This window comes from Nicrophorus vespilloides, unplaced genomic scaffold, assembly GCF_001412225.1.
Source record: "Nicrophorus vespilloides isolate i.1.1-1 unplaced genomic scaffold, Nicve_v1.0, whole genome shotgun sequence".
Taxonomy (NCBI): Eukaryota; Metazoa; Arthropoda; class Insecta; order Coleoptera; family Silphidae; genus Nicrophorus; species Nicrophorus vespilloides.
This window is the reverse complement of record NW_017096020.1, coordinates 123,898-190,971: the sequence shown is the minus strand read 5'-3', so window position 1 is coordinate 190,971 and position 67,074 is coordinate 123,898. Positions and strand designations below refer to the sequence as shown.

Genomic DNA, 67,074 nt, shown 5'->3' with positions numbered 1-67,074 from the left:
TAAGAGATTGTATTTACATCCATTCGAAGACAATTAAATCAAAAACTATATGCTTCCATTAAAACTTAGCCAAGTGATAATAAAGGAGCGTTTCAATTTAATTGTCAATTTGTGCTTCTATACTATCAACGGACGTGTGTGAAATTGACCTAAGCCTTTCCAACAACAGGCTAAATCAATTGTAAACAATAATATTAGAAGGTCTGTTATTACCATCCGAATTCAGATTTGCTTAAGCGGCGATGAAATATGAATACATTTAATGCGCTTATATAAAAGGTAAACAATTCCAAGTTGTCAGAGGACACATTGTTTGAAAGGAGGAGGGAGAGGTTGGGGTCGTTTCAGCGTTTCGGTGAAATTGAATAATTTTGCGGGGATTTGTGAATTGCATCCGACTTCGCAATTTGAATAGCAGTTACACGGCGTTCTGAGAGGGGCTTATTATCTTCCCTGGGATTTGGCCTAAAGCGCACTAAATTATATTTAACGTAATCAATGGTCGGTCGTTGGATAATGAATGAAAAATATTACGTTTCATCGTAAACAGTTTGAAATTAATACAAATGAATGTAAACACCTGAGTATTGTGAACCAAGACTAATCAAAATGAAACATATGAGTTTGCTAAAAGCATCGCAATCTAATGAAAATGGTCGGTGCAAAGCTGCAAAACCTAGTTCCAATTATTTTAATGGCGTCGTGCAAATTGTCTGAATTAGTTATAAGCTAGTTGGATATGTTACTGCTCTAATCCAATTGATCGATTGTGTTGACTAGTAAATATTTTATGAAACGTTAATTTATTTAGGAATTGAGTTGGGCTTGCGACAGCGAAAAAAAGATGGATTTTAATTTGCAAATAACTATGGAAGTAAGTGTGGAGATAGATTACTCGACGCGCTGTGCCTAAAGTTTGGACAATCATTTCCTGTCTCGTTCTCCTCTCATTGTCTGGGCTTCAACAATGGCACAGCTAATTTTATCCTAAATGTGTGCATACTTTTGCGCGAGTGTTGTGTAAATGTGCGATTTTTTAATACTGCCGAATACGTAAAATATTCACTGAAAAAAAAATCGATAAGGAGTCTAAAAGAAACAGAAAACTAATGATTTTAATTAGAGTAATTAAAATAATGTATATAGATAATTAATCTTGCCTCGTATGCGGAGATTTTTAGTAAGAATTGATCGCATGTTTACGGACGTCTACTTAAAACCAAAGGAATATAAAAGAAACCAAAAAATTTATATATATATTAAGGAGATGGACAAATCGTCTCAAGGACTAAACGTAATATTAATTAAAAAAAATGAAAAAAGACAACAATTTAAGGGAATAAAAATATTAAACATAAACAATTTATTTAAGAAACATTTTATATCATTAAAGGATACGCTATTTGATTGTATAAAGAAAACCATAACAAAATATGGAGAAAAAAATCTGAAATTGTATGGATTAAATAAAAATAAAAACACACACACAAAAATTATAAATAAAACGAAAATACATCCTTTATCGATGTTTCAGGATAAAAAAATATGATTAAATAAATAATTGAAAATCGAAAATGGATATTGTTTCGAATAAATAACACGTTAATATATTTGTTCGCATTTCATTGCAAATTTCGTTGCACCTCCCATCCAATTAATATACCCGAAACCCGATAATGCTAAGGAAATGGAATATTAAATAAAACCGAGTTCCGGGTAAAAATTTATTGCTCTGCATAAATCCCGAGCATCGCACCGTACAGAACCGATGATGATGAATTCCATTTTACATCCGCGGAAATCAAATAAATTAAGCTCAATCACGCCGCAATCTAAAGCAATTTTACTTTGAATTTTAAAATTGCAATTCCTGCATTTAAGGTAAGTCAATAACGTGTTTTTTTTACAAAATATAATAACCCTCGTCATGTCCGATCCTTGATAATCGTCCACTTACATAATCATTTCTGTAATTGTTTTGTTTGTATAACATGCATATATTTAGTTAGCTTCATTTTCAACTTTTATTTAATTATCCGACGGATAATAATTATAGAAATATCGAAGATGAAAATTACCTTGAATTGCATAATATCAAATACAGCAATACCTCAAATACTAATGGGTAAATTCTGGCAATATCCCGAATTATAGAAACCGGACTAATCGATATCTTAAAAATCAACTGCACGAAAATAGTTTTAACTTATAAAGTACATAAATCACAATCATTTATTAATAAAAAAAAGTTGACTACAAATTTTTATAATTTATTTTTATTTTGTTTAATTAAAATTTAGATTATTTTGAAATTTTTAAATTGGACTGTAGTGAAGCTTTGATCAATCCGCACTATGCGAGGTATTGATGTATATTTAACCCTTTGTTACCTGAACATAGTTAAAAGAAAAAAATATATTTTTTCTTTGGATTTCTTTTAAAACACAAATATATTTTCAATTAACAAAATATGTGGTATAAAAACCAAAAAAATTTTGTTGATTTAGATTATAAAAATGGATCAATTTTACTAAATATAACAATATTATTTTATAAATATATTTCATGGTATTCTGCTATACAATTTTTCTTTTCGTTACAACATAGAAAAATAACCTATACTAAAGTGTCAATTATTACTTGAATGTAGGTTTATACTCAGTTGGTGTTTCCAATTGCAAAACAAGTATTTTGGTCTGATTCGTGTCTTTTTCTAATTTAAATAGCGACATAAATGTGCCGGTACTTATAAGTACCGTCAGATAACAAAGGGTTAAAGCAGGCATGCACATCTTCATTTAGTATGTATTTATTAGTTACATTTTTAATTTTTAGTAAATTATCCCACGTTTAATGTAATTTTCATAGTATTAGATAAATATTGTATAGATTAATTTATTTAGTAGTTACTATATCATATTATCTCTGACTAATTATGTATTAACTATAATCCATTTTAATCGATCGATTTTTATAATATTATAATTAACTAGCAATCAATTAAATCAAATTGTTCTCTTGCGTATCATAAAAATGCATGCATCTGGGTTTATAAATAAAATTAAATGATTTTCTTTATAATTACTTCCTGCTCTACAATATTGATGACATGAGGCAATCTTTGTAGGTTTTAATAGTTCCATTTACGGTTCTGAATACCAGAGTATATTTAGATTTCAAACGTAATTGAATCATTAAAATTATCCACTTTAGTTAACTTGAATTTATTGCATTCTCGTTTATACACTTTTTAGAGGTATAACAGTATTATCTTTTTCATTTGACTTGAGAAAGGAACAATTTAAACTTAATTGTACACAACTTTCTGAAATGGTTTTTCAATTATTTTTTATATAATTCATTTTGGTTCAATAGTTTCGATATAATTTTAAACTTTATTTGTAGGAAATAAGTAGGAATTGTGTTGAATTATATTTTTCGAATTAATATAGTTAATTAATATTTTTTCAACAGAAATCTTATATCTACCTGGAACTGAAGTCTTTTTGCACGAAAAATCTTATACTAATAAATTTTATGATTATTTGTACAATTGATTCAGATAAGGTTAGTATCAATGAAACATGGCTAGAGGAAGACCTCGTTTAGCACTTACTCATATAACTTATAACGCGGTCTATTCAAAGCCTATAGGATCTCTAAATTTAACTTATTGTAACTTTGTTTAATATTGTTTCGTTAAGAAACGCATTTTAAGCCTAGTAGATTAATTTAATCAGTAAATACATGGAAGTTAATATGAGTCATATTTTTTGAATCCTATTTTTCAAATTCTATTGTAATCGTGCAAAGTGTTGGTTCTCAAATTATTTAATTTTTTTATCAAATAAATATGAATCAATAAATGTATCTACGATCATAAAAGCATTTTCTATTTAAAATTGTATCAAGAAAACTAACGTAATTTAATAGTACCTGTACCATTTAAACGATGATGTAATTATTGAAAAAATGGTTAAGTATTTAATTGTTTGTTATTTAGTACATGTAAAACCGTGTCTTTTACATGTACTAAGTAAGTAATCTATGCAGCATTACTATTAATAACGTAGAATGATGGAAATATTCTAAATTTTATTTATGTTAGTAAATAAATAAATTAAATCGGTCTGTCTGATAAAATTCCAGTCAAGATAATTTAAGGTAATTATCAAAATAACTTGTGCTCGTCACTCTAGCCATAACAAAAACAATTAATTATAATGTAATTTGCAGATAACGCGCAAAAAAAAATCGATAACCGATCGATCGATAACCGTTAAAAAAATGGGCTTTGATTACATGGAGTTCCGATCTCTATCGACGATTGAGTTATCGACGAATCTACATTATACCGGTTTCATTACATTTACAGGTTAATCTTAAAATAAATCAACATTGTAAATATATATCATTGTATTATATATTTTCTTAATTAAGTTAAATACATAATTTATTAATTTTTTAATTATTAAAATTTTAATAAGAAAAGGAGAAAATAAACATTTTGAAATAAAATTAATTTATTTTATTCATCTTTTTTTTATATTATTTTAAATAAATAACTAACGTTTTTAATAACATAAAAATAATTATTATATTTTCAAAATTATCCATTAGTAATGTGTTTTTATTTTCATATAGTTTTCTTAACGTATTCATTAGATAATTTATTTTGTTTAAATTAATTAATGAATTGAAATGACGGTGTTTCATATTGTGGTATTATCCGTTAATGCTTAAGTTATGTATTCCGGGCACTAAAACACAGCGTATGGAAACTTCATGCTAATAGCAACTAATGATAATTATAAAATACTCCGATGCTTTTATAGAACATCTCCATGCGCTAATCATAATACGTGCCTGAAGGCCAATATTGACCCGAGTGAATTCTCCAACATTACGCTATTTAATGTAATCCCCATATTAAATTTTCATAGTATCAATAAAAATATACAAATAATTAAATAACATTTCCACTGTATAATTAGAATAAGATGTACTATCTGTTTTTTTTTCTTTTGTCGTTTTTTATTAAATAATTGTGATGTCTACATTGAAAAGTATTTGTAAGTAAGTATTTTTTCAAATGTATGTAATCAGTAATACGGAATTTAAAATTATAAAAGTAAAAGCTACGATAAAGTGTGGTAAGATAAGTATATTTTGAAATTTTTACAATTCTCTCGACTTACGAACAAATTCGACTTACGACACGGAACTAGTTTGTAAGTCGGGGGATATCTGTATAAGAAAAATATAGATATTTTCATTATATTTAGATATTAGTAAAAATAAAATTAAATAAATAATTTATCTTTTATGTTCTCAATAATAACATAATAATTTAAGTTGATAAGATTCCATTTGATTACTATCTATTTAAATATCTAACCTTTAACTGCTCGCACATTGAAATTTCTATGTACTACTACTCGCGCGGTATATTTTATACACCACATGTATTACTTCCAGACGGAGTGCATAAATTATTCTAAAAACTTTTTCATGTTAACTAATGCTTTTTTATTAGATTCATAACTATTTTTTATGTATACTAATTTCTAAATCAGAATTGTCGTCATTGCCCTCTACACTAACACTGCAGAGCAAGAACAAACATGTACAAAAACAACTTCTTTGAGCCGCAGTCAACACAATATTGCACCGGTATTTAGTAAACTGTCGTGTCCCATGATTAAGAAATCTTTGGACACCGTGGATTATCTCGTAGTTATGTCGTTGCGGAGTCTTAGAGGGGTTTATGAATATTAAATACAATATTCTTAATTAACTTTATCGGAGTTTTATTGAGAAGTCAACTATACAATAGTTGATCTCAGGTATTATTAACTAAGAGTTACATTCTCCTCTTAAATTAGTGTTTATATAGTAAGTGCTCTTCCTTGAACTCTCCAAGTAAGACCAATTTCTCAGTTCGACCCCTTAGCTAAGTTCGGTCCTCTGACTAAGACCCCTTAGCTAAGACTAAATTATATAATACAAAAATGTGTTCATTTCAAAAAGGGGCTGCGTGGAAGTTACGGGTTTGACCTTGTAGAAAACACAACTGTTTCATTATCTAAGTTTTATGATCCTGTCCAAATATTTAGGGGATGCAGAAGGCTGTTAAGTGGTGATGCAATAGACGCAACTATACGATTTAATGTGTAACCGTCGTTTGGAATATTCTACAAGTTATTCTAAATAATCACGTACAAGTATCCGTTTGTATATTTGATGGATACATTAAATATGATTTGTAACAATTAAGAGGAAAGTCATGGCCCTAACAAATATACATATTAGTTATACAATAGATGACAATAAATTGGTCGGCCACGACAAAACATTTTGGGCATATGTTACTTTATGTTTTATAGATGGGGACAAGAAAATATAGATATGGTATCATTTCTTAAAAAAAAATAAAGGTAATTAAAGGTTAAGGCAATTGGAAATAGGACAATTGACATTTAAATATTTGTACTTAAAAAAATATTTGTTAAAGTAATAATTTAAATTGATTTTAATTAAGTGAAAAGAAAATCTAAACTATTAATTATAGCTGATGATATTTTTATAATTAATAAATTATATTGTATTTTATTAAAAGCATATTTCAAATAGTTTATAACTAAGTGTTTTGATAACTATGACAATGTTCAATAATTATACGTTATGATACCAAACATTGGTGGTGTAGATTAATAGATTTTAAGTATACTTGTTACGTCCATAGTCCAATTCGTTCGATAACTAGTTTTTCGGCAAATTTTTATACGTGTTTTTGTTTGTTTTCTTTGGATGAAACTTTTCCACTCCGATGCGATATTGATAATATCACAAGTGCATGAGGGGAATTAATCTAATCATTAATGTTGATAATCTAAACGACTTCCCTTGGCATTGACATAAATTTGCGCACCAAAGTCACGAGGCCGACGTGTACTTCGGTGGGCAGAATGTAATAATAATTTGCTCTCTCCGTCGTCCTCGAAGACGAACGAACGGACGGACACGCGCACCAATCTCATCCTCATCGTGTTGGAGCAGCATCACCAACATCATCATAATCTTCATTCGCTAATTGTTTCAAAAATTAGTTAGCATCCGAACGCGAAATGTCAATACGTCGTCTCCGTTGGTCGGCAATGATCTCAATACATTACATATATATTCGTAGCACGTGGATCAATATTTATTGTTTTCACCGTGCAATAAAATGAGAACGGCAAACACACAATATTTTCATTTTAATTGTTGTAACAATTGATATCGTATCGCTTTTAAAACTTATCTTGCAATTCGCGTTTTATCCACAACATTTTATACTCATTAATCATTACAAGAAACATCGCAACATACATCAACGTCTTATAAAGTATGTTTATAAACGTTAGATAACGAATAAATGTACAAAAAAAGAACTAAACAGCTCACCGAGAATCGTTTGTGTCAACTTGATTTATAATTCATACTTGCAATCTCTGAACGTAATAATTGTTTATTCAAAGTCATCTCATTTATCTTATACTTTTCTCTATTCCGTTTTTTTTGTTATAAATTTACACATTACTTTCACGCCTATATTCATTTTGTTTTTCTTGTGAAGTTAATTATGAATATCCTGATAGTTAGGATACATCAATATTTCGTTTAGTGCGGGTATTCGGTTTCACCAAAATGTTTCCGCACTGTTTAAAACCAGACTAAATAGCACAAAATATATTGTGAACTAACTCTTACACTCTTCTCTAATACGTATTATATTTTATATAAATTTACACATCCCTTTCACATCTATATTCATTTTATTTTTCTTAATTTATTCACATTTTTTTATTTTAATTATGTATATACTGATAGTTTCAATACAGCAATATTTCGTATAGTGCGGGTATTCAGTTTCATCAAAATGTTTCCGCACTGTTTGAAACCAGACTAATCTAGGACTTTAAAACTGCATAAAACTAAATAGCACAAAATATATTGTGTACTAACTCTTACACTCTTCTCTAATACGTATTATTTTTTTTATATAAATTTACACATCACTTTCACATCTATATTCATTTTATTTTTCTTAATTTATTCACATTTTTATGTTAATTATGTATATACTGATAGTTTCAATACAGAAATATTTCGTATAGTGCGGGTATTCAGTTTCACCAAAATGTTTCCGCACTGTTTGAAATCGTACTAATTGAGGACTTTAAAACCGCATAAAAAGAAAAGTTTGTGTACTAAATCTTACACTCTTTTTTTATTAATTTAATCAACATTTTTTTAAGTTAATTATGAATTTCCTGATAGTTTGAATACAGCAATATTTCGTATAGTGCGGGTATTCGGTTTCACCAAAATGTTTCCGCACTGTTTGAAACCAGACTAATTGAGGACTTTAAAACCGCATACAAATAAATAGCACAAAAAGAGAATTTTGTTTTGCTCAATTAAAATTACTGTGATTTGGCACTTTCCAACTGCACTAATCGAAGCAGAACTGTGCGAAATATTTCATGTCTTAGTTTACACTTTTATATGTAATTATATAATACTAACAAAAGGTATTATTATTTTAAAGAAATAAGTAATAAACATTTTTATTTTAGTTTCAAAGCAATCAATAAAAATTTGACTATTTATGAGATATTTTCAAGACAAGAATACAGAATAGTATTAATGAACAGATTAAGTTAAAATTCTGGAAATTATATAATCGATTATCGATCGATTGAGGAATAAAGAGTAAGAAATATTCAGTATTATATTTTCAATTAATTTAATATAAAGAAAATGTGATTTATTATTCAAATTGTTCTTAACATTTCCCAAATTGTTAATATTAGTTATTTTTTTGTATTTTATAAATTAGTAATAAAAAATATCAAAATAATTAATACAAAATTTTGTTAAAACTATAGAGTAAGAAATAATTATCGTATACAAAGAAGACACCACCCACGACTTCCTTCATAAAAATAAATGGTAAAGTCCAATGACCCATTTAGTAGCAATTACCGACTATCTAAGTCGCATTATTTATATACGTATATTCATGTTCATAAATCAACGGAAATGAAATGATTTAAATTATCCATTTCTTACATTCCATTAAAAGCTTAATACAATGGAGTAGTAAAATGTTGCATCGTTGAAATCAATTTAATTTATAATTTATTTGTTAATTTTCTTGAAGAGAATACTTCAAAATAAATGTGCCGCCATTTGTTATGTCCTTTAAAAGGATTGACCATCAAAGTTTGTTCACGCCGTTAAAGCAAAGTTAAGGGTAGCTAAATTACAAAGGCAAGGCACTAGCAAAAAGTATAAAATTTGGCGAACGAGGGTAGACTGCTGAAACAATGTAAAATCCCGACAGGTGTTAAAATCCTGCACGGATCCTCTGCGAAAGGGTATGAATAAAAAGGTGAGCTTGAAAGAGAGACGTCCAGTTGAAATAGGACATCTGTTACTTACTGAGTGACGGAATTAAATTGCGATTTGTTAGGTAATAAATATTTCAATTTTATTGAAAAGATCTAAGTTGTAATATTCATTTTTAAATTGTTGCTTTTTGTATAGTATTGAATTGCGATTGCTTTTGCAACTTTTGTGTCTGAACAAATAAAGTGTATCAATCTGTATTTCATAACCTCAGCGCGATTCCATTCTCTAACTTATGAAGTTCTGTAATACTCATTCTTTTTCAATTTCATCGATCATCATTTCAAGACCAATCTTTTATCGTAACTTATTTTATTGATTTTAAACCTTCGTACATATAAGGATATATTTACAATCTTATCTTTTGATTTATTTTAAATAACAAACACATAATTATAACTCAAGTTAATAATTATGTCAAAATTAACTCAAATATTTAAAATATTAAATCAAATAATATTTTGTTTCCTAATGTAGCTAAGTATTTGATATATAATAGATGATATTGCTATAATTAAAAACTTATAAAAAACACATGTTAAGTAAAAATATCCTTAACCAGTAAATATATTCACATAAATTATTTAATTTCGTATACTTATTATCTGTTTTTTTATATTAATACTAATTAAATAATCGGAGAGAACTAACCAAGTACAAATATTGCATTGTATAAAGTACATAACGTATTCTTTCTTAATTTATTTTAAAAATCATAATCTCTTTCATCTTGAGTTAAATTATTATGTGAATTATGGATATTACAATATGCATTTTCTGGTGATTTAGTAATTCAAGTGTGAAATCAATATTGAGAATGTTATAAAAAAATGAAAGAAATTCAAGGCTTTTTAGATTATTTGAAATTCTTGCAATGTTTAAATGTAAATTCCAATATTGTATCATATAAATTCACCTCGGATTTTATTGGAAATAAATGCTAGTTAATTCTATAATAATTCTAACTACGTCGAGTCGAAAGCATTTAATTTCTAAGGTTGTTCTATATCCAAAAATGTGTGCTATTATAATCAATTTGGAAATGTTTTGAAGGTGTATTTCCATTGTAGTCCAGTACACATATATGAGTCATACAGCTATTGTTATGTAAACTGATTATTTTCGGACTAAATGTTCGTAATGATTACTTCCTTTACAGCTCCTCATTACAATCCAAGTCTGAACAAACAAACACGAGACCAATCCGAATTAATTTCTATGTTATTCGGTTGTTATTATGCATATGAGAACAATTACGAAGTTTTCAAATGATAAAGTTATAAAATCGATTTGTTTGATTGTTCTGTTCCGTCATTGCATTTGCAATTGTGCAATTCGCTGACGTGTAATATAGATAGGCGTAAATCCGCTTAACGAATTACACTTTAGGACGTATATCCTGTATGCAAAGTGAGGGCTGCCCGTGCGTATACGTATAGTTTTCCAAAGTTGCAGTTCATTTATATCTGGATGTTAAATTATTTGCAGTATGCATTAATCTAATCAAAATTGTGTATGTATTTTTTTTTATTGTTGTTTATGCATAGCACACTTCACCAAATGCTTATCGTTTTAAGTCTGTCGAGGATTTTGTCGGGTAAATTGTCGGTGAATTGTCACGAATTTCGTAGGAATGCGAGATTAGCGCGTAACATTTGGTGTGATTAATGCTGGTAGCAGGTTTCAAATCATCGCAATTTTTCTTTTAGCTCCGTATATTAATCAGTGGATGGGTACTTAGGACTAAATTCAGTAATCGCACGATAAACGGGCAATTTTCGTTAATTGACGAGTGTGCGAGGCGGAATTGGACGTCGTGGGCATTCCTAGTTTTGACCAGAGGCCATTTGTGTCCATCCATTTACCAGCATCGCCGTTATCTACGATCTCTAAGCCATGGTAACGGACAAAAACGCACTTGGTCAGATTATGCAATGCAATCGCCTCTGAGCAATCACCGCAGCCCAGTCTAGTTGTTGTTATTGTTATTTTCTTCTCTCTTCTCTTCGCTTTCCATCATCATTTTTTTTTTTGGGAGAAGATGTTTTCGAAATGGAATATGTTTTCGAGCACCAAAAATCCAGGTGAGTTTTACTATTATTCCATACAGTTTCATAAAAACGACGATCCGACGCGGCGATATTACAAACAATGCTGTTCGCTTGCAACAGCATTAATCTGAATGTAAAACGGAATGTTTGAAATTGATGTCATTTCCTTGGGGACTTTTTTTTATAGACCGCAATAAAACTAAACGCGTATGCATACACAATTATTCAAATATCGCGCGTCTCGTCTATCCGTGAATTTGATAATTCGCATTCTGTACACGTAAATGAAACATCTCAATTAGTATAAATAAAATTTGAAAGAAATCCGGATTTTATGCATTACATTTGCCTTTAATAAATGCCGACGTTGTAGATATATTTTATTAGTCGTGTTAATGTTTGCGTTCTGTAATTTATATTGTTTCTTCTTCTGCGGTAAAAGTTAATGGTACTAATCACTTGGTCATGGCCGTAGTATCCCGTGACTCTACTTAATTCAGTAAAACATTGGTTTAGAAATTTATTTACATTTCACTGGTCGTCTTTATTTTGTAAATAAATAAGCACACATCATAATATACATGAAACTATAATAAAACCTTTTGTAATATTTTTAAGTACAAAATAAGTTATACATATAAGTACGAATCATAATATAATTTAGTAGCTTCGTGACTACCAGCTATTAGATATTGATCTTATTCCCACCTAGCCATTCCGATATTATTTATTACTATTAGGAAGTTCCCTTTAAGCCAACCAACAAATCTTCTGTCTAAATCTTATCGCAGCAATTAAATTTATTATAGTTAATTACACAAATTTAGTAATATTTAAACAACTCATTTAAATATTTAGAAAGTACATTTTCACACATTTATTTCAATAAAAATTAATTAAATTTATTTGTGTTGTTTGGAGTTAGTTTATGTGAGTACATGTAATAAAATTATTAAAATAGGTTATAACTAGCCAAATCGCTAACTTATTTATGAAGTAATCACCATAATTCATGGTTATCATAAAATTACAGTAAAGTACAAATGGGTTATATATTAATAAAATTATGCTGGAAAACTATATTACTCAGAAACGCATTTTTACGAGACGTTTTTTATGAACTACATAATTTAAATGAATCAGTTTCTTTCTTTACATTTATTCAATTCTTTTTATAAACTTTGCAATCATTATTATAACATTATAAATAATTAAACAAAATTTCTGTATTATTATGTAAAATCATTAATAAAAATAAGTCTAACAAAACCTGTTCTTATGCAGTAGGTAGGGACCGCATAAAAGAAATCGCACAAAAAAAATATTCAAAATTTTCATAAATTCTTACATATAACAAATAACTTTGTATAATACATTACCGAAACTTTTTTATGCGGTGAATAGAGACCGCATAAAAATAATCGCATTTATAAAATACGTGAAACATGTACGAAATACATCAGAAAGTGCATCCATACAAAATAAATAATTACATTACACATAGAAACATTTTAAAAACATTTAATTTATCATTGTACATATGGAGAAATTACACATACATAATTCACTGCTACTCGTGTTAATCCAAAACGCGCATCTTCTTATAATGAAATGGTTCAAAATCGACTAAAATAATCGTTTGAGCAGGCTGTGCATATACATACTGATAAAAAAAAAACATTACAATGGTGCAAACGCCGTTGGAATTGTTTTCATCAACCGCATAAAAAGAACCGCACAAAAACAGGTTCTACTCTATTGTTTGTATTTACCATAAGCTTAAAAAAACAATATATATTTTTTTTAGATATATACACAATAACAATTGCTTTACATAATTAATAAAATGAAGCAAATGTGAAATAAAATAGTAGATTTTTTCTAGTTAAATATATAGATTGAAATAATTCAATCTATACAATACTTACAATTTTTATTTGAATTGTACATATTTTAAAAAGCGTTACTAATTTTAATTTCCCCTCGTCGTAAATCATATTTTGTTTCTACATAAAATAGTAATTATTACTTGTATTTTATGTCTATGTTGGTTGTTGTCACATGTTAACAATTAACACATAATTATTGTGTAATACGTTGAACGTATCCCATAAAAAGAGAATAATACAAAAAGCAAATTTAATCACGCTTATTTATTCAAAACGATTGCGAACTGATGCAAAGAACAACAATTAACGCGCATTGTATTTGTCTACAGTCTGATTGACGCAACACACGTACACAACTTTCATTTGATCGTAACGAAAATTTGCAGAAAACAAGGGATATTTGTACGAGAAATTAACATTGTCGAATTGATTTTACGCACGGAACGTGATATTTCGAATAGTTGAATTCATTTGTACTTTAAATGAGTTCAATTATAGTTTTTGTGTTAATTCCATATCTCCCTCATCATAGTTAGTATTTATTAGAATGTTCCATATAATAGATTTCATTTAAAACAAAAAGATTATTATTTAGCGATAAAACATAGAAATTATACATTATTATATGATTATCACAATATTGTTAATATTGTTTAAAAATTAAACAAGAATTTGACTATTTTAAACGGAAAATACTACATTCCAATATTTTTCTTAATTTCTTACCATTTTGTCTTTAATTTTATAACAGTGATAATAAATTGAACTTCCATTAAAGAAATGTTTGTATTAAATTAAATGATTCAATGCTTAGTATTTCGAAAGAATTTGTAAACTTTGGTAATAAAATAGGGAATAGCATTTGACGACAGTTTAATACATTTAACGATAGGAAAGTAAGATGTTCGTCGTTAATTGAGTAGATCAATTATTTTGGGGTTGTGCAGAAGTGTTTTTGGGGTGGAAGGGTTGCGAGTTGCGTGTTCTGGTCTGCGTAATCTGGAGAACGTGACTATAATAGTTTCGCTCGTTGAAATTTGCGTCTACAATAATAACGCAAATGGTGAATACAGTGCGTGCTAACAACGGATTAAAAGCAATTTAGCGCCATGTCAAACGTTGTTTACAAAATAAAGAACAATCAAAACATAGACACATTTATTACTGATTATAATAATCTTAATAAAGATATTGATTATATTTGAAAAAAAATCAATCTTAAAATATTGTTTTTTCAGTTGTGAATAACATATAAAATAGAGATTTATTTAAGATTTTATCAATAAAAATAGTTATATAATATTTTTATTGGATTACATCAAACATATCAAACTTAAATGATAACATAGAGCCAATAAACTAGGTGTAGGTATAAATAAAAATAACAAAAACGTATAATGATGTTAATAGGATTAGTCTGCGAATTTCTATTTGAATTTGACGTTTAACTCGTTTAAGGAAAATCCTTCTATAATAATACGTATATGATTTTTGATTGAACTAACGTCAAAATGACCCGTTTATTAAATATTAAAAAAATACAATATTTTGCTCAACATTTATATTAATTATATATAATTATAAAAATTGAAAATGTATCTATTTTCTAGTGATTTGCATATATTGGCATGAATTTATATTCATCATATTGAAACAAAACAACATTGTAATTAAGTGTTAATTAATAAAGACTATATAGGATTCGAAGCGTAAATTGTTAAATCCGCTTCAATAACGTGACCTAACAAAGTTATTGGTTTCCATAGACTTAGCATAAAATGTATATTGTGAAACAACATTTACGATATTGATCAATAAATTTAATATCAGTTTACATTACAAATTTGGTTACCATCACATAATTGCATCAAAGCCCAATTCTATATTATAAATAAAAATATTATAATAATATTACTGTTATAACATTATGATTTATTTAGAACAATGTTGCAACGATTTAATAATAAAAAATACTTTTAAAAAAACAAAAACTTCCGATTTCCATAGACTTAACATCAAATATGTAGAGAAGGTTGTGTTTATGAATAAAAACTATTGATCAATACATTTAATGTCAGTTTAAATTACATAATTGTGGATGCGTAATTTTATCTTTTCGCCTTTTTATAAATATTTACATAAAATGTTGAAATGTTTTAATAATTAATAAATAAGACATAATTTACTTACACTTGGATATAATTGAGAAACTTGTAAAGTATGTAGTTTTCTGCGTATTCAATAATTATATAAAATTGATTTAACTAAAGACAACCTAGTATTACTGTAATAAGCAATAATTTCATTGTTCTCGCAATGAAATTATTGCTTATTAAGCTGAAGTATTTTATTCAGGATTGTTAGTTTGCAGTTGAGATATTCCTTGCGACAATTGAATCGTAATGCAATACCATTTGGTATAAAAGTGTGGAGAACGTGAGCTTTTGTTTGCCCAATGCGAGTGCAGTTTATGCAGCAGCAAAAGGAGCCGAAGAGTGGAGCACTTAAATGTCAATTAAGTCGCTTGTAAAAGCTGTACATTAGCGTCCCTTAAATGCCCAATTACAGCTCGACGAAATTGCTACAACAATAATCCATAAGTTTTCAACAAAAAATAAAGATACAAATAATACTAACAAGTACTTATTAAACCCACGTGTCCTTGCAAAAGACGTTACAATAAATCTGAGACAATAAATAAATCAATATGGTAAAAACGAAATAAACGTATTATTACATCGAAGAGGATGTTTTGAAACTGCAAAACGCATTTGAAATGATAAATTTATAGCCGATGAAAATTCCTCCGCTTTTTTTGTATTTCAATTTTCCAATGTCAACATCGACAATTAATTGCCAAGCCTCGCGAAAACCCCTCTATGTGCGCTCACACAAATGTGAATAAATTGCATTGGCAAATTAATTACATTTAACTTTTTTTTATATTCTATTTTTTTTTTTGGGTGCAGTTTCAATTTTTTTTGGTCAAGAACTAAATTTACTGGTGAAAACTGCTAGAATGAATTTATGGACAAATACGCGTTGTATTTGTGTGTGTGTATACACTGTTTGGAATAACAATATAAAAAATATGGAGAATGTATAACGTGGCTTAAATAATTAGCGGAATTATGCAAATACCCGATGATTTTTTCGTTAAATATTCATTAGTGCCCACTGTTTTTCAGCGCTCTCGCTAACAAATTACTCTAACAATTTTGTTTTTCTCTTGCTAATGTCTCATTTCATGCATGCAACGAAAAATATCTGTCCATGAAACTATAATATTCACTCTCAATTCAGTCACTCCAAATTTTATCTCAATAGTTACGAAATGTATAAGTATTATTTTACGTTGTTTATTATGTAATGTATTATTATATAACAATAGTTATCTGGCAGTATTTTCAAATGTATGTAATTTTGTAATATTTTATCTATATTATCGTTTTATAAAATCATAGTCATAATAAAATTAAGGCTACTGAATTGATTCCAATTGTTTTAAATTTCTTCAAAATGTACAATTATAATTACATTTAGTACGTTTTTATTATATAACAATTGTTACATAGGCATTTACACAGCATTTTCAATAGCAATATTTTAATATTACAGCAATCTATAGTCCTATAATACGGTTTCGGATAGAAAGATTCAAAATAAACTAGTGGAACCTCGCTTAACGATCACCTTGCATAACGAGCATTTCGCTCGCTTAACGAGTGATGTTTCGCATAACGAGTGACGATGAGAAGAGATTTCTGATTAGTCCAGTTTTAAACAGTCTGCAATATTGAAAGAACTGATAATCCGCACTATATGAGGTTTTGCTGTATATCTAAATTATTGATTTAGAATATCATTTCAAAATAACAGTTTTAATTGTAATGAAATAAAGATGTTATAAATCGTAAGAATTAACTCCTAGATTTTTCTAAACCAGAAAATCACTCTGCAATTAGTAAATAACATAAACAAAATAACTTTACTTTTCAAGAATCAGGGAAGCAATTAAGATTAGATAAAATCCACTTTAATATAAACATTATGATTCGTGATTCTGAAAAATTTACAAATGTAAAATTTAATAAATTTACTATAATGCTCTTGATTCCTTTAAAAAATACATATTAATCAGTTTGTGATTAATTATTACAATTTATAATACTATACGATGACTATTTATTAAAGTTTATTGCAATTATTACAAATTCAAATAGATTTCTAATACAAATATTGTTTTTTTTTTTTAATAACGTTATTATTATAATTAAAAAAATGTAAACCTATTGGTTTTAAACGTTTCAATTAAAGTTATATAAACTTCTTGAGTATTTAGTTCTGAGTTAAACTTTTAATTACACGAGTATTGACTTTTTTAAACTTTAATTTAATTGGTTAGTCCAAACATGCACTAAAATCTATTAATCTAACAAATTTCTAAATATATAATTTATTTTAAATTTGTATTGAATATATTCTACTTTATTCAATTTCAAAAAATAATAAACCTATAGAAATATAAATGTGTTTAATATCATAGTTTTATGTACGTTTTGTTCCTAAATATATAATTTATTTTTTATTTATGATTCGCATTTTCTTTAATGTATTATAAAACTGAAGAATAAGTGTAATTAACAATATTTTCAGCCAATTTTTAAACTCTTTTTAGAGTTGCTATTATGAATATCCTAGATATGTATTCAATGCAAAATCGTCCAATTTGTTGAGGTATAATATCACAGCTATTTATTTTTAATAGAGGATTTAATGAGTTCGTTTGGAAAACCAATCAATGGATGTGTGATCATTGATCTGCAATGGAATGCAAATTGACGTTTATTTATGTGTTTGTGCTTTTATGACTCTTTCAGTCAAAATTTTAGGTTACATTTTCAGTCGTTGAATGTACACGAAACAAATGTAGTGCCAATTAATATCACCGGTCAGTCCATTTATGAACGCGAATAGATTTATTCATGGAATTCCCGGCGCGCAGGATTTCAGGTGAGAGTGTCGAGCGCGGATTCTGTAAAATTACTGATAATTTATTTAAATTAATCTATTTCCGTAAAAACTGCCGATGACTAATTACGTCAACCGTTCGAGTCCTTGACAGTGACACAATTATATTAATATTTATTTATGAATTTCTGGGACGAAAGCCATTATCATTATATTAACATATCAAAACAAATAACAACAATTAATGATGGTACTCAATAATATGTTCTTAATTTTATTAGTTAACAAAATATTGAGAAAAGACTCATTCCAATTCATTTTTTCTAAATTAAAATATGCGTCTTATTGTTCGAATGTTATTTCCTAATATTATTCTATTTCTAAAACTATAAGACGCACTCCAAATTTGAGAAACAATGTTAAGAAAAGACGCACCCCAACTCCGCTATGTTAAGAAGTCCGTCTCATAGTATGAATAATACTTCTTAATATTAGTGTATTTTTAGGACTATATGATGCACCCTCAATTTAAGAAATACTGTAAAGAAAAATGCATTCTAATTCTAAGTTGAATGTTCTATGTTAAAACATGCGTCTTATAGTTTGAATGTTACTTCCTTATATTATTCTGTTACAAAAACTATAAGATGCACTCCAAATTTGAGAAACAATTTTAAGAAAAGACGCACTTCAACTCCGCTATGTTAAGAAGTGCATCTTATAGTCCGAACTTACGGGTTGCTCGTAAGTCGAATTGTTTGTAAGTCGGTAGAATTTTAAAAATTTCAAAATACAGTAGAACCTCGATTAACGAGTTTAATCCGTTCCAAAATTTTCGGATTTATTAAAAAATACACATAATATGCGTACACAACTTTTAAAAATGATGTAGCAGACGCGCAATCCGGGACTTCTCTTTTCATCGTTAATTATCTTACCACACTTTATGATGGTTTTTATTTTTATATATGTTAAATTCTATATTACTTACTACATAAAATTGAAAAAAATAGATTAAAATAAACAAAATACTTACTTACAAATACTTTTCAATGCAGACATCACAATTATTTAATAAAAAACGACAAAAAAAACAAATTCAACAAAACAGATAGTACATCTTTCAAAAATATTATATTTTATTAAAGAAATTAGCTAAGAAATTAGTTAAGACAGTTAATTTATATATATAATATTTCCTTGTAACAAGTTAGAGCTTTTAGAATTTTGTTCGTAAGTCCGGGAAATGATTGCATATGATTCACCCAAAATTTAAGAAATACTGTAAAGAAAAACTCACTCCAATTCTAAATCGAAATTTATATGTTAAAACATGCGTCTCATGGTGAAAATAATAATCCATATTATCGTATTTGTAGGCATCCCAAATTTAAGAAACAAGGTTTAAAAAGAAAACTTTTTAATTTCAATTTTAATTACATTTTCTCTATGTTAAAAAGTGCATCTTATTATCCGACCAAATTTACAAATCAATGACAAGACGGATTCAAATTCTAATTCAAAATTTAAAAAGTTGTTTTATTGTCGGAATAATACGGTAATAAAGTAATAATGATTTAAATACACACTTTTATAAAGATTATCGAGATGATCTACAGATCGTTAATACAAGTGTTATTACATTTTTCTTGAAATGCCTATTATATTTTAATTATTGATAACGAGCACTTGATTCATAATTATCAGTATTTCGTTTTCAAAGCCAATCAATTACGTCAATGTATTGTATAATGTTCCTCGTATCCTAATAGAATAATAAGTTTTTTGATTATAATAATGTTATCAAACTAGATAGTATAGATTTAATGTTTATAATACAATTGATTTATTTACATTTTAATTACAGTAGGTAAATAATTGATTGAGCAATGTAGTTAAGAAACGATATTTATCATTTTAACATTTCACGATAGTTATACAACATGTGTCGCGTATACTAATCAAATTGGTGATCGATTAACTAAAGTTTGAGATTTGTGCAAATTATAGTAAGTAAATAATTTATTAATTAATGTACTTAAAAAAACCTTATTTACCACTTTGACATTTCACGATAGTTAAACAATATTTAACACATATAATACTTAAATTAATTAATTTAAAATTTAAATAAAATTATTTGAACGTTCATAACTTCGTAACTGCTTAAAACATAAACCGTACAAAAAATAAACACATTCATGAATATTGCAACAATATACTGACCTCACTTTAATAAGGTAATTTGCAATATTTTAGTATACAAATTATTAGAATATTTTTGATGTTTGCAATATTGCTTCAATTCAGTTAAAAAAAGTTTTGTTTAATTTAATGAATGAAAAATAGGAATTAAATAATGTTATGCTTACTCATAAAATAATTAGCATTTAATTAATAAAATAGAAGTGTAAACCAAATAAACATTTAGAGACATTTATTTAAAAGATATTTGTTAAAATAGATTAACTGTTATTAACTAAGGTTCTTTTTTTGCATATTGCCACTTTTATTATGCACTGATGTAATCATTTGTATTCCATATCTTGACTCGAGTTAGGTACTTAAATGTATTATTAACTAAAACGTGTATGCTTCTAGTTGTTGCAAGTACAGCACAACGCCAATTATAGTAGCTCCAATTATCTTTGGAGTGGGTTATCTCCGTTCTCTGAAATTGTCTCTTTGAAGACACGTGTTTCAACGTTTAAACATGTATTGCAAATTACAAAAATATTAATTTCATACAACTTATGATTTCATGGATTAACGTATGTTTAAATTAAAATTAAATCAATGTATATCCAATGATATATTTGATTAATATCTTCTTTCTGATTATATCAGTTTATTGATTCGTACGGAAATAGTGCACTTTGTGTATTAAGAGATATATAATCTTCGAACAAAATTATTGTAAATGCAATTACGCATTTATCGTTATTATTTTATTTCATTTTTATTAAATCAATATGTTTCAAACCTTGTAAAAATATCAAGAATCCAAATATATTTAAATATGAGAAAAACTTCTGATTGATGTATAAATCATCATTACTAAATATTGTACAAATATTGATTTTTCTAGGAAATAAAATGAACTCTAAACATATTTAAATTAATACTACGAGCTTAGCATACCATTATTATTACATTATTACATATACATTTCGTATTTAGAAAAGAATACTTCAGCCTTTTAGTCATAATTGTGGACAATAAAGATTTTTTAACATTTATTTACAATATTTTGCCTTAATTTTATTAAAGGGATAATCTTTCTTTAAATAATTTTTAATAAAATGGGAAAGTTTAACGATTTACGACAAAAAATCATATGTTAAAATATCTTTTACAAAGTTGTACTTTCATTAATAAAAAGCAAACAATAAAATAGAATTGATTATTTCATAAATTAATTGTAATAAATAACATTTATTAAAATTATGTAATTATATTATATATTGATTTTTTGGAAACAGAATGTATTGGGACGAAATATATTTAGATTTTACTAATATTTTTTAGAACTTACTAGAATGAGTTGTTAAAAATTTCAAGAATGTGTGCGAATTATATTTATATCCAGCTCTAATTGAACTTCTCACAATTTGTTTATTGTGTATCATCAATGCAATTATTATTATCAATGACATTGTTACCATTAGCAAATATATGATTGGCTTGTACATAAAAGTGATTCATAATTCTGCAATGTAAGTTATTTCTCATCTATTTCTGTTTGCTATCCGTTTAGATATTGCATTGCATTTCACTAGAAATAATTCTTAGAAATATGTAATATTGAATAGTTTTCGTGTATTTTTTAAAGTAAAAATTTTAAGAATGTTTGCAGTAAACACGAGTGCGACCTCCGTCACGGCGCTTTGTTTTAATGAGCATTTAGTATTACAATGCTGTCGATAATTGGACGTACCGACAATACTTTGTAATACGTAACAGCATTACGTAACGATGGAAAAGGTGGGTCTGTGGAAAGGGCGCGCGACCCTTTTGGACTATGTCATCCATCCATCCATTCCATCGATGCAACCATTCGATGGATGTCATCTATTCCGACAATTGCACGACCCCGTGGATCACGTTAGTCGCGTTAGTTAAAACAACACCGGTCACAGGTGCACTCGACAATATATAAGTCCGCGGTAGTTCCAATGCGCATTCAGTCCAATCAAAAACGCCCATTATGAAACACTTAACAATAAGTGCGCGATAATATCAATTTCATACCTTTGCGACGCACACATCAAAAAGATCGAAGTAATTATTGATACTATTAGATAAATACGCACGTGTAATTAAAATACGCGCAATCAGTGCTGTGAACTTGGATCAATGTGAGAGATCAATTGTTCGTTACTCTTCCAATCATCTACAAAGAAAAAACTTTTGGAACATTCAACAACTTTGACAGGTATTTAGTGTACTATACTAGTAATTTATTTATTGATTAAAGTTAATAATTTAGTAGGATTTTCTACTTTAATTAAATGAAATAACCATGAATTTAATGAAATAATGATTATGTTTAAAAAAATCAATATTGACTCACAATTAGAAACAAGTTTAATTAAGTAAAAAAATAATTATAATATTCTGTTCCATAGTCCATATTTAATACAAGTTAGTTGATATAATTTTAATAATAATTTCAATAACAATTTTTATATTTTATGATTTTAAAAATGAAGGTTTGAAATCTTTGTGCCAAACAATTTAAATTAAACTAAAATTTATTAATTTGCGTGCATCTATAAAATTTTGTGCAAATCACAAATGTTTTTTTTATTTACTTTTTGTTTGATAATTATGTAATCAAAAATATTTTACAGTTTCATACATAACAAAAATATATCGTCAATTCCAAATGTACAAGTTTTCTATAACTTTTCCCAAGTTAACATTCATCGTGCATAAAGCAAATATTGTTATGAAATTTGAAGCAATTAAATCAAATATTTTCAATCCTACTAATAAACAGTGTAATTTTAAAACTTTTCCTCAACTTTTCCCATATTAATATTCATCATACATTTTGATTTATTTAAATTGATTAAGTTTTCATCAAACTTTTCCCAAATTAACATTTATCGAGTATCAGAATTATGAACTTTATTTTAAATCCACGGTAATTTTTATTTATTTAAATTATATAACTTTTCCCCAAATTAATATTCATTGTACAATCATCAAAACTCGACAAATAAAAAATACAGCACTCAAATATTGTTTTTGCATATTGTTATCGTTGTTGTTGTATTTAAAACGAGCACTGCGGAATACAAAATAACCCGAATTCGTTGAACCCTTTCTATGTATTTCCTCTGATTACTCGAATATTTTCTGAATTCATTCCGATAATGAGCGAACCCTTTTCTGCCGCAACCCCTGCCCTTTCTCATTCTCCGCTCCTTTTTGTGCTTTCATTTCTATTATATTACACATTGCGTAGGAAGCAAATATTATATTAATGAGCACCAGAAAACAGGGGATTCCACATTAAATTCCCGTTCGGCGAAAAACATGATTGCTTATTAAATATCAAAAGAGAACGCTGTACCAATTGTATAACATTTAATATAACGTAATTAATCGAAAGTTAATTAAATATTTTCTTTATATAAAATTCATATATTTTTTTCTGTAATTGACAATATTTATTTATAACAAAAGTATTGAAAGAGAAATAACTCTTTTTTTTAATGGAATAACGGGTTTTAAAAGGTATAAAACAATATAAATATTAATATAAAAAAAACAAAATTAAAAGTTTTTAAACAATTTTAAATTTCATTTTTTTTTCGAAATATTTACTTATTTAATATCAATCTATTAAATACAAAATTTAGCTAACATTTTTAATATAATAACTCAATAAAATTGATAAAGAATAATTAAAAAAAAGGAAATGTTCAATGTTATCAGATATTCAAAAATTACTTTTCTACCAAATCACCCAATCAAAAAACATCTACGACAACAATGTTTAACTTTCATATTCTAGCATTAAAACAATGTTTGTTGAATAAATATGATATATTTTCAAATTTCCAATTTAACGATTTTTCTATTGTAAACTAAATATAGATGATGATGATAATAATGTACTGATCTTAAATTTACGCTCGAGTTTCTTAGAAAACAATGGAATGTTATATAATCAAGGTTGCCGTTATTGTTAAAACATTGGAAATTCGCATTCAATCTGATAATGTGATTTGTTATTTATGTAAGATGTGTATCGGTTTTATCGTGAGAATCGATAGTAGCAATTTATTATTTTTAAATTTTGTATTGTATGGATCAGATATTGCATACAACAATTTGTTATTAATGTTTTCATGCTTCGTGCAAAATGGCATGAAATAAAAAACAGTTAGTACATATTTCCAGTTCATATTTGGTTTTCGTGCGCGCATTTGGAACTTGCTGTTTAATTCTATTGCTTATCAATTAATTGGTGACATACCTTTACAGACGTGTTTATGACAATAATAGTGTGCTTAGTATTCATTTATATTTTTAGTATTATTTGTTTTCTATGCAGGAAAGTACTAAGTTTTTTCTATTACTTAAACCTATAAGAACTTTACATAAGTCTAGTATAGAAAAACTAACAATTAATATTATTCTGGCATAAAATATAACTAAAACAAAGGTATTTTCTAGAGAAACACTCAGTTTTTTGTTAATTAAAAAGTTAAAATAGCTTTATTCGTTTAAGACGTCTAGTAATGTTATGAATTTTTTATAATTATATTTAGATCTCTTATTTCATTTATATGCAATGAAACTTTTGCTAGTAACTTAGTATATTTAAAGAATTTATGTTTATTTAAAGAACTTAAACTTTTGCTAAAAAAATATTAATATTTTTCAATTTATAATATGATATTTCATATGATTTATGTTTTAAGCTTTAGTTATATTCGTGAGTATTTTTTTTATATTTACATTAATTAGTAAATGTATACATTTACCAAAATATATTTATTAAAATTACTAAAATATGTGTTCAAAAATCTAAGTTTTTAATAAAATACCAATGTTATAAACCTAAAATAATCTAAATGTAGACTTTAAAAACTCATTAAATCAAATCAAAAAAACTTGACTTAATCAAAATCCAAACTGTTTTAAAAAGATATTACTGTGTCATACTTTTCGAATAGAAATGTATGTTTTCATTTTGAAAACTCAATCGATTGGATTGCTGCGCCTCGTCAAACGCAATTAACGCGTGTTGCGTCGTATACATTAATAAATTAATTTGTGTATTTGTGGTAAATAATTAATAGCAAACAAAAAAAAAGCGCACAAAATGTGTAAAACTAATTTTTAAGACCGACATTTTCCAAATACGCAATGTTATTGACCGGTGCGGCGTGCGCAAAGTCCACTTTCTGCATATGGTGTTGGTTTCCTATTATAAAATGAAGAAAGAAAACGAAAAAGAAGTGACGGAGAATTCTCGACGTGCACGAGACGTGAATAATAATATAATATTCGCCGCGACGTTAAATAATTAACAGCTAGTAGTGTGTGGCAAATCTAATTAAGACATCGAATTCCAAAAAGGCCGTAGAACAATGCCCCAATGCTTCGAATATCAGTATTTCACCGGCTCACGGCTCCCTACAAACCATTACACAATAACCTTACATCATCTAATCAAACCATCAATGTTTTAGTGACGCACTCGGAATACAAATATGCAATATTTATAAACGAATTTATTCCCGTGCATACTTACTTGCTTCATATACGTAATCCAAAAAATAGGATATTTCAATCTTATAAATAATATATATTATTATGTAATATTTTTATCATTTTACAACTTTCCGAATTACTTATTTGTTTTATATTTTGGTCTATATATTTTATTATAAAATGTGTTATGTAACAATCATTATATTATTTCTATTGCAATATAAAACCATTACTTTTTATTTGTTTAATTTAATATCATAAATTAATGGTTTATTTATTTCGTGCTCAGTAAACTGTTTTTATACATTTATTTTTTTTAATTTTAATACATGTAATAAAAATATATACATCAATATTTTGTATAGTAAGACTTTGATAAGTGTGGATTTATTATAGTAGGATTTGAATAAAATAAAACTAAATTGATTGAGTTTCTTTTTGTACTATTTTTATACTGTAATAAAGACCTGTATTAGTCCGGTTTTAAATAATGGGGGATTTTGTCAAATCAAAATCCGCACTATGCGAGGTATTTGCATATTTTCTTTAGATGTAGGACATACTGTATAATTTGTCATAATTAGAAGATCTATTTAGGTTTTATAAATTTTCTTAAATATCTTGTTTTTTTTTTCAAATGTTAGTGGATTTGTATACAAATATCCAATACTAATTAAATGAATTAAGTAGAATTATTAATCAGATTGAGATTAATTAATGAATTATTGGAGTTTTTACGAAGTGTATAATTATCATCTTATTAATCAATATCGTATTAGAAATTAATGTGATGATGTTGTGTGGTAAGAACTTTCGATAAAAATGGACGCAGAATATCGATCAGTATGAATAAATGTTTAATTTTATAATGGATAAGGAGCAGAGCAGACGGGGGCGGTTTAAATACTAGTTAATTGTACTCGTCGCTTTCATGGTTTTCAATCAATAAACTCAAGTTTACAATTTTTCATCACCTATAAAAAAAAATCTAATATATAAATAAAGTTCATACTTATTATAATATAAACAAACAATTTTTCATCATTAATTACATTACATCAAGTCCAATGTATTAACATATTAACTATTTTGTTATTGGTTACTCATATAGATAATTTTTCAAAATGCATTATACATTGCATATTCCGCATTTGATCAATACAGAGTCATTATAGACCAGTTTTAAAATTTGCAAACTAATTAAATTTAAAAAAAAATGTATCTTTTTTGTACGATTTATTTTCATTTTATTTATATCATCGATTTATCAGGTTTCAAACAGTCCGGGATTGCTGTAATTGTGACATGAAATATTTTATTTTGGAACAGCTAAATTATATCCATTCATTTTCAACAACAAATTAATTAACGAAAAAAGCAATATATACATTTTCAATTCAAAGAGAATTATAAAACTAAACAAACAAAAATTGTTTTATTTGTGCTATCGAATTTAATATTTATATGAATGAATACACAGTATAATTTTATTATGATTAAATTTTAATTACCGTTAAAAATATTTATTTAAAATATAATTTATATTGAAACAATCGAAACAAAAGCTTTTGCAAAACAGTTAGTTTTCATCGTTGTTTCGCTCATTTTTGTGTAAAGCACACAAATACCGTATTTTTACTACTCGCACACTGAATTTCCTATGTACTACTCGCGCGGTGTATTTTATACACCACATGTATTACTGCCAGACGGAGTACATACATGATTGTATAACAACATGAAAAAACTTTTTCATGTTAACTAGTGCTTTTTCATTAGATTCATAACTATTTGTAACACATTAATATAATAATTTCTGAATCAGAATTGTCATTATCCTGTATATAAGCGTGAGTATAGTTAACAGCATTGTCTGCTATTACATCAACACTTCATAGCAAGAACGAACATTCACAAAAACAACTTTTTTGTGTCGCAGTTAACACAATATTGCACCGGCATTTATTAAACACTTTGGGCATTGATTACGTTAAGTGTCAAAGATGAGAGAAGAAAAATAGAGATGTGGTATAATTTCTTGAAAATTAGTGTACTTTTTACACCGGCGCGATTAGTTAAGGTTAATAATAAATCAATACGAAATGTTATTGAAATTATCAAAAATTATTAAATTATTTCAGTCCTTATCTGTTTGTTTATAATGGCAATGAAATTATACAATTATACATTAATTCATTTTTTTTTTTAATTATATGAGTCAGTTTATTATTTTAATTAAATCGTACTGAAATTAATTCAAGAAAAAAAAAATTTAATTTCAATTTTTTATTTGTTTTTTTTTTGTTGTTTATATTTATACATATTATATTTATGTGGGTCAGTTTAAAATGCTTCTGTTAATTTAAAAAGTTAAAAACTTTATTTTATTGTGGGATTTTTTTTTTTGTTAAACTTTTGTAGTAAAACAAATCACAGCTTTTCCACAATAGAGAGTACTGATGGTATTAGATCTAAGCTTTCCAATTGTTGTCCGTCCAAGCAAACGACTGTAACATAAAACATCGAAGCCGAAGTCCATCAAACTCTGAAGAGTGACCAAAGTTGAATCTGGCTTTGATAATTGTGTCGATTTGACGATTGCGCACTTTCAGCTTGAAAACTGGGTCAAGGCCCATTGCATTACAACTACAGCAAGTACAGTAATTTAAACTTAAAATTGCGTTTGAGAATTACTAGTTTTGCTATAAAATATAACATACGCATAAGTGGATAAACTAAGCAAATCTAGTTTCAGTCATGTCGAATAACAAATGAATGAGCGTATTGATTTACAGTTGAACATTTGGATATTTGTAAACGTAAATACAGAACTGTATGTTGTTATGGCGTTCGATTTTGCCAAGAGATTATTAGATTAGTGAATTGTTTCAATTGTTAATGGCATGATGAGAAATTCAAATAGTAGAAACAAGCGTATTGTTGGCACAAACAATTTGTACGCATTATGTGATCCTGTTGTCATTGATCCAACTAATTTGAGCTTCTTTGAGTTACGAATACATAAGCAATTTGAATGTATCATCGTTTTGTTAACAATACGCGCATTGTTTTTCCTTTATAATATGTGAAAACATTCAGAAATCCAATTACATTAGTTCACAGTGAAAATGCAGCGCATTTTATCGTAAACAAAATAATTTTAAATAAATTAAATTTATGGTAATTTTTTTTAAATAATTACAAATGCTAATTTTATAAAATATGTTTTCGTATACAATTAATTCATAATTCAGTATGATATAATAATAACAATTTATGCAAATTACTTATTTTTCATTCAAATTTTTCTGTAATTATTGTATAATTTTACCAAAATATTGCAATTCATATCTATCAAATAAATAATACAGTTTTCTTTATTAATGATAATAAAAACAATGAAAAATATCATCAACATCCAAGAAATATTAACAAATTTCTTTGATTTTTATGAATATTTTTTTAAAGAATATAATAATTCTAAATGTGTTTAATATATTTAATGATAAAACTTGATAGATTTTTATAGAAATTTAATTATTATGTCATTCAACTTACTTTAACTTTGATTTCTAACGGTGTAACTAAAAAGTAACGAACATTTAGAAATTTCGCATATTTATTGGTATTGATTACATTTGTATGCAATCTCATGCATTCGGTCAAAAAGAATGAAATAGACATATGCAGCACAGGCTGTTGACTTTTCGCCTGTATTGCATTATGTCCATGAATGATCACTATTTCATTCAATTGGAAATGTCATAATCATGTAACACATGTTGGAACGTCAATTACCAACTTTGAAGGATGTACGAAAATGACAAGAGTAGAACACGGTAAATACACGAAAATAACAACATTAGTTTAGTAATCATTAAATTATTATTAGATTTTAATAAACACTCAATATTTCGATAAAATTATAAATGTTGCAGTGAAATGCTTGAATTGCAAATTGCGTGGAAAATTTTATGTATTTGTTATGAATTGAATAATTCAACGCAATAATAATCATTTATTATTTACAATTAAATGAATTGCAAAATAAAATTGATTAATAATTAAATGTGTATTTTATGCAGGTTAGTTAATAAAATCTATTGTAATTATAAAAAAATGTTTCCAAATATAACAGGAAAATTACAATGCAATTGTACAAATAAATGAGAATATATATTTTTATTAGTTAATTACATAAATTATTATAGAAATTATATACAATATTAAGTATAAAATTAAAAAAAATACATAGCTTTTTATATAATTAATTAAAAATGTTTATATGACCTATGTTATTGCAAAACTGTATAGATTTTGTTTGTAATTTTATTTATTATTTTAAAGAAAAGTTGGTTAATAAATACAATATTTGGTTACTAAATGTTGTTTATTATTTGATAATAAATTCATGTAAATTGAGTAAGTGAATGAGCAATATTGATGGCTTTTAGCAGTCAGTTTAAGGCAACAATGGACACACGGAACAGACCGCCGTTGTACGTGTGTTTTATTGATATGGTGTTGTCTACCTGCCAGGAAGCCGAGATTTACATAAAAAGTGCGCTTACGTAACGCCGCAATGAAGGTATTAAATTGGCCGTGCACGGATGAATGATGCAACAATTCCCTTGCCCAGTGGCAGGAACCATCAGAATCTGCTGCTGCTCCACACGCTCATTATACAATTTGTAATCAGATTAATTATTTGCTTCATTTCCATTCCGTACCTTTGTCAGGTGAATTTTAATATTAAAATGTTGCACAATGAGTGACAGCCTTCGTAGAATCGCATAAAAATTCTATTTGAAATGTTTCAATTTTTGTATCATTCTTTACGGAATACTTTTGTAATTATTACGTGAATAGCTTTTCAAATAAAAACTCGTAATTTCACATGGAACAGAAAAGCAATCAATTCGAGTGAGTGATTCATGTAGCAATTAGCAGAGAAAATGCAACAAAAAAAATAATAAATTAGAATCGTTAAAAAGGCTATTAGATATGGTTTTTTTACATGATAGTAAGATCAATGCGTATATAAAATGTGTGTAGGAAAAATGATATTGTAATTAAATGTATTGATTTTATGCTTTCTTTTTGTTTCTATGCAGTAATCGTGATGTCTGTGGACCAGGAGGAGGTAGTTTCGCAGCAGCCGGCGACACAACCGAACAGCCGGAAAGTGAGCATAGTGACTCACGATGGAAGTACGCTACATGGACACGACAACTTGGGATTCGAATCTCCAAGGAGTCGGAAAGTTTCCTCGGCTTCCGAACACGCGGAAATGGGTCCGGTTCGGAAGAAGAGCATTCTGCACAATGCACACGCCTTCGAGAGCCAGGGCAACAATTTAAACAGTATATATCATAACCACGAAGGTAGTACTAACACCATCCTCTATCTACTAACCGCTTGAACCAGTTTCTCTCCAATCTATATCTACATAAATACAACAAGAATATGTGTGCAAACAATCCTCATCTAAGTTATATAATAACAATATTTATCAGATATCTATTTTTACAATTATAGTATGAAATTAAAGCTAAATTCAAACTTTTTCTTAAAGTTCGTATACCCAGCAAAATCCTGTCCCAATCATCTTCTTCATTATCCCTTGACATTATTGTTTTCAAAATAATAAATACAAACTTATATATATTTTATTTATTAGTATGATTCTAGCGAAAACTGCGCGAAATAGTTGTGTTTATTATTATTCTAGTTTTTTAATAACTATATACATTTTGCATTACATTCAAAAAAATGATGTGCGATAGGACTATGTGTATACCTATTTTTGGGGTTATATTAATTTAGAAGAAGTTTATTGTTTATATACTAATATGGAGGAGCCTTCCGTTTCAGATTGTGCGAAATACGCAAATGGTGATGCCAGGATCAAGAAGCATTCCGTTCATTCCGTAACGGATTCCATGCATTCCAGGACGCGGTTTTCCGATGTCGCCGAAGACGAGGACCAGTAAGTGTTTATTGACTGAAATACCCCTAATTGCCAATTAAAACGGCCGATTAAATCGAAACTATTTTGTATCCATAGGCGTATCCCGTGTTGTGGTCTGATGGCGTATGTACCGAAAGCTTAAACCAGCAAATTTTTACTTAATTATTTATTTAATGCACGACCACACGCATGTTAATGAAATGATTGATTTACTTTTTTTTATATATATAAAAATTAGAATTGAACACTAACGAATGCACCTATCGTTTGGTTAATATTTGCACTAGACTAACGTTTTGTTTCTTGTAGTTCGTGGTGGTACACATTCTGCATAAAGTGTCGTTCCAACGAGCCGCCTCATCCCTCATGGCAGCCACCGATGTGGAACAAGCTGTGTCCATATCCATTCTGCCCGACGTATCGACAATTCTCCCGCATTATTGCTTTGTGTCTGATCGGAATCCTGAGCTGGGGCATCGTCTACACAGTGCTTGGAGAGACGGCTGCACCCGGAGGGCAACTCTTCCAGTTAATTTTGTTGACGATATGCGCTCATTTGGGTGGTTGGCTTATGAGTTTAACCACGCTCCCAGCCCTAATTGGAATGTTATTCGTTGGTCTCTTGTTTCAAAACGTCGGGCTCGTGGATTTCGACAAGAATTTCAATGAAGTTACGAAAGAGTTAAGGTAAAAGCAACAAAACTATGTCCCTGATGAAAGTTTAATTAAAATTATTTTGCATTTCAGAAAAATAGCTTTAGTAATTATATTGATCCGAGCCGGATTAGATCTGGATCCACATGCTCTGAAACGTTTAAAATTCACTGTGATCAAATTGGGATTGGTGCCCTGGCTTGTAGAAGCTGGGATTATAGCAATTACGACGCACTTCTTTTTGGATCTACCTTGGATCTGGGGATGTCTTTTAGGTGTGATAATTGCAGCCGTTTCACCGGCAGTCGTTGTGCCTTGCCTCTTCCGCCTTAGATCCAAAGGCTACGGAGTGGCTAAAGGCATTCCGACTTTGATTATAGCCGTCGCTGGCATCGATGACGCCACTTCCGTCGCGATATTCGGCATCATGCAGAGCATAATGTTCTCGAATGACTCATTAACAATGCAGATTCTGCAAGGGCCGATCTCGATCGTTGGCGGAATCGGATTCGGTATAATCTGGGGTCTGATTTCTTGTTACGCTCCCGAAAAGCACGACCCTTTTGTAGTGCCCTTGAGAATATTGATGCTACTTGTGGGTGGCCTAATTGCCGTTTTTGGAAGCGAAAGAATCGGCTACGGAGGAGCCGGACCTTTGGGTTGCGTGGCTGCAGCATTTGTTTCATTGGTATGTTGGTCGAAGCAGGGATGGGAAATTGAAGAGAATCCTGCGGTGACGGCTTTCGAAATTTTCTGGATGATCTTCGAGCCCATCCTCTTCGGCATCACCGGAGCCCAAATCAAGATCAGCGAACTTGACCCGAACATCGTCAGTATTGGAATTGGATGTCTCATTGCCGGCGTCGTCATCAGAATTTTGGCTACAATCCTCGTTGGAATCGGATGTAAATTGAACCTGAAAGAGAAGATATTCGTCGCTCTCAGTTGGATGGCCAAAGCCACTGTACAAGTACGTCATATTCTAATATTTAAATTTTCAAAAATATTTAAAAATTCAAGTCATAATTTATAGTAAATTGATTTGTGATTTTCGAAGAAAATATTTCAAAACATAACTTATATATATAATTTGAAACTTTTTTTAAATTCGTAATATAGTATATAGAACTAAAAAACATTACAAAATTATTTTGTATTGAAAAACCAACAAAGTAATTATGTAAGTAACGTAACTGTTGGACTTTATTCACATTTAAGTGTAGAGGCTATGCAACTTAACATACAAGGTTGTTAGAATAAAAGCATAACTGTAATAATAGGTTTATTTTGTTTAAAAATGTATTTCAATTGTATTAACAATGTAAATGATATCGTAATCTCATTAATAATGCAAATTGTGTGTTCATCCTTGAAAGTTAAGCAACGGATTGATTGATATAGTTCAGTCTAGATCAATGTAATAAAGAGATCCACACACACAATATACCAATTAAGATAAAAGCAGAAACTTCTCTAACAAAATCAGTTTTTCTCTTATACTAACAAATGTGTTACATTCTTGCTTTTTTTTTGTTTCTTAATGTTTAACTGAAGGATACTTTATATTTTGCTTTACAAAGTAACAACTGTTTTTCTTTAATCTTATTCTTATTTTACAGGCTGCACTGGGTCCTGTCGCTTTGATCTTAGTAACAGAGAGTGGCAATGAGAAGGATAAGATATATGCAGATACGGTGCTGATGATATGCGTCCTTTCCATAATGTTAACTGCGCCAACCGGTGCCATCCTAATTACGTTATCAGGTCCTAGGTTGTTGACGAAAACGAAGTTCCCTGTTGTTCCTGAGGAATGGAGACGTAGCCATAGACCTTCAATTAGGGATATTAGTATAATAGATGAGGAGGAGGAGAAGGATGAAACTCTGGACAGTGTGCATAGTGAGAATGTGATCAAAGAACCAAATAAAGGGGAACCGTGAGGAGCATCATACAACGAATCACCTCCATCAAGAGGGTGTAGGAAACGCTCAACATCGGAATATCTATATCTATATATATAAATATATAAATATTATGTACATATGATTTTATTGTTATTTATCTGTAATATATTTATTTTTTAACATGATGCGCAGGAAATTAGAGTTTAGCAAATTTCAATAAATTTTTATTATTAGTCTTAACAATATATATCAATTCGTTTAATTTATTTCGAACCCAGGAAATACACTGGAAATAAAACTCAAATAAAGCAAATACAAAGAAAATACTTATAGAATTTTTATATTTAATAGCTATTTACAATGTATCAAATTTTCTTTCATAATTAATTTTTTTTTTGCTATAATATAATTTATAATAAATGTTTTTTTTTTTCTGAAAAGTTCAATAGACTCAACCAATTTTAACAGCATAATGAATATCTTTTACATTCACTTTTTATAGATTTCTTGGTAATATAACTTGCGATAATTTGATAAATAATGGTAAAAAGTTTTTTTTTCTTCTTTACAACAACGCAACCGCACAACGGACGCCCCGTCGATTTAGACAAACTCGAAATGTTTCTTAAACAATATATTCAAAAACGTAACATAAAATTCAATACATATTTTTTTTTAATAAATAGTTAAGTTGCAAATATTGCATTACATGTGCAAACCTTAGCGATTTCTAATCTTGTATAACTGGACGGGGCATTCGTTAAAATTATCAAATTCTTTTTATATATATTATATATATGAATATATTTTACAAATTTTGCTACGACTAGTAAAAGTACCTTTTGTTCTTGTGGTTTAACCTCAGTTTTCATTTTACATGTATAATTCATACTTCGTTCGTTTCAGCGAAATTGGTCGGTGGAATTAATGCCGCGATTAAAGATTTTTATTCCTTTGCTTCTTCATCTCCTTTTTTTTATTCTCACTTAAAAAAAATGACTCAGGGCTAGAAAATTCGGGCACTTATTATCATCCACAACAGGCCTAGACTACAAGAAATTTGTACGTTAACATTCAGTACTTTATACAAGCAACTCCAAATCATCAGAAAATCTGTTCAACTAGAAACATTCGCCTATGGTTGAAACGCGCAAGGAAACAGTTTAGATCCAATAAGGCAATAATATTTATAATTTATTAGTTTAATAAACGATTTCCTTGCGTGCGAACCTAATTCAATTACAAATAAAAATTAACTTAATAAGAGAGAATTGAAAAAAAAAATAAAAAGTTATAGAATGGAATATGGAGGTATTTAACACATAAAATTAATATCTATTTAATGACCTTTAGAAATGACGATTTCTATACTATATTATTAATCAAAGTCTGATTGTCTTTATATTCGAAGTAAGAAAAAGCGATAGAATGTTTTATATTTTGTAAAAAGAGAAAATATGCGTTGAAAAACCACTCGATCGCCTTTTATCGTTTAACAAGATTAAATATTCTGTTGCAGATATAACAATGCGCCTTCATCGATGAAAGTGTTTTTTTTAGCTCACGATTCTCGTTATTTTCAATATAAATGTAACTATTTCCGTATATAAAGCTTCTCGTCATTATTTTTGGTATCCTTTTTTTACAGTTTTACTCCTTTTCTCGCGCACTTTTCGGTTTACATCTACTTATCGTAAAATTTCTAACAGCAGTGCAAACTTGAACGTTCTAAATATTCTCCTAACTCTCAGTCAATGCATGACATTAAACTTTATATATTAATATCACGTAGTTCGAATATAAATTCAAAAATAAAATCATAAATAAATTAAGCAATTGAAAATCGATTGGATGTGAAGATCGAAGGGAGCGAAGTTGTTTTGTCTTCAATTTTTTAAGTTTTCGTCGAGGGGGATGGAGCAACGATTTTTTTTTGGAAATATACTTTTTCAGTTCCTTTAGTTTCCTCATTTAAGCTATATGATACAGTATATATATAAAATACAGAAATATTTTTACAGCTTGAACGTTCTTATTTGTTTGTTTGTTTGTTTTAATTTGGGGAGAAATTAATTTAAAAATTTATTAATATATGGCTATTCTTAAAGCTTGAATATTTTCATTTTGTTTGTTCTCTTTTCACCTAAGGTATTCTTTTTTTTTAAGTAAGATTGAGTAAAAATTGAGCTATTACTCAAATATGGCACCAAAATGGTCTGAAAAATTGGATTTATTTTTTTTCTTTAAAGTTCTGTTTCAGTCAAAATCAAATTGGGTTGCGGAACTTCCCATCGGAGTGGAGCCATCAATCGTAGTCTCGTTGATGGCGGTCGTTCGTATCCTCGAAGTCCATATCAGCAAACCGTTCGAGTAGTTCCTTTCTGTAGTTCCTACCTTCTTGCCTGTGCCCTTTCTCCTCATATCTCCTGTAGTCTGCTCTTCGTCTATCCAGATCCTCGTATCGTCTTCGTTCGTCCCTATATTCCATGGGCAATGGCGGTTTGTAATATTCCTCTTCCAGTACTTCCTCTTCGATGGGCTGCTCCGCAGAAAGCCTCCACTAGATGGGATTCAAGGCCCGTCTTGATGAGCTTTTATGCGTCGGGTATTCCTCTTCCCTAGTTCTCATATCCCTGGACATCCTCTCCATCCCTCTATCCCTATAATCTTCACCTTGCATGTGTGCATTGTGTCTGTCCCCGTAATCCGTGTACTCATCGTATTCGCGCTCTCTTTCCAAACGGGGCCGACTTCGATTATGTCCCGTATGAAAAGATGGCACTAACAATAAAACAAAATTAATCCAACAACCAAACACTAGCTACGTTTTTTTTTTTCTAATTTTTCAAAATTAAATACCAATCAAAACTCACCCCCAAAAAAGCAATAAACCAATTATTTTTCAAATTTAATTTAAGAAATACACACTGGACGGTCACAAATCACAAAATATTTACTTACAAAAATAATAGATTATAAAACAAAACGAAGCAAATTTAAGCAAATAGATCAGTCGAACCAGCTCGCCAAACTTTACCAGGACTTGGTGCCACCTCGCCATCTTTTTTTATTTTAAGTTGTGTTTTTTTTTTGTTCAATTTCAATAATTTCGAAGCGCAAGCGTTGCGTGTGCGTTGCGTAGCAATAAGATATCGAGAAAAAAACAAGAGAAAAGCATCGTGTTAATATATAACTCATCTAGGAAAATAGAAAACCGTGCAGATCGTAAATAACAGAATGAAAAGGAAAATGTAAATATAAAAATAAATGAAAATCATCAAATCAAAGAAACACAAAATATGAAAATCGAAAACTATTACATAATTATTGTACGGCCGGTATGGGGGTCATAGAGCCAGAAAAATCTGCAAAGAAACCGAAAAGTGATCAAACGATCATCTCCAAGCATATTCAACTTTATATTTATTTGGACCCATACATCTTTCAATTTCAATATATATAAACACATCGAAATGGAATAAATACTCTCAGGAGAATACTGTGTTCAGGATTGACTCGTTACATATGTTGATCTTTTTTTTTAGTACAATCATTATATTCCCTTAAATCTAAACGACATCCCTTCATATTAATTAAGGCTTACGGTTATGTATCATTAGTAAATGTTAAATAGTTTAAATATATAGATAAAAAGTAATATGAGGGATCCGTTTGGCAAACAAATTGGCAAATGCAAAATAAATATAATAAATATTTTGTAATCTCAATGCATGGCAGAACGCATGCAGTGTGTGTGTGTCTATAAGAAAGATAGTGACTCTAGAGAATCTACAGAATCCCAACTTTGCAATCCAATATATTTAACACCAGGACGACTACCTCTAGAATCGTGGGCGTATCCGCCGTAAACATCGTGGTGGGCTGCAAAAATGAAGTTAGTAGAACACATTCATACTTATTAAGATGTTCATATACTCGTGACTCGATAATTAGTTATTAAATGAACACATCATTATTACCTGGCAGGGTTGGTCTTCCGGGTTCACCGCTGGGAGAAGCTTGAGGAGAATTTCCAATAGGTCTCGGAACGTTAGAAACAACTTCAGGATGCGTTGCTTTCCAATAGGCCTGTAATTAATTAAAATATTATTCCCATTTCCTGAAATTGGTTGAGTTTTCAAGTTACTTCTAAATAACCGGCGATATGTTCACAAGCATCCTCCAACTGGTTCTCATCCAGAACAACATCGAACATATCTTGTGGACATTGGGTTAATTTTTCCGAGGCCACCATTTGTACATTTAGATGCCTAGTTTGCGTCTTTCCTCGCGATTTGATCAATCTTTGAAGAACCTGAGAAACGTCAACAAAAAACATTAATTCTTTGCACTTTATCCTATCGTCAGTCTGTTATTATTTACTTTTGGACTAGTAATTTTAAGGTAAACTATGGTTGGAGCCAGTGACGTTTTGGCGAGCTGCGAGGGATGATTAATTGTATCACAATCTAAAACGACGAGCTGCAGGGTCCTAGCCAACTCGAAAATCCTTTCGATTTCATTTTGGACCTCGGCCAAGCAACTCGTCCGTGTGTTCGTGCGTTCTATAATCGCCCGCTTCGAAGGGTTATTCAAAAGCGAACGCTTTGCCAAGGATATATCAGCCATCACTCTCGTAATTATTATCCTGAAACCGGAACGGAAGTCGTCATGTTATATCATAAATCAGAAATTAAAAAGGGGGCGATGAAGTTTCCACTCACTTTCCCTCAAACCTATGTTTGAGAAAATCGAAGAGAGCTTTCTGCATCATATCCGTGACCTCGTAGCCCTTCAACGAAGGACCGACGAGGACGACAGGCCTCATCGAAGGCACTACATCGTATGGAGCCATGGCTTCTTGTTTCTTGAAAAAGGGTTTCTTCTTTTCCTTTGCCGGTGGCGTCGTGAGGGATTTTGCAGATCGTGGATTACCCACGGAATCCGTCTCGTCACCTAAACACAATAAAACATACACATCAATATTCGAACAATACATTCCACCATTTCATCCATGCATAAACGTTTATCCTCTAACCTAATTGCGCTAGAGACTATTTACTATAATCAATCACTATTCTACTTAACTACCAAGTTGTCAGGAGAAGAGAGTATAGGATGTTAGGGAGTAAGACTTATTATTTTTTTGGACAGCGGATTTGGACGTAGTTAGCAGAATTGTGATACTTATCACGTTGTATAATTTTGTATTAAAAAAAAATGAATAAAATATGTATCCGTGCAGCATTAATAAAGTAAACAAAAATAGGAAGAATTTATACAAAATCCCGTTATTTACAGCAAGTCACAAAATAATAGTAAAAATAAAACACGTACATTAATTACGGAAAAACATAACATAAAGAAATAAGCAAGAAATATTCCTGTCTCAAAAACATATTTTGCAATCATGTATGTATGTTTCATGTATTTTTTGTTTCTCATTTAACTTCAATTCTTAAATGTGTGACTTTAATTATTACATTAATTTGCAAAAACTTTACCAGAGAACAATCTTCTTATTTCTTTGGTTCACTAAAATATAGAGGGTTTTGATGTAAAAATAAAAAAGTAAAATGTAGAAAGAAGAAAGTCAATATAACATATTTACAGCAAGTTTTAAAATATAGAAATAAGCAAGAAATATTCATTTCTCAATGATGTATATATGTTTCATGTTTATCATTCAATTCCAATTATAATAATAATATACTTTAATGTTCTAACTGATAAATTATAAATGTATTTATTTATAAGAAATAAATGTACTTGTTTGTGTATGGTATTGAAAGTTGGTAATGAAATATGCAATAACTGTACCAGAGAACAATCTTCCTTATTTCTTTGGATCACGAAAAGATACAAGGGTTTCGACGTAAAAACAAAAACGTTAGAAAAAAAAATCAAAAATCATTTCTTTTCTTATGAAAAAAAAATCCACGAGTGTGGCGTGGAAAGGACATACCGGGCGTAGGAGGGGTGCTACCTCTGGAAACATTGTTACCAGTAGCCCCGATATTTGAGCTCGAGCTCGTCGGTTTGTTCGAATACAACTTAGTCGTCCTCGTCTGAGTGGTCTGCTGTTGACGAAGATGCTCGAGCTTCACAGGAGATGGTATGAAACCAACGTCACAGCCTTCCTTCACCAATCTTCCGATCCACCAATTGTTATCGTACTTCTCCTGAAAAAATAACGTAAACGCAGTTATCATTTAATCTCCAAAACAAAATAAATTCCTTGTATTTATAATACGTACTTTTATATGAAGAAAATCTCTTATATCAAAGGAAATAGCGTATCCATGGACCGGGGAATCATCGTCAACGGAACCATCGTAGGCGACGTTCGTTCTTACAGCGAATGCTACCGGCTTCGTCTGCAATTTCAAAATGGATTCTAGCTAATTCATATCTAACAGTTTACAGACGGACTGCTTTCCCCATTGTAAATACAATAACAATAACATTTACACGTGTTAACTAAGTGGAGCAGTTATATTTGTACCTAAATCTCATTAAACCGCTTACATTTGTGTTTGGCATTCGGGGCCAGACATAATCTTATTTCACACTTCGTTTACATTAATGCTGCACTAAAACGGTATAAAAATAACACCGTTCATTTGCAAACTAACACAATGTAATTCGTTGCATACAAAGCACCATATAGTCATCGCCATTTGCTACTTCACTTCTATCCAACTCTAATCAACGTTAAAATAGAAATTCTGTATTTTACTTCTCAAACTTACAAAAGGACACAATATTACTTCTAATATATAGTATATTTATTAAATTTTGTTATTTATATAATAATTAAATATTTGTCTACAAAATATAACAATAAAATATAAATTTCACATAGAATTAGGCTTCAAATTATAATGAAATATAAATTTGCATTATATATAATTAATATGGTTCTCAAAAATATGCAATTTTTTTTATTGTATCCTTGTGTAATTTAAAAATGCGACAGTAAAGTAGAAGTATAATATTAAAAAAAAAAACATAACTTACATTCAATGTTAGAATTGAATGTAAGTTATGTTTTTCTCTATTGTGATCAATAAATTATAATTATTAGATTTATAATATATTGTTTATGACAATTGTTGTGTTAAATTAATTAATTATAATTGTCATTGATAAAAATATGCATTTTTCTTTTTTATTTTATTAAAAAGAAAAATGCATAATGTATATTAATTTCGTATAATATTAAGAATAATTAATGATTTTGTATTATTTTTATAGAAGTGATTTTGATATGATTCTTATTGAACATATTTCATGTAGAATAAATAGTTTATATTACAAAAATCAATTCCATAAAGTACGATATAGTAAACTATGAAAGATATTTTTAAAAAATCTAACAATATCATGATATAATATTTTTTGTTATTGTTTGGAAGAAATTTGGTTTGTTTGGCTAATAATAAAATAGTAATTGAGGTCGTATGGAATGTGTTCTAAAAGCAGAGCGACGAAGAAAACAAGAGTATCGGAGAAAGAACTTCTATACTTGTTTCACGCTGATTGTTTATTAGCGTGATTTGGTGCAAAGGCCTGACACGTTAGGTTCGAACACGTAACTACTATATTTACTTCCATTTGTTTAATGCTTTATACAATGCACAGCTATGAGAAGTACATGAACACGCGCAGCAAAATCATGATTACATATTTACAAAGTCAGTTATCCTCCTGGAAATACGTCACACGGTGTATTATTCCACGGGTGACCTATTTGCAGTTGGTGCGTCTAGTGAAAAACAGATTCCCTCCTTCGGCTCTAATTATTTATTACGGTTCGATAATCAATCCGCCCCTTTGTATTCTATATTTAGACAGATGGCGCCATCGCCTTAGCAGGATTAGATGTTCGGAAAACAAGGTTAAAAGAAGAAGTGAACGTACCCTCGCTTTTTCGAGCTGGCTAAGGGCCTGACGCTCCTTCTCCCTGCGGATGGTCTCCTTCTCCTCGTCCAGCGATAGATCCGAGGATGGCTGTGAGTAGTTAGAGTCAGCTGAGCCCTGTAAAACCCGCAACGAAAACATTTAGAAGTTGTACCAAACGACAATCATCGGTGCACATACAAGGATTACTCCTTACAAATACGACAATAAATGAACCCTACGTTTAATACATGTATTAACATTTACACATTTAAATCGCATGCCTAAATGGATTAATGATGTCGAAGCTCTGTCAACATGCCAACTTATGCAAGCATTCATGTGAGACGAAATGGTTCTGTTGATGATGGAAATGATCACAACACTAACTGAACAATCAATACACGAATTACTAATTGCAGTTGTCGTAACAAGATTTTCTTACCAGAGAAGTGTACTTGGACATAGATTAGTTGCGATGCCACTGGCAAGCATGCGACATATACAAGGCATCAGCCAACCAGTGACATACAAAGAAACAAACAAAATAACAATGTAAATAAAAAGGAAAAAACACAAATCAACGAATCAATGCCGCACATAAATTATTATTTTGTTTAATTATCATAACAATTCGTAATTGCAATTTAGGAAATCGGAAAAGACAAAACAGATTTGGATTTGGTCCAACTCATATATTGTTAGCGAAAGTAATATATGGTATTGTCAAGGATACAAAATTATTGCTAAATTATTTGTGCCAAAATCTCTGCACCAAAATAATTTTCTGGATTTTCATAATTTTCAACATCTCTTTTACGCTGATTTCCTAGTTGATACACCAAATATATCTTCAATTATTAATTAGAAAATTCTTAAATAGATTTTATTAATAAATTAGTAAATAAAAAAGGGAACTTAACATGTAATATATATATATCAAAATAGAAATATTACGAAATATATAAACACAAGTAGATAAGTTTCATTCGTTATTGATTATCTATTAGAAGGTATTTTCAGTAATGGTGTTAAGTTACACACTACAGGAAATAATCATGGTTCTTTCAGTTTCATTTTATTTACTTACAAATCGAGCGAAGTTTTCCTGCCCCGACAAAAAAAAAACATTTTAAATGTTAGTTCAAAGCACGAGCATAAGCAAACATTAGCAACAAAACATGTAACGTAACATCCGGGAAAAGATCAAAAATATTTATAAGCCAGAACTTCTTATAACAAACATAGACATTCGCGTAGTCGTTTTTTTTAAATACTTATTAAAATTCATTTAATTACAATTGCTTTCTTGTGTATAAATTGAAATTGTGACAAAATTAAGGAAACAGTGAATATTATCATTCTAAAAAGGTGCAGTTTGAAATGAATAAACATCGACCTCGTTAGATGCAATGCAATTTCCATAATTTATTCAAATGCATGCATGCACTTTATTAATTTTCTATTTATAAAATACCAACTCCTCAGCAGCTGCACTAATTTCCCTAATACATAATGAATTATTCAATCGATTTTCATGTGAATTTTCTACAAATCAATGGTTAACTAATAATTTTTCTTTAACTTTTCCTTCGTGAGATAAAATGTTTTAAATAAAATTATGTTTTTGTCTATACTAAATACAATAATAAATGCAATTAAGTATTGCATATCAATTTATTTTAGAATATTGAACAAAGACAGACATATAGCGTATTTACTTATTTTGAAGACATTAAAGTAGAATGTGATTATTTTCGGAATTCCTTTTAAAATGTATCATGCTTGAAACCTCAAAGAAGTTATCTTGAAAGGAAACATAGTGCAGGCAATTAATTTTTATTTGTACACACAGATTTCACGTGTAAACAGCGGTCCCAAAGAAAGTAAACGAATACTCTATAAATTGCATCGAGTAAACAAATATAGAAACCGGAATTAATTTTACTATTTTTACAAAAATATAAAGTAAATTAACCCCATTGAGAAGTATTATAATGTAAATTTTTGATGGATAAAATTGAGTGAAATTAAATTTTTGTTTATATAATATATGTGATGCATAGAAATGCTTGGAATTCCTAATGGTCTTTAAACACAGCTTTTCAACGCATTACTTTAAACAGAAACTGTATAAAATCGATTCGTAATGTTTAGCATAGCAAAATAACGTTGTGCGAATTTTCGTAGTTCGAATAAACATATTCTTCGTTTCATAATGATAACTATATTTAATCTAATGGACGTAATTAATAACAGTTTTGATAAATATGCGTGAGTGTAAACTGGAATAATAAATTAATCTTTTGTTCATCTCGTGTGGAAGAGTAACCATTTTCTAAATGAAAGAAGCAATTTGAATAATCGAGCGATTATTGCGCAATCGTCAATTAAGATAATTAGATAATGATTTGTTCGATGGAAGGTTTCGGTCAATTAGTTTCCAAATGATTGCGTTTCGAATTCGGTCTGTGGAAAATAAAAGGTAAGCACAGATAAAGCCAGCAGCGAAGGAAATGACCAGGGTTGAATATCCTCTGGGAAATCAGGTTACGGACTCCAGAATCCGGTCCAGTTCATGGCTTCACTGCGCGAGTAAATTTATTGGATTCAATATACATTTAGTGTATATATATATATATATATCTTGTATGTAGTTTGTATATGTGGGAGAGTAAAGAGAGAGATAGTATTAGATTAATTAGCCGGTAATGACTCAAGCCATTTGCTTCTGAGAAGGCGCGTTCGGCCACCTTAACAGTACTGTTTTATTTAAATGTATTCTCACCTGGGTGAAAAGCTTATTGTATCCCTGATTGTTATAACTGTTGTAGGATATCATATTGCGACATAGCCTACTGGAATTTTAGGGATTGCCCGGTTTCCAGCTAGTTCGGTCCACCGGACTTTTATTTGGCAGTGCAGTTGTCTTCTTCTACTCTAAGTATCATAAATTAAAGGCGCTGTCGGCTTGGTCGTAGGCACATCGGGGCGAGTTTTTTTTTTTGGTCCGAATGAAGCACAGAACACTTAAAATACTGGGTTTAAAATGTGGGGACGTTCGATGAATGGGGGAAAATGTGTGTGTGTATGTTTTGCTCGGTAACATGTATGTGGGGTTAATGCGGAAAAGCGCCGCTAGGGGTGTACAATCGGCGGCGAATTTCCACACGGCGTCTCGACGCCTCGTCCCGACGTTGCGGCTTCTGATGCGGAATGTACAGACATCGAAGTCGAGGTGGGGTTTGAGCGCTGCTCGACGCAGGCGTCGGTATTGATTCGAAACCACCGACTCTGTACTGTTTGTCCTGTATCTACTCTCTTTCTCACACTCTCTATGCGTATATCTATACATCTCCTGTCTCGTACCACGCATTCATCCTCAAGTATTTTTGACCTCACGTCAACGCACGCACTCCTTATTTACGCACTTTCTTTACGCATTTCTTACGCACTTTGCTTCAAAGTAAAAAACAACTTTTCATTTACAGATTCAATTTAATTCAATGAATGAACTAATACTGCTTCACATGTAACGTAACTCAACATTCAAGTCATTCGATTTTATGAATGGCAATGAATCACCTGTTTCATTTTAAAAAATCAGCACTATTTGAACTTTGGCAATTTCATCAATTTCTAGTAATTTGTAAATATCGACTAGAATAAGTGATTGCTTCACAAAAATAGTTTCAGTTATTGACAGATACACGATTAACTATTATATAAATATTATCGTTCAATTAGTAAATAAAAATACATAAAACTTTTATATTCTAACAAATTTATTACATAATAAATTAATATCTTCAAGTCAAAAATGTGCGTCTTTCAATACATTTTATTATTGTTTTACAATTGTTTAAGTTGTAATGCTAATATAATGATAATTAATAAAAATATGAACTTTTCAAATGTATTTTAATCACATATCTACATAATTTATAAATACATGTAATTTTTATTAACTTGAAATACATAAATCAATTAATTAAACGACTATTAGTCTTAGTTTAATTATAAAAAGACCTATTTAAAAAATAAATTATTTCTGTTATTAGGTTAATAAATAAGTTCCAACTAAATTTAGACAAATCAAAGTACTTGCCAAGTAGTTATACAAACATTAATAAAACTTAATAAGATAGTAATTTGCAGTTATCTACAAAATTTTGTTAATTGTTGTGGATGCGCCGGGTATGTAAATTTAAATTAAATTAATCTGTGTTTAAAATTGAATTGAGTCCATTATTTATGTATGTTTTTAAATATTCAATTAAGTCATTATTAAACTTTCTCAATTTGACATTAATTCCTTTTCATTAAGACTTGCAGACATTAAAAAAATACAATACAAATTAAGATTTTTATTTACAACAAGAAATTTTACCATAACACGTGATAAACTTGAATTCACTTAGATTTATTTTTGTTTTATGAATTAAAATATTATTTCAATTACAGTATCTAAATTTTTGTTTTGTTTACTGGAAGTGTATGTAATTGCATTGAAATTAGAGTGTTAATTTTTTAATTACAATCTGCCACATGCTGGAATCGAGTAAATAGTTTTAAAACTGTAACAAAATATAACACTGAACGGAATACTTTCCTATTAAAAACCTTCCAAATTGCCTAATATAATACAAATATTTATTTTAACAATAAAAACATATAACTAAAAACATTCTTCTAATTTTAAAATCTATAAGGGAGATCTATAAGGGTTTCACTATAGTCTCATAAATTCATATCTAGTGTATTGGGGTTATTTTCTAACAGGTTTTAATATAGTTAAATAAATGTAGATATTTTTGTATTCAAATAAACACCACTGATATAATAAGTGTATGCAATACCTTATACATGTTTAATTATTGTAATGAAAGAGGGTATGCAACTTTAATAACTTTAAACGTTTGAAATATTCGTTAATTAATTATATAACAAAAGGCTAATTGAAATACGATTAGACTGCCTAAATTGCTTATTTGTTCAATAGAAACATTAAAAGTAAGCTAATAACTTTAATTTTACATTCATGTAGGTTAGCAATTTCCTTTTTTTTATAATTTTAAATTCCTTACAACTAGTTAAAAGTAGAATTCAAATGAAGAGAACCATCAACTTTACTATTTATTATCATTAATTCTATTAACCATAAACTAAAATTAATAAATTGTTTATTTTGAAAAATGAATTTGTTAATAACAATTTCTTAAATTTACTGTATATAATGTAAATAATGATTATTTTGATTTTATATTTAGTTAAGTAAATAATTCGTCCAAATCAAACAGTGTCACATTCAAAAATAACCTTGTTATTTTAAAATATTCGAAGTAAAGCTTTTGCAAAGGCACCAACGTTCTTTCGTATTTTTATTTAATATTTTCAATGATAAAACTGTCTATTTTCGTAAGGCCTTGTATAAAGACAGAGGATGTGACTCAATAAAAAAAATAATGTTAGCGTTCTAAGTAAGACACAGCTGCAACCAAATAAGCATCGCTCACTTCCCTTCTGTTTCACATCTTTGTGAACGTAATGTTTTATTTTACAAAAAAAAAAACAATGAAATAATAGAATTGGTTAATATTAATAAGAAATCAGTAAACAATTACAATAAAACCAAAATCGTATTAAAACTGTTTTATTTGGCAATCAGGTGTAATGTCAGGTGATAACATGATTTTCGAATACTGAAAATAGACGATTAATGAATATTGGTTATATCAAAAACTGCTTTATTATTTTCATTCATTTTTCCTTGAGGGAATGTTCAGCTAGTCTCGCTATTAATAACACCACAAGACTTAACCTATCATAACGCAAACTCGGAAACCCCAATTGAAAACTCAAAATTTACCCTTCGATTTCTTCCAAAAGGTATATAGGCGCGGACATTCTTTTTATGGGGATGATGGTGCGGCCTCCGATGCATTTTAACTAAATCTGTATTAAGTCCTTCGCAATACGCTACAAATTGGAGCAGTCGATTGTGGCCATTGCAGAAAACACTCGAAATTCACTAAACGAACTGACGATGAAGAGAGAAAAAATCCATCGAAAAGTTTATAAATTTTAATTATTATGTATTTATTTGTTTGAAAGCGCACATCACAACTTTTGGCCCGACTTAAGTACGGAATGGAATTAGATTTCTAAGCAAGCTCATGGTGCGCCCAGAAGTGTTGCTAAAAATAACATTTATTTTCTGTCATTATGACATATTTATATTTGATTACCGCACTTTTATAGTTACTAATATTTTATTGTTGAAAATATTTAAAATTTGGTGATGATTAACATCCTAAGTGTAAAAAAGTAATGGATAAACTGGAGTAAATTAAATTAAATACGCTGATTTCGTGCGCTTCGAATTCGGAGCGCGCACCGTTAGATGGCAGGATCGGATCCTATATATGAATTTTATATTGTCTCATCCTTGCGAATCGCTTTCTTTATTGCCGACTATTAACATTAAAACGACTCCATTCAAAAAAAATATCTAATACGGACGGATTGGCTCGTAAAACGGCCTTAAACTGATTCAATTTTCTTTATTGCGTGGTACTTGGATAGTCTATGAATATGCAATAGCTCCATGCCTCACATATTCAGTTATAATTCAATTACAAAGATAAATATTAGCTACGTACCATTTAACTCCATATTCTATATAATATTAACAATAATCTTCCATTTGCTCACAGACCCACCAAGACTGATATTAAATTTACACATCGCCAATTTTATTTGTATTATCACATTTTTTTCTACAAACACAAAACAATTTTACTTTTTGTAAACAAAAATAAATTATTTGACTATATTTAATAAACAATATTGTTTTCATTCTACAACTATGATCTTTTTCCCTATATTTATTTCATAGAATTTTAAAACATAGATAATACATAAAAACATTGTGATTTCTTCAGCAATAATATTTATAATTTATTATATAACTGTGGTATACAATAATATATATTAGTGGCATATATATTTATATGTACGATAAGTTGCCTATATCAATCCTATTGTTCAAAAATATATTATTACAACAATAAAGTCAATTATTGAAAAATAGTTTGTTTTCTTTAATAAAATATGTTTAAATTTAGATATCGAGGTAATCGAGTAATTGTTAATTGTATTAAGTAATGAAACAATTAAACCAATCTAAAGAAGTATATGAAATTTTATATATTTGTACTTAACTTTATGATGAATACATTTTTTTTGTTTGAAAGGTTACTTTAGTAAAAAAATCTTTTGGTTATATTAACGTATACATTTTTAAAATGTTTATTATAATTAAGTGAAAATTGCACGGTTGTACGTTTTTTTTTGTGCATGACATTTTGCTGTGACATTAGTTTACAAGTTTATGACATTTGCTCATAATCCCATTTGAATGAATCAGCAATTATCTAAATTAGTAATAATTCTTAATCGTATTCGAATAATTTAATATGCGGCTTTTGAAAATCGGCGACTTTGTAATTCTCTATGCACCTGCAATAAAACTAATAACACGAGTTAAAATAAATTTAAAAAAAATGTCCATGTTACTTTAGAATTACGACATACCAATCACATCTCATTCATGAATTTATTATTCGATTTCTATTGAGTAATGTAAGTGTAAAGGTATAGTATTCATTTGTAACTGTAAAAATACCCACATTTGACATTCTTTCCTGAAATTCGTAATATATTGGGAGAAGTAAATAGTTCTGAGCGTTTTGTCCCATACATCTAGCTTCTTCTTAAGACCAGCTTTATGCAAATAGTTCAAAACGGTTTTTTTGGCTAATCTTCAGTTCCTAGGCAATGGAATAAGTGTATGCAGGTTGACGATTTCAATGATTTTATCAACATTTTCGACGATACAAGAAATGTCCCATATTCGACGTCTTGCTTCACTCTTGCATTCGATACTGCATTGGGTTCATAAACAACACCAATTTGAATTTGAAAAATATATCAAATTTTCTCATTTTTACCTCCATTTCGGAACCCTCAAACACACAACTGGATTCACTAAACACAAAACTGTCAAATAACTTTTTTTTAAAGCGTTATGTCGCCTTTAAGTCGCAGTATAGAATGACAAGATGCAACGTATACATTGTGCGATATGGCTCACTAAAGCCATGTAACGAAAAACGCTCAGAACTTTTTACTTCACCTATTATAAATAAATTTAATATTGAGTTAAAGTATATCGTTTAATGAATAATACGAATTCTACAAGTAAAAAATAATAACAAGTTTTCGAAGAATAATAATTAGATATTATCCAAATCGTAATTTAAAAACTCCGCAAGGCCACTTAATAGTACAAGCAGACCAATAAATTTCAGCTATACGTAAAAACAACGATTATTTGCAATTAAGCGGATAAACAACGAATCAGTAATTACACGATTTAATTGAAACAATGTTTATTCACGGACATTTATGTGCATATTAATTATATATGCATTTATAATAATAAAATTATGACAGATTTATTTATATTACCACAAACATAAAATTTTATATATTTACTAAATCTTTGTCTAAGTTATTTAGTTCTGTAATTGCATAACAGATTTTTTTTATTAGAGAAATGTGTATAAGTTGTAGTTATAAATAGAATGGAATGAAATGTGAATGTATTATTGTTAATTACATCCAAATGCATGTGGAGCATCTACGTATTGATTTTAACTGCTCCATAAATCCGTAATGGGAAAATTATGTAGACGTCATAATTGAGTTATAGTTTCTCATTTGATCGAACATCTTATATGCTCACCAAAAATAACTTAATTAAGTACTTAAATCCAATGAGTACTTCAGATTTGATTAACGTATCCTATGATTTGTACAGAAGAAAATTGCGCAAATTATTTATAAATTAATATAAAACAATTGTTAGTAAATAATAAGAGATAAACAATTTGCTATTAAATATATACAAATTTGTGAGAAAAATTAAGAAAGAAATTTGTTTAGAATTTTTATTTTTCATTTAAAAATTTATATTTATAAATAAAATTAGATTTTCTCTGTATTCAATTATTAGAATTATGTTCATTATTGTTTCATTTTAATGATCCGAACAACTTTAAAGAAAAAACGTTGAAGATTATATTTTTTTTATTATAAATGAAATAACTATTGAATGGAATATGAGGAAGAATATTAAGGTGAAGCAATAAAGGTAAGTTTGTGGAATAAAATGAACATTAATAAAGTAACAAAATATTTTAATTCCTTCAGACTTTCTTCTTTTGCCGCAGGAACGCGGCGTCCGGGCAATAAATTTGGTTATGAAATTCAATTAATAATACCCGAAATGCGCACGTAGGAAATTAAAATACACAAAAATAAAACGTATGACTATAAATGCAAAGTGAAGCACGCCACTGCTTTAATGAAAATTACCTTATGATTATGTACGGTTACGAAGAGATGTAACATATTTTATTTAAAAGAAGACAAGGCAACGGAATTTTTTAGTTTTTACGAAAGTTCGAGCTCCGCAATATTTACATGTTTTTTACATTAAAAGATCACTAAATAGGTAAGGTGGAGAAAAGTACCGATTTTAGTTGTGTAACAACGGGACATGAATAGAGAAAGATATTGGACAAGCATTTCTGTATATATACTAATCAATCTTCGCGACAGCCTCATCATACCGATTCGAACAATACTTTCTTCATTCAAGCATAGAACCAAATATATTTAAAAATATCTCACGCGTAATTTGTCCGAGGTCAAAAATTTTCCAAGTTGACAAATTACGTTCATCGTATATAAAACTGCAATGCTTTGAAGTGGTCCAAAAGATTCGTTATATTTACGTTTTAATAAGCTGGAAAATAAATAAATGTTAGCGTAAAATAGAATGCGCGTCTTTCGCAACGCCACGCATGTGTTCTTCGTATTTTTTTCCATCGCCTTCTTCTTGTTTTTTTTTTCATCTGTATGCGTACGTAATTTATCTGCGTGTATTTTTGTATGCGTTTGCGTAGGGGAATCTACAATTCTTTTGCGCAATAAGCATCTTCGGATTTCGGCCCACACGAAAATCCTGAAGGCGCGCAACCAACTGATCTAATGCAAGAGAAGGAAGAAAGCCGAACAAATTTATTGTACACTCTGCGTATTTATTTGTGTAATAATCCGGGGCTTTTGTTATGACGACTAAAATGAATAGAACAAGAAAAAAAAATCGGATTGCACGAATATTTATAACTAATTTTGTACACACAAACGCTCGGTGCTAATATTTAGACAACAGTCAAATATAAACGATGTGCTTATTTAAGCTGTACAGATCAAATCAATAAAGCTGAATGATGAAATTGTTTCTTCTACATATAGTTTTTTTTTCTTCTTCTCATACTACTTCTTACGTTGCTCTGGATCCTGTATCGCTTTAGAAACGCTGTATCCGGTAAGTGGTATTTTAATTTGAGTAATTCTAAATAAACTGATGGACGTAGAAAAAATGTGGAGCGGAAAACGCGAGTCGAATCCAATTACTCGATTCATGATCGTATACCATTTGGTGATTATCTATTCACTTCTATCTCTCTCTCTCGTGCATTCTTGTTGTTCTGATTACAACAGTGTATTAAATCCACGTATGTCGAGAGAGGAAGAAGGCGAAGAGACATGAACAATATTCGCCTCTCCGTCTTGGTTTTTTTTTGGTGGTGGTAAAGAGAATGAGAGAGGAGTAGCTCAGATCGGAGATATTTAGACAAAGTAAAACGAGTTGACGCAATTCACATCAACCCACAGGTATGTGTATAGATTGACCATTATTACCTGAATTTTGATTAGGAACAGGTTCTCGACATTTAGGCTGTACTCAGAGAAATAATTACATAAATTATGCATACCGTGTTTTATTTTATTTAATGGCTTTCATATATACAAACACATATAGACATGCACATATATATATAAAAACGTACATGCACATGCGTCAAGCGGTGTATTTAAAACAGGTCGACGAAGAAAGAACAAATAAGTAACCCGAAACCTAGAGGAAAAATCGCTTTAGCTTCGATTTCAATTTTCAATTTATCGAAACGGATGGGTTTAAAGGTCAGATTCGTTTCTGCTCATCCGTCACCTAACGTCAATCCGTCAGAATTCTCAAAGCATTTACTCAATTTTGTTGAAAACTAATTAATGTATATTCATTCAATTGCCGTGTGAAAAGGAAGACAGTAGCACACATCTATCAACGATATTCATACCAAATTTCACTTAATTACTCTATCCCACTTAATCAAATTCTATCGACGATTAAGATTTACAAAATTATTATCTTTCCAGATTAGAAATTATAGTAACTTATTTATTAAGTTCCGCTTGACCATATCACACAATTAAGCGGTTAAATGCGTGACCAATAACTTTATAGATGATTTACTTACTCAAAAACAAACCAGATCAACAAACATATCCAACTTTAATGTATTGATTTCTAAATCAATAAAACCATAATCATAAACAAACCACAGTATTGTAGGACTTTATAGTTGATAGACACTTTTCTAGCAAACTTAACAAATTGTATATATACCGATAAAAAATCTGGCAGCCTCCGTTTCTTATATTCCATCATAAATTCCTTTCACCCTAAATCCCACCTTATTAAATCCTATATAATTAAAAATAACATTCCATGTTCCCTGTTCCCCGGAACCATTGTTAACTCAAGTCTTCACTCCTTCATTTCCTAAAATCCGGATCCTTCTCCAGAAATCATCTCCGAATTCGAAACAATTGTTAACTCCAGTTTTTTTTCCCTTATTTTTCTGTTGTTCATTGTATATTATTATTATAATACTGATATTATTTCATAATAAAGTTTATGTTCCCGGGCGGAAAGACCTCGGTCGATAGCCCTTTGGCCAGCCTATTAATATATATTTTTTTTATAATAAAATTATAGCTTTTGTTGTACTTCATATGAATTTATATCATGCAAAATATTATTTCATCTTTGGCCAGCTTTATTAGCAAAAATTAGTATTTGTTATATTAATTATGGTGGAAAGACCTCGGTCGATAGCCCTTTGGCCAGCCTATTGATATATATTTTTATTATATGTTAAAATTTATTTATGTATAAATTGTGCTTTTTTCTTCTTCTTCTTCTTATGTATTAATGTTTGGCCAATAAATTATTATTATTATTAAAAAATCTGAATTCAGAAAAAAGAAAAGTTAAGAAGTAAAACTTGATCAGTACCCTTAGTCAATATACAAATAATATAATTATTAATAAAATGGAGAAAATTAGTTTAATGAAATGAAGAGAACATTTTCTGCCTGCTTCCTAAATCCTATTAATTGAGTATATCGAGTCGTTGCTTTCATAAATAATTAAATATTTGCTGCTTGAGTGCATAAAGTCTATACCGAAGTTTCTCCATTGTTTCAGAGATGGATCGATGCGGATGTTCGGGAAACTTTTCCAGCTACTGTATTTTCCATCCAGTTGGTTAATAACTCGTTAATTATGTTCAAATACGCTCAAAATAGTGGATTATTTTACAAACTGAATTTCCAAGTTATAAAGTGGTAACTTGCTGAATAATTATGATGAAAGCTGCGTCCGATTGAAAGTTTCTTTATGAATGTCATCTATACATTATTATATGCGACTATATGTTCAGATGAATGAAGTGTGAATCGCATTCTCAAGTAAGAGTTTATAAACCAGAAATTCATACTGTACAAATAGTTTTGAAGTCTATACTTATATCATGAGAAAATCGTTTACAAAACTATGTAAATATAACTATACATTACAAAATAGTCCATGCACCAACAGCATTTTTTTAGATGGTTTAGATTTTCAGGAAATATAAGCATATTTTTAATTCACAATTCACTATTACAAATAATTTAATTGACATCTAAATGGAATTTTTTGCATTAGAAACCATATATTAAGTAAAAGTAATTACTGAAAAGGTAAAGATTCTCTTGATAAATCATGACTTAATTTAAAGAGTATGTCGTTTCTAATTATTAGATTTAAAATTTAGAATTTATTATTTGTAGACTAATTTGTCAATGTTCAAAACATAAATAATTTGAGTTTTCTTTGAAGTAAGTGCAATTGAGGCTTTGCTTAAAGAAGAAAATGAAGATTTGGTGCATCTTATTGGTGAATATATTTTTTGAAATTCCTTGAAAGATGATACTCCTCTACTGAAAAGAATTATTACCTACTAATGGATGGGCATATTAGTTTACAAAGTGGATGGAAAGGATTACAATCAATCGTCATTTGATACGATTAACAACGAGAAAGAAGATGAAAAAATAAGTAGGAAAAGACAAGAAAGTAACAAAAAAAATGAGAGAAAAGTCGTTGCGTAGGAGGAGAATTGCAATTGCAGATGGATCTATGCGGGTGATGCGGCTCGACTTGGTGGGCATTACGGCGTGACTATAAAAAGCTCCACGTGCCGAAGCACGTGGTTATTTTTGGTCCCGCGCAATGACTATGACTATACACACTATGCACGAACCGTAATAACAGGAATGTACCCATTTCAGTTCAATCACAGTGTGTTATTTATAAATGCACCTACGGCGATCCCGATTCTTAATATATAATATGTTTTTTAACTCCACTTCGGGGCGCTTCCCACATAAACACAATAGGGAACAGAAGAAACTGTGCTCATGGGCCCATCCTCCGCAGCACGCTTTTCACTCGCTACTCTCTTCACGAGACATTTAATGGAATCAAAGCGAAAAGCCCGATGCTTTTGCATCGTATCGATTTGCGCAATTACTTTGACAAACATGTTGGGGTGGTATAATAAGTCGGAGGAGAATTCGATATAGTGTATATACATCGAGTTAACCCAATTAAGCAATTACCCACTTAATTGGGTCAAAGGAAATACTATGCCGCTCCTACTTTACTACGAAGATTCCACCCATAAATCCTTTTTTCCACCCCTGTTTACCGATTCCTCCCTCGCTACACTCCATCTATTAATATAAATACATCACTACTATATTTAATCTAATATAGCTTACTAAGACAATATTTGAATCTAATATAATCAACAATGACATTCAGACAAAAACTAAGTTATAAGTTAGACACGAACAAAACACATCTTCAGATTAACTTCAACAAAATACATGAAAACAAATCTAAAACAAAGTTAGTTTAAAATCAAATTAAAATTTGTGTAACTGAAAATAAATTCAGTTTTGATAAAATATTTGTAAAATTCATATTAATAAATTTATATACAATATAAGCAATCATATAAGATTAAACAATTTAGATCAAAAGATATTCCATCGGTTCTAATTAATTTAGTAAAATGAATACTTATTGCTAACAGATTATAAAGAAATAATTCAAGATGAAAAAAAAATCTTGAATTCAGAGTTTGTACATATGACATGACAATTGTAAGTCGAATTGTAGGAGTGCAATTTCATTCAATACATTTCTGTGTCCGCATCCCAAATACAATGATACGTCAAAAAGGCGTTTCCCATTCCTTTATTGAATCTCAACGTCACTGTTTCGCAATTACGCTTTTCTCAAAACCAATTTAAATCACGTGTTCGAAGCATATAACCCAGGGGTCGGCAACTGGAGCCGCATGTAGCAGTGTGAAATTGCGGCTCCAAGTTTGCGTAAGCCAGAAGTTGCTATGTTGGATGTATTGTAGCGATACGTGCGGCTCCCCGGACAATTTTTAACAGATAATATCTCTTTGCTTCAAAATTGTTTCTGATCTCTTATGTAGCTACAATACAACATTTTTATGGATAAGTTCTTAACAATGCTTATTTATAATAAGACGTATATCTGCATATATTTTCAAAGCCCATTTTCTATTCTTAATCAGACTAATTTTTAGTGAGGTTCAAACTTATATAAAAAAGAGGTACACGTTCCTTTTTTGTATTTAATGATTATAATACTATGGTGTTTTTTTATACGCAAGACAAGTTTTTAATCTCGAGTGAAAAAAAATAGTATGAAAAATAAAATGAAAAACTATTTATTAATAATGTTTATTGAAACATTAAAAATATAAAACATATTTATATAATCAGAACAAAATAAAAAATGTTACAAAGGGCTATGGACCAAAACTCTTTTTACCCTTATGGAAATATTAGTGCGATTAAACGAGTTAAGTTATTTAAATTTCTGTCAATTTTCAATGTTCTAGTATTCCTTATTTGCAGATATTTTAGGATTTATCATTCCCAATAGTCCTTAATACGTCCCTTGAAAATTGGATGTCGCTGTGATCAATTTTTGTAAAACTTATTTTTGCAAATAGCATGAAAATCACTGGGAGAAAATTTATTAATATTAATATATGTGTGATTTCAAATAATAATAATAATACGAATCGTTTAAATTGTTTGAATGAAATTAATAAAATTTATTAATAATCAAATAAATGGCATTGAAATAATTATAAACATATGTATCGTAATTGTATGTGGTGTTATTATGCTTAATGTAATTATATTAACAGGATGAATGTACCGAATTATGAACGGAAATTACGCAATAGATCATCAAAATTCAGAGGGTGTTTAAATATTGTTCATATTTGCAAACGGGATAAGCTTATGTACAACCTGTTGCGTGTAGTTACGACCGTAATACAAGAACGGTGTTAAATATTAATCCAGCATACAACGAGTATCACACCAATCAAGTAGAATAGGAAAATTCTCAAAAATAAAAACTATTGTCAGAATTTTAAAGTAGTTAAAATGAAAATAGCTTCGAAGATAAATGCTTTTGGTTTAATCGTGCTGAAATCCCTTCTAATTGAATTATCTTTCAACCCTTAAATTTGTAGCGATAAATCAGGATTAAAATGTTTTGCTCCTGTTCACCTAAATGTTATTAATACTTCTCATAATGCGGTTTGAAACCGCACTAATCGAGGACTTTAAAACCACATAAAAGTAAACATTATATAAAGAGACTTAATAATATAAAGGAAAAAAAAAACGATTATTTATATATATATAAAAATATATGAACTCTTTGTACTATGGTGAATCCGCACTGATCGAAGCCAAACTATGTGAGGTATTTAGTGAAAGCATAGTTCACGCGAAGTAACAAATCCAGAAACACACGGATTTTGACGATTTCAATTGCGTAATTTGTCGACGCCGATCGAGATGTGTATTAGAATAAATCTGTTTTCTCGGAAACCTTGTAATGCTTTCAACATCCCATAAAAATAAGGAACGCACGGAGGAGATACATATAAGCCTCTTTATCTAATTAATTTTAAATTTCTATTTTGTAAATATGTGAACGCACATAGCTCCGACTCTCCCATGAAAGGATTATGTGTGTGTGTGTATATGTATATATATACATTTTATTATTTCGAATGAATCGATGAGCCGGCTCGACGGGAAACTGAGTCGTAATTGCTTTCGTTTAAACTTTTTAATGTCCCGGTTTAATGGAATCAGCCAGTACAGTTTCGTCCAGATTGAATCATGCATATTAACATAATTGTTGCCCAACTCAGGCATTGCGCTAAATTAATCAATTTACTGTGAAATTCAAAGCAACCAACAAAATAAAAAATAAATAAAAAAGAATTGGACCTGATAACGTCAAGTAATAATCGTAAAGCCGCGGTCGCAATTAGTTGTTTTACTAATGAATCGCTTAGTTGGAAATCAAAAACTATTTGTATACGCTCACCCGGACGTTATTTCCAAAATTTCTCTAATGACTCATAAGCTGTTTCATTATCATTTACATTAACATCAATATCAAGATGTTCTTAATGTCATTTGTATAATATTGTATTTTTATACTTCATTTCGTTCCTTCCAGGTATCAATTCCTCAGCTATCTCTTGATATACCCAAGAAAGTTATCTTGATCATTAAAATCGCTCCATTCCCAAGATTCTAAACTCCTAAGTTATATTAACAAACTAATATATTATAATACAATTATTTATTACTAATCTAAATTTTAGTGAAGAAACTATAGCAAATTAGTGCTAAGATTTAAATGTATTACGAAATAAAATCAGACACAGTAGCATCCTTTCTATAACGTCCGGTAAAAGTAAATGGCTTCCACTTATGTCATCATCACATTTAACTGTAATAAAATTAAACGTAATTCATATTGCAAGAGGATCTAACAATTTGGTTGTGCTTCAGGAAAAATAACAAAAAAAAACACGCTGACAGAAATAGAAACATAAACAATATTTCTAGAACAAACGCTTTTCGAAATCAGTTTCGACGCTAATAACCACGAAACTAAGTATTCGTCACGGTTTATATAATATTAAGATCTAATCATAGGTGGTGGTGCATCCGATGCTCTGGACACTCCATATAAATAGCTTGTCATTTTCATTAAGGAAACGCTCAATTACTTGGAATCTGAGCCAAAAATGTATACAGAAATAAAACTGTTCAATCTTTGAAGAATCTAAATGTACTCCCTGACAATTTATTACTGCTGCCTGGGTGGCAAAATAAGTGCTTCCAAAATACATACACCATTCAAACAATAACTAAATTTGTTTAACTTAAGTTTATTACATCAAAATACTGATATTAACTAAATTTGTTAATAAATATAAGTTAAAGTAGAATAAATTAAGCATTAAATAAATATTAACTAAATTTTGTTTAACAAAATATATTTTTTTTAATAAAAATACACATTTGCATTAGTGAATTAATTAAGCATTTAACAAATATGAAGTAAATTTGATGAAATTTATTATTTTTTTTTAAATCTAAAATTACAAGTTTTTTTAACTAAAAAAAATACAGTTGCATTGGTGAATTAATTATGCATTCGAAAACAAATAACTGGTGAAAAATAATTAAAGGTTAATTTATTTCTCGTAATGAGAATATCGCTTAATTGTGTTAACATTCATTATATTAATTATTGCTCGAACGTCGTAATTTCACCTTGCGCCTTTCGTTGTGTTATTACCGACAAAAAGGAACCAATTATGAATCGAGCTGTATAATTGAGATCTCCGATTAATAGATAACTAATTCAAGCTAATTGGAACAAAAGATTCGCAGAATTTCAGTCATGAACACGTAGCGCATAAATCTGTGCACGACTTATGCTAATTACCGTTTCCTGTTCGGAAATTCTTTAATTCGTGGATTCTGTATGCGCAAACAAAAATCCACAATTTAAGTGCTTTGATGAATTGTTTTTTAACCCAATTTACATGGGAAAAGAGAAACAAATGGAATCCGCTTTCTTAGATATCAAACATTAAAATATTTATAATGTTGTTTCTTTGGTTCATAAAAAAATGAAATATTAAATCTTAAAATATTTATAATTTTAGTTTATAATATGGTTCGTAATGTTGATTTGTCAATATTTGTCAAAAAATATTAAATGAATTGGAAAAGGGAGAAGAAGATGTCTTCCTCGATGTCTTAACTCTAGAGTAATAATTAAGATAATTTTAATACATGTATAATAAAAAAGTGACAATCAAAAAAGTGTCTTGAGACGTTTACATAATGAGACGATGAGTTCAAGATTGTAGTTCAAATGGAAACGGTTTCATAAATAAGTTTAATTTGAATTGAAAATAAGTTAAAATTTATTATTATGTGATTATAACTTTAGAAGTTATGATACAGATATGATGAATGTTCGATGATGCTACTTGAATTGTTATTGAAAGCGAAACTAATGCCATATCAAAGAGTTTATATAAGATCGATATCTCTTGACCCAGTTCGAACAATGATTATAGATTCAGTTGGCAAAAAAAAAACGAAATCGACTTCTAGAACTTCTGCTCCAAAGCGGAGAGGATGAAGAAGCGAAAAAAATTCCAAACAAATTACCATTTTATGCAAAGCAAGTAGAACTAAGTGTAAGGAGTGTAGTGAGGAAATAACGAAAATAAATATCGTTGCGAGGAGAAGTGATATCTTATTATTATAACGCTTGTTTTTACGACGGTGCTCACCAAAAATGGGGATATAAATATCAAATTTATTGTTTTAGAAAGCTATTTATTTAATAGATTCATGCATGATTATATATATATTTTTTTTGTTTTCTAAATTTATTAACGGACATTTATATTTTTTAATCAAGTATGTAAATATCGCGGTACGTGTGTTTTTATTCCTTACATCTATATAATTCAACGAGAATGACGAAATCAATTAACGAAACCGCATTAACATTTCGCCTGGTTTTCTATTAAATTGTAGACAGAATGGACAATGAATACGTGATATTTGTGTAAAGTTCAAAGCTGGTCAATTGCCTCTCCGATCCAAGCTATAGCAATTTTTATGGTATCACTATTATATATATTATTTTTTTTAGTCGTTGGGCCCACCTATTCGCAAGAGATCTACATATAAATCGGTGCTGTACGCTCAAAGAGTCTATATTAACGGCATATTAACGTCTTACAATTTTATTCACTTTGCTGCTATTACAACACGCACCGTCCGCATTACATCAAAAAAAAAATACATAACGGGACGCATCGAAACAAGTTTGAAATTATCAATCGCATCACACAATCAATTTCCGCAGTTGCTGCAACTTCCTACACGAAATAAATCTTATTATTTTCTTTTCTTTTTGGAGTAGGAAAAATACAGGGTGCAATAAAGATTTTATTTTGCTCTTGACGAGGGTCGCAACCCCTCGGTGCGGGCGTAGGTAACATGATACGAAGAACTGCAATACGTCCCATTGGCCATATGTTGCAATCACATTAGCTCTCCTTTTCCACTTTCAAGTTTTGCGCTAATGCCTCCTCCCCGAAAATAAAGAGAGAGAAAACTATAAATAACACATATAACATGCAGACGAAACTTGGAACATGCCTCGTACAGAAATAAAATTGTTAACCTTTTGACATCCTCTATTTCTCTTTCGCACATTGTGGTAATCATCGCCGGAGAAACATGAATCGCATGAACATAGCCGTTGGATATAATTGCAACATTTGATCCTATGTACTATAGGCGAATCGGAACGAAACGCCATGGGAAATCTATTTTTTCTATTCTGTGCGTGTCGCCCTCTTACAACTCAATACAATTTGAATTATTTTCTATGTTGTTTTCGGTAATTTCTACGCAATTACTACTGGTGCAGCATGTGGTTTGAAGAGAGACTTGCCGGAAGTGCATCCCCTTTCCGAAATGTGTTTCCAATATATATTCTATAAATGCGACAAACAACTGCATCTGGTCCTTGCAAAAATCCTCCTTCCATTCTTCCCTCTGACCCTACACTATAATAAAAGTCACGCCTATTCTCTATTTCATTTTTTGTGTGCCGAATACATCAGTCATTAAGTCGAGGAAAAGTGAAACAGCCCCTAAAGAGAAAAGAAATACTAATATTATATTTTTACCATTTCAGCACATCATTCTGAAACTTGAAACACTTGGGTGGCAGATACCGTAAATGAGATATCATATTTTCTTAATTTATTTCAAATAAAAACATAATTCTGTATCTGTTCATTTAATTAAAATCATCTCATCATTAAATTAGTTGGTATCAAATACACGTACCATCTGTTCATTTTAAATTTACTATTCCATTAATTTTCATATACAGAATAACTGCAATTCATATTTTTAATAATTTGTAAATAATGTTTCTAATTAATACAGTATACTTTTGTAATTGTTATAATTATAATTACATAAACGTAGCTTTCACGTGCAATAAAAATTTAACACATTTTGATCAGAATATATTTGAGTATTAATATCTCAACTCTAGATAGTTTTCCATCAATGATGGATGGATGGATGATATGATTTCAATTTATTTTAAGTTTAATGTTTTTCTTTAATAATTTGATTTTATAACTATTTATTGATTTGTAATTTTTTTTTCTATTATTTTAATAATATATAAATAAATTGAAATTTCTAATTTATTTTTTTATCAAAGCATGAATATCTTTCTTTTGAATTATTTATTGCAGCAATTTTATGCTTTTTTTATATGTGAGTCTAATTAATTACGCTTGAATATGTAATTTATTATTAAATTAATTTATAATCAATTGTTAGTCGTGCGATCCTATAAAATTAAAATAAATGATAAAACATAATTAACAAAAATTTAACAAAGCAATGAAAATTTGTTTAATTTTTAGAGACAGTTTGACATGATATTTTAATGAATATTTCTTGAAAGGATAATCAAGTAGATGGATTATGGTAAATTTGTCATAACGCTGGAAATGAGTAATTTGCAGTTTAGGTCGTAGTCTTATTGGTGCATTAAAGTTTTGGCAAAGCATCTCGTCGGATCATGTTGTCGTGCTCGGGTATCAAGGTGGCGATAAATCAGGTCGTTATGCAAAATACGGTTATTATTCAAGATATTACGCGTTCATTTTTCATCATCGCCACGGTACTCAATCCCTACATAATTTGGCAATTTCTCAACACCGTTGCCCGGACTACAATTATTCAAATAGAAACATCAATATCGAGTGATCCTCGTACCTTATTCACATGTTTTTTTTGCTCGCAATCAACTTGAAATTACGAGAATTTAACAGGTTTAGGGGGGATTTTTTTATGGATTGAATTATGAGGCTTCTTTTATGTTTGCGCAATAAATCCGTACAACCCGAGAGATTTTTATAGTTCTTTTAATTCAGTTTTGAATGTGAAGATATAGGCGAGAAGAAAAAGGATGTTTGCCTTTTGAATGCACAACGACGCGAAAGCCTCTATAAACGAATAATTCATTTCTCGTTTGCGAACTTTGTATTAGAGCAAGAGAATTTGTGCCCGGATAATAACGAAAGTTGCAAAAGTTCACTGTAAACAAGCGAATAAAATAAGGAGGAAAAGTGCGGAATACGCAATTCGATGAGGGAATGGAATCGCGTTCGAGGGTAGTTTTCCGCATAGTCGAAGGATTTCTTTTTATTTATTTTTTTGCTCGTAGAATTTCCATAAAATATGCGGAGACTTAAATTGCATCTAATTTCTGGTTTTAGTTGGGATCAATCTAATGCCATTCGTCCACCATATGTCTAATAAATATATGTATATGGATAGAGCTTAAACGGGGACCATTAACGGAATCAAATTAAATCCAAAGTGTATGCAATTAAATATTATGGAGATCTAACTAATAATTTGAACGAACGAAGTATTTGTTGCCCAAACGAAGGTTGCGTGTAACAGATTCCATCGATGTCGTTTTTATTTTTTTCTTTTAATACTTTGTGTGGTTCATTCTATCCCGTAGCGTATATCAAACAGGAAATTATTTCTCATTTGCATCGCTCAGAGCGGTTTTTAGGTTCACAACACACACACATACCAGTTTGTGCCTACAATATGTTACTTCAGAATTCTAACAGACACATTAGCAAATTACATATTTCCGATGTTGCACATATTTCAGCAATTGTGATCATTTTATACCTTTCATCGTGACTTCTCCAAAACCCCAACCCTGAGCGAGGTATTGGTAATAATAACATGGCGAAGTTTTTGATAGGAGCAATTTGCATAAAGGAGTCCAGGTCGAAATTTATATTTCTTAGAATATTATTATATTATTTTTATTTTATTTTTGGATAAATTATGAATCTATCGCTTTTTTATCCGGCACCCCTTAATGAGCGGGGAGCATCGGGCCCCAGGGGCTCCAACTCCGGTGTACCCACAATTACTCTGTCCATCAATCCGTACGTTACTCCAACCGGAGATATTAATTAACGTCTAGTCCGAAGATCATCTCCCTCTCCAACTATTTTTTATATATTTTTATCCCCCCAATTACACGGACTTCGAGAGGAACGTTTGGCATGAAAGAAAGTTGCGCAATCACAATGTGATTACGCTATTTAATTGAACGGCTTCGGTGATATATGCCAATTAAAATATGATTAGCTGGAGTTAATGCAGACGATACAGTTGTTTCCCACATTACCTCACCATCATTCCCAACGCATTAATTGAATTAATTAATGTAGGAAACTTTTATACGGAATGACAGAGGTAATTATGATCGCAATTACAATACTCGTGTATTCTTCTTTTTTTATCCTAATTATTACATGTAGCCTTTAGCTTTCCTTACAGGACTCAAATGCAAATGCATTTAACGAATACAAAGGAAAGGTTTCATTTGATATTTCTCCTAAGTGTAAACAATCTTATAAATTATGATGCTTATCGTTGCATTTTGTTATTAAATTTACTGAGCCAATGGACCGTAAAACGGACACGAATTCCATTAAAGAACCAAGTATTTGTATAAATTCCATAGCATAATCATTTTATTTACATGTGTTTTTTTTTATTCAATTATTTTCATTTCATATTTATATATTAAACGTGCATTAATTTTATGACCGCTTCATAAATACTATTTAATTTAAATTAATTAATTGGCAAGATTCCTCGCTCCTCTAACAAGTTCACTAAATCAATTCAATTAAATGGAGACAAAATTAATTTTGCATCTATTTCGCATTCCTATCTAAGCAGTTTATAATATTCCGTTATCATTTATAAATAGTTTTTTTTTGCAAATTCCTCAAGCATAGTTTATATAAGAATATTATCTCTTATACTTTTTGTTTAGAAACTAAAAATTTTCTTCATTTATGTATTTTAATTATATATTTTAGTGGAGGTAACAATTTAAAATAAAATATTGTTATTAATCAATTGTAGAAAGAGATGTTTCTTAGAATTATTCTTTAGTATGTTATGAATAAAATACTGTAAACTTACTAAAAATACAGTTTTACTGTTTTTATTAAAATTTGTTACAGACAACTTTTTGTTAAATGTAATGACTTATTAATGTAAAACATTAATTTTACTGCTTTTAAATATTATTACTCAATAAAATAATGTAATTATTACATAAATTCTTCAAAATTTAATTATATTTGTCTGTCCTTTATATCATTGAAAACATCTTCGATTTTAATTGAACTATTAATAACGAATACAATATTATATGAAAATTATTTAATAGCATCATTAAAAAGTACTAAAATTTATGTAAATTATATAATAATTTCAAACATTTTTTATTTATATTGCAACAAAGTTAGTTCATATTAGCTTTGAATAATTAATTATTTATTAAGAAATCTTATTATATTTTGATTTAAATTATATAAAAATAAATGTATATATCAAATGAAAAACAACTAAAAGACCAAAACATAGTTTAATGTTCATAAAGTAAAAAATTGTATTCCTCATGTCTGTTGAGGAATACAAATTTGGAAACAATTATCTTGCGCACCAACTTAAATAAAACCTAATTACATATTTTTATTACATATAATATAAAACTATTTTGTATTAACATTATGAAAAATAAATATCATATGAGAATATCACAGTTCTTACTTCATAGCTCGATATTTGTATTTCATATCATGTATAATGCGGATTAACGCTTATTCAAACAGTTTATTCGATGC

At 29.3% G+C, this 67,074-nt stretch overlaps 2 protein-coding genes across 11 annotated transcripts; one reads left to right on the top strand and one right to left on the bottom strand.

Annotated features, from left to right (window-relative positions):
* Positions 1-11,175: 11,175 nt before the first annotated feature.
* On the top strand, positions 11,176-34,877 carry LOC108569177 (mitochondrial sodium/hydrogen exchanger 9B2). 4 transcript variants are annotated; one of them, XM_017930637.1, is made up of 7 exons: positions 11,179-11,540; positions 31,216-31,485; positions 31,976-32,090; positions 32,169-32,195; positions 32,382-32,759; positions 32,820-33,696; positions 34,346-34,877. In XM_017930637.1, exons 1-7 carry the CDS (start codon positions 11,498-11,500, stop codon positions 34,664-34,666), a joined length of 2,031 nt encoding a protein of 676 aa, XP_017786126.1. In that variant the 5' UTR covers positions 11,179-11,497; the 3' UTR covers positions 34,667-34,877. The 4 variants fall into 4 exon arrangements, with proteins under 4 accessions (XP_017786129.1, XP_017786126.1, XP_017786127.1 ...); XM_017930638.1 differs by having other exon boundaries at positions 11,181-11,540; positions 31,216-31,464; XM_017930641.1 differs by lacking the exon at positions 11,179-11,540 and adding an exon at positions 22,618-22,802.
* A 2,301-nt stretch (positions 34,878-37,178) lies between these two features.
* On the bottom strand, positions 37,179-49,212 carry LOC108569174 (voltage-dependent L-type calcium channel subunit beta-2). 7 transcript variants are annotated; one of them, XM_017930630.1, is made up of 11 exons: positions 45,321-46,090; positions 43,623-43,640; positions 42,554-42,643; positions 40,888-41,007; positions 40,596-40,812; positions 39,355-39,586; positions 39,014-39,278; positions 38,778-38,945; positions 38,611-38,719; positions 38,471-38,512; positions 37,179-37,411 (listed from the first exon to the last, which is right to left on the bottom strand). In XM_017930630.1, the coding sequence occupies exons 1-11, from the start codon at positions 45,372-45,374 to the stop codon at positions 37,191-37,193; spliced, it is 1,536 nt and encodes a 511-aa protein (XP_017786119.1). In that variant the 5' UTR covers positions 45,375-46,090; the 3' UTR covers positions 37,179-37,190. The 7 variants fall into 7 exon arrangements, with proteins under 7 accessions (XP_017786119.1, XP_017786121.1, XP_017786123.1 ...); XM_017930632.1 differs by lacking the exon at positions 43,623-43,640 and adding an exon at positions 42,978-43,016 and having other exon boundaries at positions 42,554-42,670; positions 45,321-45,339; XM_017930634.1 differs by lacking the exons at positions 43,623-43,640; positions 45,321-46,090 and adding an exon at positions 49,195-49,212 and having other exon boundaries at positions 42,554-42,670.
* Between the last annotated feature and the right edge of the window lie 17,862 nt (positions 49,213-67,074).

Bases quoted from the DNA above. Each gene is read 5' to 3' on its own strand.
- LOC108569174 (XM_017930627.1), bottom strand. From the start codon at position 48,476: ATGCATCGGAGGCCGCACCATCATCCCCATAAAAAGAATGTCCGCGCC. The intron at 39,587-40,595 runs GTATGTCCTTTC...TATTGTGTTTAG, and splicing joins TAGCACCCCTCCTACGCCCG to GTGACGAGACGGATTCCGTG. The intron at 38,513-38,610 runs GTAATAATGATG...TCATTTTTGCAG, and splicing joins CGGAAGACCAACCCTGCCAG to CCCACCACGATGTTTACGGC.
- LOC108569177 (XM_017930637.1), top strand. From the start codon at position 11,498: ATGTTTTCGAAATGGAATATGTTTTCGAGCACCAAAAATCCAG. The intron at 32,091-32,168 runs GTAAGTGTTTAT...TTGTATCCATAG, and splicing joins GTCGCCGAAGACGAGGACCA to GCGTATCCCGTGTTGTGGTC. The intron at 32,196-32,381 runs GTATGTACCGAA...TGTTTCTTGTAG, and splicing joins CCGTGTTGTGGTCTGATGGC to TTCGTGGTGGTACACATTCT.